This window comes from Pistacia vera, unplaced genomic scaffold, assembly GCF_008641045.1.
Source record: "Pistacia vera cultivar Batoury unplaced genomic scaffold, PisVer_v2 Contig310, whole genome shotgun sequence".
NCBI lineage: Eukaryota > Viridiplantae > Streptophyta > Magnoliopsida > Sapindales > Anacardiaceae > Pistacia > Pistacia vera.
Window position 1 is genome coordinate 549,158 of NW_022196125.1, and position 71,723 is coordinate 620,880.

At 33.6% G+C, this 71,723-nt stretch overlaps 5 protein-coding genes, 1 long non-coding RNA gene and 1 pseudogene across 7 annotated transcripts; 5 read left to right on the plus strand and 2 right to left on the minus strand.

Annotated features, from left to right (window-relative positions):
* Positions 1-9,706: 9,706 nt before the first annotated feature.
* On the minus strand, positions 9,707-12,858 carry LOC116136262 (disease resistance RPP13-like protein 4). The gene is made up of 3 exons (XM_031421987.1): positions 12,720-12,858; positions 12,585-12,630; positions 9,707-12,419 (listed from the first exon to the last, which is right to left on the minus strand). The coding sequence occupies exon 3, from the start codon at positions 12,398-12,400 to the stop codon at positions 9,842-9,844; it is 2,559 nt and encodes an 852-aa protein (XP_031277847.1). The 5' UTR covers positions 12,401-12,419; positions 12,585-12,630; positions 12,720-12,858; the 3' UTR covers positions 9,707-9,841.
* Positions 12,859-16,155: 3,297 nt separating this feature from the next.
* LOC116136331 (tonoplast dicarboxylate transporter-like) lies at positions 16,156-18,685 on the minus strand. The gene is made up of 6 exons (XM_031422038.1): positions 18,107-18,685; positions 17,395-17,872; positions 17,239-17,282; positions 17,055-17,150; positions 16,461-16,971; positions 16,156-16,370 (listed from the first exon to the last, which is right to left on the minus strand). The coding sequence occupies exons 1-6, from the start codon at positions 18,527-18,529 to the stop codon at positions 16,333-16,335; spliced, it is 1,590 nt and encodes a 529-aa protein (XP_031277898.1). The 5' UTR covers positions 18,530-18,685; the 3' UTR covers positions 16,156-16,332.
* Positions 18,686-22,874: 4,189 nt separating this feature from the next.
* LOC116136267 lies at positions 22,875-23,328 on the plus strand. The gene is made up of 3 exons (XR_004129016.1): positions 22,875-22,986; positions 23,088-23,144; positions 23,199-23,328. It is a non-coding gene; the product is annotated as an uncharacterized LOC116136267 (long non-coding RNA).
* A 1,184-nt stretch (positions 23,329-24,512) lies between these two features.
* Positions 24,513-40,376, plus strand: LOC116136293 (probable LRR receptor-like serine/threonine-protein kinase At1g07650). Its single transcript, XM_031422012.1, has 30 exons — positions 24,513-24,592; positions 25,050-25,121; positions 25,235-25,306; positions 25,448-25,519; positions 25,653-25,694; positions 25,818-25,889; positions 25,968-26,036; positions 26,147-26,224; positions 26,302-26,373; positions 26,688-26,756; positions 26,910-26,975; positions 27,737-27,796; positions 28,402-28,461; positions 28,961-28,975; positions 29,294-29,346; positions 29,438-29,802; positions 29,974-30,163; positions 30,285-30,425; positions 30,522-30,637; positions 30,726-30,927; positions 31,008-31,251; positions 31,363-31,446; positions 31,552-31,611; positions 32,486-32,545; positions 32,840-32,854; positions 33,216-33,268; positions 33,360-33,699; positions 38,896-39,699; positions 39,835-39,919; positions 40,074-40,376. Exons 7-29 carry the CDS (start codon positions 26,017-26,019, stop codon positions 39,872-39,874), a joined length of 3,207 nt encoding a protein of 1,068 aa, XP_031277872.1. The 5' UTR covers positions 24,513-24,592; positions 25,050-25,121; positions 25,235-25,306; positions 25,448-25,519; positions 25,653-25,694; positions 25,818-25,889; positions 25,968-26,016; the 3' UTR covers positions 39,875-39,919; positions 40,074-40,376.
* Positions 40,377-47,832: 7,456 nt separating this feature from the next.
* On the plus strand, positions 47,833-49,318 carry LOC116136294 (annotated as a pseudogene).
* A 505-nt stretch (positions 49,319-49,823) lies between these two features.
* LOC116136327 (protein MAK16 homolog) lies at positions 49,824-52,925 on the plus strand. Of its 2 annotated transcripts, none has more exons than XM_031422032.1 (10): positions 49,824-49,865; positions 50,463-50,535; positions 50,640-50,749; positions 50,980-51,098; positions 51,216-51,313; positions 51,498-51,585; positions 51,676-51,807; positions 51,964-52,075; positions 52,472-52,611; positions 52,859-52,925. In XM_031422032.1, the coding sequence occupies exons 2-10, from the start codon at positions 50,474-50,476 to the stop codon at positions 52,901-52,903; spliced, it is 906 nt and encodes a 301-aa protein (XP_031277892.1). In that variant the 5' UTR covers positions 49,824-49,865; positions 50,463-50,473; the 3' UTR covers positions 52,904-52,925. The 2 variants fall into 2 exon arrangements, with proteins under 2 accessions (XP_031277892.1, XP_031277893.1); XM_031422033.1 differs by having other exon boundaries at positions 50,468-50,535.
* A 5,851-nt stretch (positions 52,926-58,776) lies between these two features.
* Positions 58,777-60,873, plus strand: LOC116136328 (F-box protein CPR1-like). The gene is made up of 3 exons (XM_031422034.1): positions 58,777-60,059; positions 60,210-60,284; positions 60,440-60,873. Exons 1-2 carry the CDS (start codon positions 58,861-58,863, stop codon positions 60,247-60,249), a joined length of 1,239 nt encoding a protein of 412 aa, XP_031277894.1. The 5' UTR covers positions 58,777-58,860; the 3' UTR covers positions 60,250-60,284; positions 60,440-60,873.
* The last annotated feature ends 10,850 nt before the right edge of the window (positions 60,874-71,723 follow it).

Sequence of the window (71,723 nt, forward strand, 5' to 3'; positions counted from 1 at the left end):
ACGGTTGAATTTATAATGTCCATTGAGAACGTTTATTGATATATAACTTTTCGCATAATTAAATGTCGATGCATTATTGTGTAATAGTTGATTGGATGATACAGGGTGATAGGTTGTACTTGTTAACGTTGTACCAACTAGTGTGTTAAGGGTTAGCATTTTTCGGTTAGTCAATGATAGTCTTTAACCAATTGATCTGTAACTAGACGACGGGAGACAGGATAGATTATGCCTAGATTGCCGGAGATATTTTATGGATTTGCCTAACCTTGTAGGATAGGAAATTGAAGAGCGGAGAGATTGTGAGAGTTGGTCTTGAGTCAAACGGAACCCGTAGCGACAACACTTTTAATATTGTGTTTTAGTTAGCAATTTATTTAATGCTTTTAATTTCTGCAAGTAATTAGTTTCCTTAGTTTTAATCAATCATTTTGCCAATTTCTCTTTGGTAACTCAAATATACATTAGGTCGTTAGTCTTGCTCTCTGTGGATTCGACCCTGCTTACCGAACTACGGTACTTAGGTTTAATTTGTGAGTGACGACCGGTCTAACAGTACCCCTGTAAAATTGTTTCTGTAAAGCTGTGAGAAACAGTAATAATGTATTGAGCATCTTTTCACTTTAATGGATTTATTAATACATAGTGACAGTGTCACTTTTACCTCGTATAATATGATATTTTTAGCTGTAATTTGCGGTACAGAGATGAATTATCAATTTGAACTTATTTTACCCAAACTTTTTCGGAAATTCGAAGAGAAAAAAAATGCTGAAAAAGAAAACATTAATTGTTGAAGTATCATCAATGATTCATATGCTTTTTTAGAAGTTAGATGGTGAACTAATATTATTTATAATCATGGAATAAATAGTAATCTTTAAAATGAAAAATTTAAATTACAAAAGTTCCATAATAGAACAATGTGGGAGAGAGAGAGAGAGAGAAAACTTTAACATTAAATTAATGAACAAGAACTGCCCATAATTACCTTAAAAGGTTTTGAAATAAAACATGCATTAATATATATATCCGGGGATGGGGATACTTGACTTCAATACCAACAACAAAACTGAGCACGTATACCTCTATGTGTACCCTCATGTAGTGACATACAAATTACCCACCCAAATTAGCATTTGAATTTAAAGTTTAGCATAGAAAAATACTTTTTTATAAGTTTAAATTTTCTCATTCGGGCCGCCCCAGGCTCCAAACGAATTTTAAAATTTAGCATAGAAAACTATCATTTTACTTCTTATAAATTTAAATTTTCTCATTGGGGCCTCCCATTGTATTCAGAGCAAGTATTCAGGGAGGGGGCTAGTTCTATACTCCCTTTGAAGTAACAGTACTTTGGCCTCTGTAAGTGTAAGTGTAACTTCCCTAATCATTTCTGGCCCCCAGTAAAAATTCTTTGGCTCCGTCCCTGAAGTTAACTCAGTAAATATTAAAAGAGTTATACTATATAACCTACAAGCTTGTATATAAGAGGTTGGACTTTGCTTTTATGTATATTATAGCTTTTTCAGTAATCTTAAATAAAATATATAAAACAATATAATTATTACATCAAAACACAAGAACGGATGAAATATATAGTTAATTTAATACAAGAAAAACTAATTTTCTTATTCATTTCTAGAAATCAAAGGATCTTTTTGACAGGAAATGGATTTGAGAAAGACCTTTTTTAACAACTCTAGAGAAGGACAATCACAGTTAACATAAATAACGTCAAAATATCCCAAGATTTGGAATATGAATGAAATATTAATCAACAATTACACATCTAAAACAGTCAGAAAAGGCTTACAGGCCAGTGAGACCGGTCCATTTAGCAATGAATGCGGGAATGGAACCCTCCAAATAGTTACCGCCTACTTGACTGCACTAATCAATTAAATTAATATGATTTTTACAGTTATAAGTTACCTAGGAAGAAAAAGAAGAAGAAGGAGAACCAATGCAAGCTAAAGTGGACAAAAACAATAATTTATATAAAGGGTCACATGCAACTCCTTCAGATTCGTAAGTTTTTCATACTCTTGCGGCAAAAACCCTTTTAACTTGTTTGATGCCAACCAGCTGCAACAATGAATCAATTACTTCAGAAAGAAGGTTATGTTTCAATCATTGTAACAGAAAAAAAAAAAGATAAAAGATAAAAACTTGTACTAAATAACCATTCTTTACTTACAAATACTGAACAAGGCAAGCTAAAATATATATATATTAATTTTGTTCTTGTCTTCCCCATGGATATACTTACAAATACTGAAGATTACTTAACCTTTTAAATTCTTCTGGAAGTGAATCGCTTAGTTCATTCTCCATCAAACTCCTGTTAATAGATAAAAAAATAAATAAATAATGGGATTAATATTGAATTTGGGGGTAATAAACATTGGATTATGACTTGAGGCAAAAAAATCAAAAAAGATTTCTTATATATAACGGAGCTGACCAAGTTTTCCAAGTTGACCAGGGATTACGCCTGATAACCTGTTATTCCTTAAGCATCTACAAAACAAAACCCAAAACCATGAGACATGTAAACTTCAATCTTGTAGCTAGACTTATCAGTCCAGGTCATGACATATGAAAAGCAGGAAACTAAAAATTAGTGTATGTCGCCACTTCGTATAAAAGTCTTAGTTGTTAAACAAGGACAATATAGTAATTAACATGTTTTAAATAGTTAAAGAATGATGATTCTTCCCTCACTTCACAATTACAGGAATGATATTTCTCAATTTGAGAATGTAACTGAATAAGAGATTTAATTGTGAAGACACTTACAGCATTTGAAGAGAAGATAGATCACCTAAAGACGGTGGTATCGTGCCACTGAGAAAGTTCGTCCCCAGAATGCTGCGGTGACAGTGTGGAAATAATTAATGAAGACAAAGAAATGGATATCGACTCACGGATTTTTTAGATTCTTCAAGTGACTTAAACTGTCAGGTACTGTTGAAGATAGCAACAGAAACTTCCAAGTCTGTTAGTTCCGTTAGTTTTTCATATGAAGGAACGGCAGCGTTTTGGTTTTAGTAAAATATCTCTGCACTTTCCCATTATCTGCAGATTGTGAACTGAAGCAGACTAAGACTTAGGCTTTTCTCTTTCTATTGAAGAAGAAGAAATGGTTCAACGGTCGAGATTATATGTGTTTGTGTTTGTTTCTAAAACAATTGATGGTTTAGATTTGTGTTTACAAGGATTGCCAACACTTCAATGAACGAAGGAGAAGGAGACAAAGCGATGGAAGCCGAAATCAACGTCTCTAAAGGAAATGAAAAAGGTGCAAATTTCGTGAATTCTTCATGGAATTCTGGTATAAGTTCTGCAAACTTCACTTTGAATTTCAATTTTCCTAATTCGTTGCCGGTGATATCTGTGAAATTGTTTGAAAAGAACTAAAATGACTGGAAATCGCAAGTATTTCCAGCATTGGTGTCGTTTGATTTAGATGGATTCGTAACTGGAGAAAAGTCATGTCCATCTCAGTTTGTTGATGAAAACTCTGAAAGTTTTGGTGTTAATTCTAAAAGAATAAATTCTGCTTATGTTCTGTGGAAAAGAATGGACAAATTCTTGGTCAGTTGGTTGTTTGCGTCGATTTCTGAGTCAATGTTTGGGCATGTTGCAAAGTGCCAAAGTGCTTTTGATATCTGGAAAACTCTTGAGCATCACTTTTTCACAGAATCCAGAGCTAGAACCATGCATTTAAGAAACATGCTTCAGTCCCCAAAGAAGGAATCATTTTCGATTAATGAATATGTACTGAAAATGAAGGAGTTCTCAGATTCCCTTTATTCTAGTGGAGTTCATATTTCAACAGAAGACCTAATTGCATATATACTGGATGGACTTGGTCCTGAGTATGATGCAATTGTAGCAAATCTGTCATCAAGAAGTGATCTGACGATTCAGGAAGTACAGTTCTATCTGCATAAACATGAAATGAGGATTGAAAGGCATAGTGCAATTTATGGAGGAATGCATGAACAGTCTCATCTAGCTAAGTCAGCAAATATTCCTCAGTCTAATATGAAGAGAAGAGATTCTAATATACGAAGTATTGAGCCTGTTAATTACACCAGTAGCAATTCTCTGACATACAATGGGAATGATGTTCATAATCAATCTGGTTTATATGGACATCACAATCAATCTAGTTTATATGGACATGCTGGCTCTTATTTGGTTTCTCCCCAAGACAAGAATATGTTTGCAGCTTTTGCATCTACTCAAGAGTCAAATAGTTATGGCAGAGGAAGAGGAAGATGTTGACCAAAGATGTTTTTATCATAGGACCAGATTATTAAGTTCACAAGTTGTTGTACTGTATTGTAAATAGGTGAAAACGGTGGCGTTTCAAGTCTTGTGTATAAGTTTCTAAGTGGTTGTAAAAAACTTATTCAATCAATGAAATTCATACTCGATTCCTCATATTTTTCTCTCTAGAAATTTCTAGGTTTAGTTTGAACTTTTGTTTAGTTGTAATTGTGCAAAGTTGAGTTACTGCAGAGTTGCTGAATTTTAGTTGTAATTGTGCAAAGTTGAGTTACTGCAGAGTTGCTGGGTTGCTGAAGGGTTGCTGAATTTTAGTTGTGCAGAAATTGAGTTGTTAATTGTGCAAAGTTGAGTTACTGCAGAGTTGCTGAATTTTAGTTGTGCAGAAATTGAGTTGTTAATTGTGCAAAGTTGAGTTACTGCAGAGTTGCTGAATTTTAGTTGTGCAGAAATTGAATTTTGAATTGTGCAAGTTTGAGAGTTGCAGTGAGCTAATGCAGAGTTGCAGACCTGCTGAATTTTGAGTTGTGCAAGGTTGAGCTAATGCAAAGTTGAAGATTTGCTAAATGGTTGAATGTGATGCCATTTTGAGGTAATGCAAAGTAAGTTACAGTGAGCTGATGCAGAGTTGCAGACCTGCTGAATTTTGAATGTGATGATATTTTTGAGCTAATGCAAATGATGAATTCAAAGAGTGCAAAAGGGATAAAGGAAGTTGAGTGGAGCAGCTGATCAAAGAAATTGTTAAGAAGCTGGCAAAAGAAGTAACGAGAGTTGAGTTTAAGGGGGAATGTTGACCAAAGATGTTTTTATCATAGGACCAGAGTATTAAGTTCACAAGTTGTTGTACTGTATTGTAAATAGGTGAAAACGGTGGTGTTTCAAGTCTTGTGTATAAGTTTCTAAGTGGTTGTAAAAAACTTATTCAATCAATGAAATTCATACTCGATTTCTCATATTTTTCTCTCTTGAAATTTCTGGGTTTAGTTTGAACTTTTGTCAGAAGAGACATAAATTTTGTGAAAAATAGAGTAATTTGTCAAGTGTGTAATAAGTCTGGGCATACTGCTATCAATTGTTGTCACAGGTTCAATCTATCTTATCAAGGAGCTCAAATCAAGGTGCTAGCAATGGTGTTTCACAGTTCAAAGGAGCAGAACAGGCCATGATGGTTCAGAATACCACAAATTTTAAGGGAAATATAGCAAATACAGTTGGCCAAGGAGATTCTGATCTGACTCAATCAAATCATATTGCTGGACAGTGTTATTTTGCTCAGCGGACTACTGTTTCTGATCCATCATTTAGTATCCACAACATACCTGAAGTTTGCAAGAACTTGATGGAGAGTCTGCAGGAGAGCTTCCGAAACCGAAACTTCTACGGACTGGCTTAGCTAAAAACGTAGCAATTAGGACACTTGCTATGTTTTTCGCAACATGCAGTTTCAACATTTTCTACAACAAATATATGTACGATGCATCGTTTCATCACCACAAGAAATCAAGAGAAACTCTACATAATAAAGTGGAATTGAATCATTTCTTGATTTTAGTTTTAACACATGATTACTCTTCCAATATCTTAGAAAAATTTCAGGTGATAATGTCATGAAATTTATAAACTCCAGATTATATTTGCTCACACAGAAAAAGTACTAAAAGACAATTTCTATACAGTATATATAAATTACAAATATGATTTCTTCTACATGTAGATAGATGAATGACTTACACTACCTAACTTTGAACTGTTTTTTAGGTACTATTTCACGCATAAAAACAATGAGCTTGGCTGTATTTAAAAGGGCATTCACAACATACCTGAAGTTTGCAAGAACCTGATGGAGAGTATGCCAGAGCTTCCGAAATACCTTATTTCTTGAAAAGAGATAACAGAGATGTTTTTTTATAAAAATAGACAGAGTAGAATGAAAAACTAATGGATTAGATTGTTAATGTTCCGCAAGAAAGCTTTGAATCATATTCTCGTGGTAAAAACATGGGAACATTACTTTTCTTCTTACATTAAATAGAGAACAGTGAAATTAAAAATTTTTAAAAACAGAAGGGGTAGCACAAAGCAAACAACCTTTCGTCAACCACTCCAGAGAGATTTAGTTCCACCGACTTTTGGAAGCAAAATTATGTTTTTCATGTCCCTAGCAAGTCAAAATTCTCATGCTAAGAAAAACATTAGCAAGTGCTGTTTGAAGAATATCCGAAGAAAAAGAGTAAAAATTGGAATATTATGCAATTTCCTTACATATTTATCTGTTGATTTGTAAAGTCGCGCTTTTAGCATCATTGTATGAATCCCTGCAAGATATAACAGTTTACAGAACTAATATTCTGTGAAGTATTTCCTTCATTAATATGACCAAAAACAATACATTTCAAACACTTGAAAGATAGATGATACACATGTATCTTCCAAAATTTTGTTGAGACAAAAAACAAAACAAAATCTTACCAACGTTGCAGGACCACACTGTGATAGTAGAACACCTGTAAAGTTACCTCTTCACAAAAATCATGATAACTTGACAAGCAATGTAACTGGGCGATTGTCTTCACACTGACAATGAGTGTCATGACATCAGAAGATTATAAACCAATTGTGCATAAACAATGTGATGATGCAACATCAGAACTTAGTGTAGCCACAGAGAATTCATAAGTTCACAAAAATATTTACAAAAGCAAATAAATTCTAAGTTAAAACAAGGAATAGAAGTAATCGGTGGAATTTTTAATACACTACTTAAGTATCCATAATTGGTAAGTTCGTTNAAACACTTGAAAGATAGATGATACACATGTATCTTCCAAAATTTTGTTGAGACAAAAAACAAAACAAAATCTTACCAACGTTGCAGGACCACACTGTGATAGTAGAACACCTGTAAAGTTACCTCTTCACAAAAATCATGATAACTTGACAAGCAAGTTAAAAACGCCACCTATACAAAAAGAAATGTAACTGGGCAATTGTCTTCACACTGACAATGAGTGTCATGACATCAGAAGACTATAAACCAATTGTGCATAAACAATGTGATGATGCAACATCAGAACTTAGTGTAGCCACAGAGAATTCATAAGTTCACAAAAATATTTACAAAAGCAAATAAATTCTAAGTTAAAACAAGGAAAAAAAATTAGATAGCAATGCAAAATTTCAAGAATTTACATGGAATAGAAGTAATCGGTGGATTTTTTAATACACTACTTAAGTATCCATAATTGGTAAGTTGGCTGAGAGTGGAAAATTCGGGCAAGTTTACTCGTATCTCGACTAATCTAGATTACTGCTTAAATCTTCTTGGGAGTCAGAGGGATTTGAACCTAAGATCGTGCGTCTTAACCATATATGCCAGCACTTGTCCTACCACTTGAACTACCCAATGGTGGGTTAATCCATGTAACCCCTTCTTTATACAAATTCAAACTATATATTTCTAATTCTTAAATATATTCATCTCATTAAGTATTAACACAAAATCTAGTAATTTTAAGAAATAAGTACCAGAAATTTCTAGTAATAAGAAATTGACAACACAAATATTTTCTACAGTGATATTAGAAATGCTTGATAAAAAGAAAAAGACCCTTCATTCATTTTAAACTTTTAATTAATGGTGCCTTCATCGTTTGAAGGGGCATATATAACCCTAATATGATTAATTTAATTATGAAATATATTAAACAACTTTGTATTATAATAGTTATGTCAACTCATTTTCTGTCAACCTTAACCAGCAAACTTCTTATCATACTATCAAATCGTCTCATAAATTGTCACCTCTAAATTGTCATAAATTGTCCCATTGAGCACATTTCCTTGTTTTTTTTTTAAATTACAGAAGAAAGAAGATAGGGACATAATGATTTTCTGGTTCACTGTTTGCAGCAACACATGCAAAGATTAAAAGAGAGAGACACTCACCAAGTGCAGTTTGAAGAATAACATAGAGATTACCGAAGAAAAATAAAAGAATATAGAGTAAAAATTGGAATATTATGAAATTTCCTTACATATTTATCTTTTGATTTGTAAACATCGCACTTTTAGCATTATTGTATGAATCCCTGCAAGATATAACAGTTTACAGAAATAATATTCTGCAAAGTGTTTCCTTCCTTAATTAATATGACCAAAAACAAAACATTTCAAACACTTTGAAAGATAGATGATACACAGGTATCTTAATTATAAAGAAGATATCTATAGCATGCCCATTGTTGTTTCAATGGTTAAGTACGTAGGAACAATATGCAAACAATTGTCCATGAAATTTAAGGTTGATTTATATATATATTGACTATTATTTTGCAGGATATTTCATTCCATAATTTTGCAATCAAAGGACCAGGGCATAAGCATATGTAAGGAAATAGAACCAATCTCTTCTTTTCCTTTTCTTCAAAATTCCTTTTGCATTTCAAATATCACTTACCAAATATATATATTGAAAAATTGAATGGTTCAAGTTAAAAAAATAAAACTCAAGGGTGAACCATCCATTATTCCTGGTACCATAAAGGAAAAAGAAAGTCTAAGAAGATATGCTTCTGGACTTATAATGCTAAGCACGAAGAGCATATGTCCATTATTTTTTACCCTTCCAGTAACATTAGAGGGAGGATATCAACCCTTGGATTATGGTCCAAGTGTACTACTCCTCCAGTGATGTTACAACTGGCATAAGGAAGTATTGCCCTTTGACGTAGCAAGTTAGCATAACACCAAGGCTAGTACTCAATTATACCTTTAGAATTGATAAACAAGTCTCAATCACAGAAACTTAAGTCTTAAAGCCTAAAATAATATCTGAATAATTATTGAATAATATCCAAAAATGAATAATAGGTTTATATAAGGTGACAACCAATCCTAATAAGACTCCTAATAAACAAGGAAATAATATCAAAATTAATTAAAAAAAGAAAAGCCTAAATAAAATATGAGAAAACGCGTAGAAAACTAAAATGGCCTCGAAACATGCCAGAACGGTAGATTTTGGGCCCGAAAACGTATCCCACCCGAGGGACTAGGTTGTCACATCGTAAGGCTCGAAACAAGCTTTACATTGATATATTATAGGCTTGTAACTCTTCCTGAATCAAAAGTTATGACTGTTTAAAGTTGGTAGACCCCATTTGAGCTTCTGACACTCAATCCTATCCAGAAATTCATCTGCTAGACGTTATACGTCACCCTTGTCACAACTATTACTGATGGAGAATCCGAAGTTAAGCGCAGAGAGGGAATGGAAGGCAAGGAGAGACACATAGGGACTGAGAGATTAGGATTTGAGTAAGAAAAGAAAAAACTTCAAATCAAAATAACAACTTGGTTTTTATTGAGCAAAAGCAACATAACACAGAATTTAAATATGCATAAATAAAACAACAAATAAACATCACAACCGTAAAACATGTCCAAACAGAGCACATTTGACAATAATAGGATCCAATTATTTCACAGAAAGACTTCAGGGAACTGGTGCTCTTCCTTTTGTCTCGCCATTACAGCTTCCTCAGTATTTATTTTTCCTCCACACTGCCGGCTTGTCAACGGAACATGGAAAATTTTTCAAATTGAAACACCGGCTGACCTCCACATAACGCAACTGAGGCATATTCAGCTCCAAGTTCTTCCAGTCTTCCTTCAAGTTGGGCAAGAACTTCAAACATAAACCTTCAATGTTCCAGGCGGAGTAACTGCCAACCTCAAATTCAGGATTCATTTTGATGTTGGCAAGGTCTCCATTCTCTATACAAAGATATTGCAAAGTGGAAAGCTGTTCAGGATTAAACCATTCTGGCATGACTTCATGTCTGTAACGCCGAAGATACAGCTCCTGAAGCCTTGGAGAAGGGGAAAGTCGATCTAGCATCTCGAAGATTTTCTTGTCTTTACAATCTTCTGCGTCAATTGAAAAAACTAGAAGATTCTTGAGATGTGAAAGGACTTCATATTCATTTTCGGAGATCTCACTCTCACTATTTACATTTATACGCAGAACTCTCAGCTGAACCAGTTTCTCAAGTTCAAGAAGTTTACAGCTTTGCGTATTAGCCTGACTAGCCAACCTGAATCCGGAAAGTTCACGGAGATTAGAGAGCCTCTCTAGTCCCCGAGGTAGGAACTGGTGGCGACAAGATCCTAAGTCCAAGACAACCAGCCTCTTCAAATTAGTAATTGATTGGTGCACTCTGATTAAATTATTGCATTCTGTTAAAACTAAAAGCTGGAGATTGCGGAGTTTTTGAATAGAAGATGGCACTTCCTTCAGGCCTGCGACTCCACTTAAGTTCAAATATCCTAGGCGCTTGAGGGAACTGATCCAACCCCAGAGCTTCTCTACTTCAACTGTATCTAGCTTGTTGTATGAAAAATCCAGCGCCCTTAGTGACTTGAGAAACTCCAAATTCCTATTGAGAGGGACTTGATTGCTTGATACAAGTAACAATGCCCTGAGCTTTGAATTTTTTTTCCATAATTTAGGGTCCATGTCACTGGAAAAACCCAACCACCGGGAATCTACTGTGAACATCTGCTTGCCTTTTCCATCAAAGCTGCAAAATGCCTCATCTTCTGCAACCTTAATGGTCATATCACGGACCAGATCATGCATCTTGCAACTGTAGACCGTCCCATCATATCCACGTCGTTGTACAACATCTACCAGGCATCTGCTTACAAGTTCAGACAGATATTCAAAGCCCAATTCGGTTGCAGTCTTTGTGTTCTTGTCGTGGACAAGACCCTCGCCAACCCACCAACGGACTAATTGATCCGCCCGTACGTCAAAGTCTTCAGGATAAATGGAGAAACACAAGAGACACAGCTTCAGATGACTAGGGAGTTGATCATAGCTTAGTTGCAGAGAAGCTGTAACAGAAGTAATAGAACTATAATTTTCTCTCGTCAATTCATGAAAATTTTCATTAATTTTTTTCCACTCACCCACGGAATGGATTTTCGATGCTAGTAAGGCTGCTATTGTCTTGATTGCCAATGGAAGTCCTGCACACTTACTCACAATATCTCTGCCCACTTTTTCAAACTCGGAATTTGGACAGTCTCCCTTGCTTGCAGAAAAAGCAAACAACCTGAATAGTGACCAGCTTTCATTTTCATTTAGAACTTTGGGACGATGAATTTTTGAATTCTGCACCCCCATACTGGCTGCCACCTCTTCATTTCTAGTTGTGATTATGATGCAACTTCTTCTATCTGTCGATTTGGGTGGAGCGGAAAATAACTTTTTCCACCAATCTAGATTCATGCTCCAGACATCATCCATAACGATGAGACAGGTCTGATCTTTAAGTACACGGTGAATTTTGCTCAACATCTGACCCTTATCAGATCCAGAGCTATCCTGGCCAAATTGCTCCAACATGCTCCTCATGATACTTTCCTCATTAAAATTTTGAGAAACCGACACCCAAATCTTCTTCTCAAACTGAATAGATACCTCTATGTCATTGAAAATTTTCTGAGCAATGGTTGTTTTGCCTAAACCTCCCATCCCGACTATACCAACTCGGTGAAGCTCCTCATCATTGCTAGAGATCCACCCTTTTATCTCTTCTATATCATTCTCCAATCCGATTATCTCAGATGGATCAAATTCTTGTGAGGTAAATCCTGAAACTTGGTATGTAACATCACCTTGGATGCTTGGATATTGAGGCGTCAAATAGGCTCTCAATATTTCCTCTGCTTTCTTCAATCTTGAGTTAATATCTTTCAACTTCTGGCCTGTTTCAATCTTGAAGACCAATTCTTGAGGAGAGTATTTGGCGCAGAATCCATCTTGACGATATTTATCTCTAAGCAGGCAGTCTGTCATTATGTTATCAGCTTCATAGAAAAGATCTCTTATTTTAACCAAAGTCGTCTTGAGAGTCTCAGTCTTACTCTTGAGATTTTCTGTGTCACTTAGGAAAGCCTTCATAATCTCAATCTGTGTCTTCATTGAGTCCAACTCACTTCTGAAATCAAGTGCAAATTTTGTTTCTTCCACAAGAGCTGAGAACACTTGATCTCCCAATTTTTCAATCAAATATTCCACTATATAACTCATCTCTTTGTTTGTTCCTTACCTATGAAATTCATATTTAAGACTTGTTATCTTGCTCAACATTTCATATAAAATAAAATTCACCATTGAAAATTAAAAAAATTGTAAGAGTTTCGATGTTTCAATTCATACCAGCAAAGAAACTTATAACAAGAATCATAACAGGGCTTCGATCAGAAGCACTTACCAGAATGCTGAAAATTTTATGACTTGGTTGAACCAGCTGAAAAAACCTGAAACAGAGTAATCAACCTGAGAAATCATAAATATTCAAATGGTTTCAACCATCACATGATAGACTTGAAAGAATCGATTCTCCAACCTGAGCGAAGCTGTTGGCTGAAGTTTTCCAAGAGCAGCTTTGCAACTTATTCTCTTGGTGATGAAATTAAACAAGCAGAAAACTCTAGAATTTTGCTTTTCTAATCAAACCGAGGAGGTTATTACTTACTACACGACTAAAAGAAATAGAGAACAAAGTACTGATACAGAACTGAAAGGAGGCAAAGAACCTCATGTTAGTGGGGAATAGACTCGGAGATTACTTTTTAAACTTTTTATCTCTTTCAGTGGAATGTGTACCAGTGTCTTTCCATTCCAATGGTTCTGCACAAACCAGAATTTATTCTAGTTCAAAGAACTTTTATGATATATGACGTATACTTGCTGAGAAATCAGAAATATTCAAATGGTTTCAACCATCACGTGATAGGCTTGAAAGAATCGATTCTCCAACCTGAGCGAAGCTGTTGGCTGGAGTTTTCCAAGAGCAGCTTTGCAACTTAATCTCTTGGTGATGAAATTGAAGAAGCACAAAACTATAGAATTTCGCTTTTCTAATCAAACCGAGGAGGTTACTACGTACTACACAATTAAAAGAAACAGAGAACAAAGTGTTGAGACAGTCTTGGGGATCCCACATTGACTAGGCACGCTCAAGCCATTTAGTTTATAAGAAGAGTCAATCCTCCCATTTAATAAGGTCTTTTGAGTGAGGAGTTAGGCCTAAAAACCAACAAATGGTATCAGAGCCAGCCCAGATAAGTTGAGTGATTGACCAACGGTGGCCTGCCAAACTACCTAATCTATTCATAGGCATGACCCATCATATGGTTTATAAGAAGGAGCAATCCTCTCATTCAATAAGGTCTTTTGGATGAGGCGTTAAGCCCAAAAACCAACAAACAGAACTAAAAGGAGGCAAAGAACCTCATGCTAGTGGGGAATAGACTCAGAGATTACTTTTTAAACTTTCATCTCTTTCAGTGGAATGTGCACCAGTGTCTTTCCATTCCAATGGTTCTGCACAAACCAGAATTTATTCTAGCTTAAAGAACTTTTATGATATATGACATATCACTTGCTGAGAAATCAAAAATATTCAAATGGTTTCAACCATCACATGATATTCTCCAACCTGAGCGAAGCTGTTGGTTGGAGTTTTCCAAGAGCAGCTTTGCAACTTATTCTCTTGGTGATGAAATTGAAGACGCACAAAACTATAGAATTTTGCTTTTCTAATCAAACCGAGGAGGTCACTACTTACTACACAATTAAAAGAAATAAAAGACAAAGTGTTGAGACAGTGTTGGAAATCCCACATTGACTAGGCACACTTAAGTCATTTAGTTTATAAGAATGAGCAATCATCCCTTTCAATAAGGCCTTTTAGGCGAAGAGTTAGGCCCAAAAACCAACAAGTGGTATCAGAGCTAGCCCAGATGAGCTAAGTGATTGACCAACGGTGGACTGCCAAACTACCTGATCTATTCATAGGCATGACCTGCCATATGGGCTTGACCGTGAGGGGAGTGCTTAAGCCATATGGTTTATAAAAAGGGGCAATCCTCCCATTCAATATGGCCTTTTGGGTGAGGTGTTAAGCCCAAAAGCCAACAGACAGAACTAAAAGGAGGCAAAGAACCTCATGCTAATGGGGAATAGACTCGAAGATTACTTTTTAAACTTTTATCTTTCCATTCCAATGGTTCTGAACAAACCAGAATTTATTCTATTTTAAAAAACTTTTCTGATATTTGATGTATCACTTGTTGAGAAATCAGAAATATTCAAATGGTTTCAACCGTCACATGATATACTTGAAAGAATCGATTCTCCAACCTGAGTGAAGCTGTTGACTGAAGTTTTCCAAGTGCAACTTTGCAACTTATTCTCTTGGTGATGAAATTGAATAAGCACAAAACTATAGAATTTTTCTTTTCTAATCTAACTGAGGAGGTTACTACTTACTACACAATTAAAAGAAACAGAGAACAAAGTGTTGAGTGTTGGAGATCCCACATTGACTAGGCATGCTCAAGCCTTTTAGTTTATAAGAAGAGGCAATCCACCCATTTAATAAGGTCTTTTGGGTGAGGAGTTAGGCCCAAAAACCAACAAGTGGTATCAGAGCCAGCCCAAATGAGCTGAGTGATTGACCAGCGGTGGGCTACCAAACTACCTCTATTCATAAGCATGACCCGCCATATGGGCTTGACCGTGAGGGGGAGTGCTTAACCCATATAGTTTATAAGAAGGGGTACTCCTCTCATTCAATAAGACCTTTCGAGTAAGGTGTTAAGCCCAAAAACCAATAGACAGAACTAAAAGGAGGTAAAGAACCTCATGCTAGTGGGGAATAGATTCTGAGATTACTTTTTAAACTTTTATCTCTTTCAATGGAATGTGTACCAGTGTCTTTCCATTCCAATGGTTCTGCACAAACCATAATTTATTCTAGTTTAAAGAACTTTTATGATATATGATGTATCACTTGTTTTTCTTTGGTCGTTCAAATTTGCTAAAGACAATTTCTAGATATAATTTCACATGGGAAGAGATTAGCTCAAAGTAGGCATCGGAGAGCTCCCTTTCTCTAACACAAACTTGAATTCATAATTTCTAACAGCTCATCCAACATCACTAACTAAAGGTGTTCAAAAAAAACCGATTGGAACTGGAACTAGAACCGATGGATACCCAGGGTTTGGTTTCAATTTCAACCCGAAACCGGCCCTCAATGGGTAGGTTCCGGTTCCAAATTTTTGGAACCGTCATTGTGCAGTTCTGGTTCTGGTTCCTACAGTCAGGAACCGGAACCAAAACTGGGAACCAAGATTAATATGAAATAAAATTAAAGAGTAAGGGGGTTAGTAAAAACTTTTGTAGAAAAAGTAATGTGAATACATTTATATTTATATTTCATAACATTTAAAGTAAGTTGGTTTGACTTTTGAGACTCTACCTTTACAAAGTGATGGAGTTTGTAATTTATAATTTTATTTTTGTTAACAAGTGCTAGGTGGGGGCATATTTGTAAATTTTTAAGGGTTTTTTTGCCATTTTAAAAACTTTTGGGGGTAATTTGAATTTTATAGTGTACCTGGAACCAGAACCAGAACTATTGTTACAAGTTCTGGTTCTGAGTACCCAAGAACCAGAACTGTTTCCGGTTCCAGTTCCAAATTTCAAGGAACCATCGGTTCCTGTTCCTTAAAAAAATGTAAGGTACCCAGAACTGAATACCCCTGTCACTGACACAAAAGAAAAGCCTAAGCCTCTTTGCTGACATTTGTGGTACCCACTTTTAAGTCATATTCCAACAGTTTTGATGATGGTTTGATTATCAGAAATCTAATTTGTGTGGCCGGCCAAAGGCCCAAAAGATGATACATTGAGATGTAGCTGTAACATGGATAAACAAAGGGAAGAGACAATCTTGATATCCATAATATTTGCCACTACATGAAGAAACTAAATACACAATTTATCTTCTGATATGCATTGCATGATCTTTAATTCTCCTACGTGCTACGCTCCAATTTATCACTGTCTTATCAATAACAAGAACTGCAGTAAACTCTATACATAGTGCCTCATGGATTTTTACCGAGACTTAGCGGAGAAAATAAACAATGTTGCAGAGCCATTTGCAGCTACTGAACTTCCCCATTTGTTCCAAACACATAAACGCCTGCAATAGCAAAATCAATTCAATCTTGAAAACAGAATAACACACACAAACACCAGTTATGATCAGCAAAGATAAATATAGATTATTTACCAAGTGTAGGCATTAGAAAGGACAGAGCTGCAATGCCAGCAATCTTGAGTGGCAATCCTATCTTGATCATATCTTGAATTTCAATGTGCCCGGTTGTGAACCCAACTATATTGGAAGGGGTTGATGTTGGTAGCAAGAAAGAAAATTGTGCTCCAATTGCTCCAGGAACCATGAGGAGTAATGGATGCACATGCATCGTTTCAGCTATTTGGATTAGAAGTGGAATTACGAGGGTTGTGGTAGAATTGTTTGACGTGAATTCGGTAATTATGGCACTTATGAGACACACAATAGGTGCAATGGCCAAATATGGAGCTGCCTCCAAGAAGTCTAAGGCTCTTGATAGCACATCAGCAAGTCCACTAGATCTAACTCCATCAGCTATGGCAAAACCGGCCCCTAGAAGTAATATGATGTTCCATGGTAGCTTCTTGCATTTGTTCCAATCCATCAATTTTTCCCCCTCTTGCTTCTTGTTTGGAATTATGAACAACAAGGTTGCCATCAAAACCTACAGAATTAATATTTAACCATGCTTAACTTAATCACACAGAATCTTAACTAAATTAATGTTCTAAATGACAGAGTGCTCACACTGGCAGTTCCATCACCAGCACGCCCATGGAAAAGTGCTCCCCAACCAGGAGTATCATCTGTTATTCTTCTTGTCATCCACAATGCTATTAGCATCTGCATCAATAATTTATTATCAATTTGAAGATAATTCCAACAATGTTATCATCACTTAATTGAGAAATTACAGTACTTAAGGGCGCACCCCAAACACAGCTAATATCATCTTCTCAGCAAAAGCCATGGGACCTGTCCACATCATACTATCAAGTCAATACTCGACTTTGAAAGGCCTAGTAGATAGTCCAGTAATTGGATTTCTAATCAATTCTGCCTCATAAATCAAAGTGAAGGCTCTTACCTAGTATTTCAAGCTCCCTTTTGAGTTGGGTTCTGTCCAAATACTCAGAAAGAGCTTCCCCTGAGCCCTTTGAACAGTACAACAAACATAATATAACCCACAAAACAAAGAAAAGAACTAAAGCCAAAGGGAACCCAAAAAAGAACCATGTACTGAAGCTAATTGGTGTTGCTTCAGGAAAATAGCTCTTCCACATACCAACCAATATCAGATTGACACCAGTACCAGTCAGTGTACTCATCCCTCCTATAGCTGCTGAGTATGTCACTCCAAGAACCACAGCTTTGCAGAACTTCCTCATAACATTAGATTGAATAGGACCACTTGGCAAATTCTGTAAGATCCCAGTGGCCACTGGCATCATCATCACGGCTGCTGCCACGTTGTGCATCCACATGCTCACAAACGCCGTGGTGCCACATATTCCGAGAAGCAGCAATGGTGGGTTCAGTGGCTCTCCACAGAAAAGCGATGCTATCTGCGTAAACATTCCAACAATTCAATGACAAGTCATAATTGTTTTCACTATTTCAGATTTACAGATCTAAAACAAACTGTTCCACTTTGTGCTAGCAAGATTTGATGCCAAGACGTTAATTTTGTAATAGTTCAAGAGATCCAAGCACGATTTAAGGAATCTTCTAGGCATGAAAAAGTGAAGAATTTACAAAATAATATATTAATTAGTTAGACTTAGATAAGGGGAACTTACATTTAAGGCCAATCTTCTGTGAATATTATATTGTTCAACAGCAAGAGCAAGAATGAAGCTTCCAAGGACAAGGGCAATGACATCATTCATGTAAGAGTGAGCAACACTGTCAGAAGAAGATATTCCAAACAGGGGAAACAGAAACAGGGGAGACATGGAGGTGACAGGCATGGGCACAGCCTGAGTCAGCCACCATGAAAACACCCAAGCAAGCACACCCAACATGTTCCGGCTACTCACCGGCCCATCAAACTTCACACAAACACATATAACACCGCACAGCAGAGGACCCAACAGAACGTAGAAACTGTTGGGAGTGAAAATGGATTTGAGTAAGGAATGTTGAGAGCCTGGTAACCGTTGGATTGGATCACGGTTAGGAAGAAGAGGAGACTTGCGATCATCAGAATCTAGATGAGCCATATTATGACCGTTTATTCTGAGAAGATGATCTGAAAATGATGCATGTGATGGCTAAGAGGTGAAAAACAGAGGCTGTAACTGGGGTTGGCTATATATCAGAAAATAGAAGGGAGTTGTAGACAACTTCTCTTTGAGTTTTGACACTTCCCTGTTTGTTTGTAGCAAATAAATTTCCATTATTAGCCATTAAAAACTTTACAGCAATAAAATATTTGCATGGGCAATTTACATTTTATTTTACTCCAATAATGGTGGGGGCATGAAGCAATCAGAGAAAGCCAACAGGGTTCTTCCTCTCAAGCTTGTTTAATCATTGCGTGATAAAGAAGAAAGTGAAAAATCGTCAATGGATAAGAAGTTGAGACAGATTAAGGTTACATGTCAGCATAATTATTAGTAATCTTGTTAATAATTGAAGTGTCTAGAACAGTCGTGTAACACTTGGCAAAAGAATATAAGAGAGACGTGTGTGGGCTAGGTAAAAGCAATGGAAGAAGGAGGCAATAATGCAAAAAATGGGCCCAAATGTGGGCTCATGAAAGCTATGACAATGCATTTTTCTTTGAATTTATGTGGCTCTTCTCTCTTCTCCAATCTTCACCTTCCTCACATGGAATTATCAATTATGTGGTGGGTCAAATCCAATCGACGTGTCAGCCACCAACGGCATTGTCGCTAAAGCCTTAAAAAAAATACTAACCATGTGAAACACAAATAGCCATCGATCTGTCCAAATAATTATTGCATGCGGAAATAATATTTTACTTTAATTATTACTTAAATATAATCCATGTAAATCCAAATAGCTAACAATTTAAGGATATTTATCTGAACTTATGAAAATTAGTTTATAAGTATTTGAAATTTTAATTAATTACATATTTGATTAAAGTACTTATAAGTGACTGATAAGTAGTTGATGTGTTTGGTAAAATATAGATTATAAGTATATTTTATTATAAAATAACTAAAAATAGTACTACATTAAACAAGGATATACTATAGAATTTTAAAATTAAACAAAAATAATGTAGTAATATACTTGATCAAACTAGCTTATAAACAGAGGTTTTTTTCTTTTTTTTTTCTTATAAGCTCAAAAAAGTTATAAACAAACATGTCAACTTAATTTTAGAGTTTATAAACTAGTTTGATCAGTTTATAAGCTTAGACAAACACTCCATTAATTATTTTGTTCCATAAAAATCTATTTTAAATAATAATAATCATAATTTTAGGTATGAAATTAAATATTATTAAAAAGAAAAAAAAATATCTTTATTTTTTTTATTATTAAAAATCGTTAAAATATCGCAAAAGTCATTTCTTCGTTTGGGTATATTTTTTTTAAATATGAATTAGATAATACTGGAGCGATGCCGATATTGTCATAGCCATCCGTATTTAATGTGAGAGGGCTTGTCAATGCTCCTGCCGCTCCATCAACTTCAACCTCACAGGAGGTGCAACTTTCCATGGTCAAGGAGAAAGTGTGTGGACACAAAATGACTGCCACAAAAATTCAAAATGCAAGCCTTAAACTCAAAACATTTAACAATTACTTTTCTTAATAAAAATTTATAAATTAACAAAAATACCCCCATCCACCCAACTATTGTCGACAACCGACCACCACAGTCGAACGGTGGCCAAAAGCTGTCGAAATGGCGTACGATTGAGTGGATCTGAACGGTCATGCGTTGATCTATAGATCTGGTTGAAAACAACCAGATCTACGGCCAAAGATCTAGTCGTTCACGATAGTCAAACAATGGCCAGAAATCTGGCCGTCAACAACCAAATCTGGCTAGATATTTGGTTATATATCTAGCTGTTTCCAACTAGATCCATGATGGATCTAGTCGAAAAAGGTCAAATCGGTGCACGACCGGCCAGATCCAACCAGTCGTGCGCTATACCAACAATAGTTAGATGGGTGGGGGTGTTTTTATTAATTTATAAACTTTTATTATGGGGGTGTTTAGTTAAATTAAAAAATGTTAGGGGTTAAAAATAATCTAAATATTTTCTAAAAATGTACCAAACACATTCATAGATTCCTATCCTATGTAATTAAATCATATTCAAAATAGAATACGTACTATTCTGAAAACTTAAACAAATGGAGCCTATTCTTGCATCCCATGTTATCGTTAAAAATTTAAACACGTGATTTAGTTACTTAGTTTTACTTTACCTTTTAACAATCCTTAGGATTCAATTTCGTCAATGGCTAAACAATTATCAGAATAAATTCCATTGAGAGCAAGAAAGTTGGCTAACTTCGTAATGGACCTTCATATTTTTTCTTTTTTTCAGATAGGTGCCTTTGCGAGTGAAGATCAGCAATGTTAGATACAACATCCATGACACTTCCTCCTCCGAAGTTGCAGCAAATCTTTTGTGTACCAAAGATAATCCATGCCAAAATATCGAGATTGGTGATATTAACTTGGTGTACAAGGGATCTGAACCAAGTCCAACAACATCTTTCTGTTCAAACGTTAAAGCGATCATCAAAGGAAAACATATCCCAGCCATTTGCCTCTAGACTATCTAGGCTCCCCGTCAATATATGTTTTTTTGTCATATTTTTTTCTGAAAGCATTATTTAAGATGAGATTAGCTAAAAACAGTTAAAAAATGTATCTGAAGAGTTGCATCGCTTCTTTTCTTTCTAATGGAAGACTTCTTGTTGAATATTATTGTTTATGGTTTCTTCATAACTAATTAAGAAGACCATGCAATTCTTAATAATAATATTAAGGATAGCAGTGTGACGAACATGGGTTTTCCTAACCCAAAGCTTGTTCTAAGGTAAGAATGATGTTGTGTATTATTGTTCTTAGTCTTGTTTAAGTTTTTTTTTAATCCTATCTAGGGCATGTCCTATCGTAAGATGTTTTTGTTTTTGTGTTCCTTTGCTTGCTAGCTCCTCTCCACTTATCTCCTATCTTTCGCATGCTTAAAATAGATAAACAAGAGAAGATTAGGTTCTAAGTCTATTAGACTTGTGTTTTTATTCCTATCTCAGTGCATGTCCTAAGGTAGGATGGTCCCTCTTTTATGGCCTCTCTGTACACTTTGTCTCTCTTTTAATGATATTACTTACCTACAAAAAAAACAAAAACAAAACAAAACTGGACCTAAAAGTACCTCAAACATGCACCCAAGAGAAGCAAATTATTAAATTAGGTACATGTTTGTCAATGGAAACAACCTAAGCTTTTCAGTAAAAAAAGAAAATGAGAAACAATATAACGAATCTAGCTAATTAATAAATAGATATTATAAACTCTTAATAGAATGAACATCAAATTATTGGTTGCACCAAGCTTCAATCTACTGTGAAATAGTAATATAACAACGTGATAGAACGAACATGTCTAAAGCTATATTCACTATTGGCAGGAAATGGTATCATAAGTTTTAAGTTCTGTTAAAAGAATATATACGTTTTAAGTTATGTGAAAAGAATATATTTCTTTTGAATAGGGATAAAAGTTGGCTTACAACCTAATCTTACAAACTTTCTCTTATAACCTTGATATGGCAGTTCATAATTAGTCAATTGAAAAATAGATTGACGAAACCTATAGTGAGCAAACGGGACTCATTTGTAAGCTAATCAATTGTAAGAGAAATTTTAAGAGATTAGGTTGTAAATATAGTATTATCCTTTGAAGAGATGGTCTAAAATATATAGCTATTATCACAGCTCAACCAGCATGTATCATGAAAAGAATATATTTCTTTTGAATAAATGGTGTAAAATATATATCTATTACCACATGTCAACTAAATTTTCTATTTTTTAGTTGAAAATTCCCACCTCATGGTTCCCTGCGTCCATGGAATAAATATGATGTCATCTAAGCTGACGTAAAATTAAAGTTATGAACGGTTCTTTTAACATTGAAATCAACTATCAAGATGCTTTTCATTGAGGAAAAGCAAAAATAAAAAGCGAAATTTCTTCGTTTAGAATTAGAACATCTAGCCATCCAAAGCCATCTCACTGAATAAAGAATATAATATGTGCTTTTCTCTTTTTAAGTGATGCTGATGCCCATTTTATCTCTAGACACAGGGAACAAAGCAGCCTGCAGCTTCTTCACCTTTGATGAGTATCATGATTTATCAAGCAAGAACATTATATTTAATCTATTCCTTTTGCTTTTATTATCTTTAAGATTTTATTCTTTTTCTAATATATGCTTTGGTCTATTGTCTCTTCTTTTCAGAGAGGCGTATTACTTAATCTTCTGCAAGTGAACTTCCTACATAGACTATAAATTAAGACGTGTGGAAGAGCACAAATATGATCAGTTTGCTATAACTAAAAAAAATGGGTGAACTTTTTCCAAGTTTCCTTTCTAACCTCATTGCATTACTTAGCTTTATTCTTCTTTTCCAAAGTTGTTGGCTTCAAATGGTCACTACTGAATCGTCAGCAGGTTAAATTAATATGTTCTTTTATTTTAAGTTTTTTGGAAATTTATTTCTCTAATAATCTTCTGCTAATTAATACTTTTGGTGGCCTTGCGTTATAATCCAGGAGAAATATTAACGGATTTATCCTGCAATAATTATAATTGTTTGCCAACCGATGAAGGTAATAATCATATATGAATGATACATTAGATTTCGTTTTTAATTGTTGAATCAGCGAAAGCTTTGAAAACATTGGTGGACAAATTGGGCTATCAATCGAATTCGAATCAAGATAGTACGATGAATGACACTCGCTCTAGTCCTATATTCAATTGCAGCTGTAACAACAATGCTTGTCACGTCACCAACATGTAGGTTTGGAGCTGGCATAAATGAGTATGAAATATTTATTGTCAAATTGTCAATTAATTAATTAATTTATACATTTGCATGTTAATTTTTTCTGGCAGAACTATTAAGAGCTCAAAGTTAGATGGATTTATTGATGGAGAAGCACTATCTAAGTTACAATACTTACAATTTGTGTAAGTATCATTAAGTTGTCTTTCTGCAACGTGTGCATATATGTGCATATATTTATAAGTTACAACAAGGAGATTTCTTAAATTAATTTATATACTGTTTCTATCTCTTGCGTAGAAGCAACAGAATATCTTAAGATCAAATATTTCCTCACCCAACCTTGGAGGAGGATTCATTAATTTGAGCTTTTGGGTGGGGTTGAAAAAGCAACAGATTTCTTAAATGCATACTCACTTGTGCTCAGTTGAAAGAAAAATTCTTAAATTTAATTAGTGTATGCCATTTTATCATATAAGACATAATTATATCTTTTATGTGTTAAATTGATAACTGCAAAAGTAGTAATGTAACACTATATATGGTCGAAGGACTAGAGGATCTATGTTTTTTAACATATATCTATTTTTTTTTTTTTTAACAGTGATCTATCCTATAATCAAATTCAAGGTGTCATTCCTCCCACCCTGAATAATTTACCCAAGCTCCAAACAATGTGAGTTAGTGTTGCGCTATATTTATGTCTTATAAGAGGGCGAAAATCCATCATAGAATAGTTGATTTGCCAGCACCTCAATCTTGAAAGCTTTTTCAAGAATTTTTTTCTTAATTTTTTCCGTTTCTATTTAAAGAATCAATCAATTGAGGACCAGAGTATATATATACATATTGAACTGATGAACATATATATTTATGTCTTATAAGAGGACAAAATGCATCATAGAATAGTTTATTTGCCAGCGCCTCAATCTTGAAACTTTTTTAAGAATTTTTTCCGTTTCTAATTAAAGTATCGATCAATTGAGGACCAGAGTATACATATATTGTTTTTGTTTTTAAGCAGTTGGCTATCCAGCAATCAAATTTCCGGTACCATTCCTTCTAACCTGAGTAATTTATCTGGGCTCCAAGTACTGTAAGTCGACAGTGATAATTTTTTTTGAACCACAGTATATATATTTATAATATTGTTTGATAATTTTTTTCTTTATTATTATTATTATTTTTTTTTAACAGAGATCTATCCAGCAACCAAATTTCTGGTATCATTCCTCCTGCCCTGAATAATTTATCAAGCCTCGAATCCATGTAAGTCAGTGATACTACAGTATATATGGAACTCAAGAAATATCATAATTTTCTCTAGCTCCAGATCAAAGAAATATTCATTCTTAATGATAGATTTGGTTTCTGTAATGACCAGTGTCCTCGGGACCAATAAATTGAATGCCCCGCTACCATACATGCAAAATATGAAGGAACTAGTGTCTATTTAAACCTTTGTCATTGACGATAAATCATTATATTGCAAACATACCTAATATCCCATGGACGTCCCAGCCAGGATTTGAAGTTTTGGGAGAAAGTCTAAAGTGTAATTTCACAAAAATCTAAGAAAACTGAGTGGAGTGAAGAGTATTTCAATACAAATCTAAAAATATCAAAACAAGTAAAGTAGGCTCAAAACAGAGAACTAGCAAAATCAATGAAAAACAAAAAAAATTAATAATAACATACGGCATGGTTTTCTGGTTTCCCTCAACAGCTTTCTTTCCTGGAACTTTCTTGAAGGGACCATACCACGATCTTTAGGGCAACTTTCGTCTCTCAACACTTTGTGAGTATTTTCACAATGATCACTTGAAGAACTTTCTGCGATTGATCACATCTATAAGTCCATATACACCTACTCAATTCATGATATTTATAAAAATTTTCCTGTTTTTGAAGGGATCTCAGTATCAATTTACTTACCGGTGAAATTCCTGCTGAATTGGGCAATTTGAGTAAACTTGAGGACTTGTATGAAATCTCTTTGCTAGCTTAAGGCCTTAAATAACAATCGATTTTATCTTTCCTTTTTATTTTTTTCAATATATATGTACATATATTTTTGTGACAATGTAATATTTCTTTTTTTTTTTTTTTGGTTCATTTTAATAGGGAATTACAGGAGAATCTACTGGAGGGCACACTTACACCAGCACTTGCAAAGTTGGAGAATCTCTCACTATTGTAAGTTCATTAAAAGGACACCAAAAAGCAAAAAATAAAAATAAAAAACAAAACAAATGGAAAAAATAAAAAAGATCGGTTAGAAATCTCACAGTATTTTTTGACTATATGTAAGTTGTATATGTTTCTGCAGGACGGTAGCATCCAACTGTTTAACTGGGAAATTGCCAAACGAGTATGCCAATCTTACAAGATTGCTTGCATTGCAAGTGCTCTCTCCCTTTAATTTTCTTTTCAATTGGGTAGTAATCAAACTCAACGACTGTTTGCTTACTAACATAAATATTAATCAATGTAGCGCGGTAGGTGGAAACAACTTTTTCGGTCAAATTCCCAAATATATTACCAAGTGGAAACAACTACAACAACTGTAAGCGACTAGAACCATCTATTCCCAATTTTGTTTTTAAAAAACTTTCGTGATAAATTAAACATATGCATGCAACAGGAATCTCTTAGGAAATGAATTTGAAAATCCAACATTGGGTTTCTTTAATATGTCAGAGCTTCGATATTTGTGAGTCCACTCCCATATGCTTCTGCGTTCCACTTATTTCATTTGTAAACTTCTTCAAGGAGAAAGAAGATAATCTTTATATATAAATGATTTTGTCAATTATTCCTCAGGGCCGTTAGTGACGTTAGCATTACAGGATCAAGTTTCGAGATGCCAGAAATGACTCATCTCACAAATATAGAAGAATTGTGAGTTGTTTATTACCTTTTGCAGTTAATTATATATAATATTGTATAACATATCTTTCTTTAAATTGTTCCCATAGAATAATCAGAAATTGCTCCATTACTGGCGTAATCCCGGAAAGCATCGGCAACTGTTCAGAATTAACATACCTGTACGTTTATCATTTTTATTTTGTTATGTTTTATTTCTTTAATTATCAAGTTTACAAGAATAATTGATTTGTTGTCTATCAAAATTGAAAAAGTTTTAGGTTGACATATTGTATCACATTATTCATAAAGTATTATATTACCCATTGTTGCTAATTTTTTTCCCCGTCATCTCACAACCACCTTGATTGATTAACTTCAAAACATTGTATAAAGTGAGACTTTATTGGATAGACATTACAAGTGAGATGATACACCATTCTCTTAAAGACTTTATATATGTTAGGTTTCATGACTTTTGCGGTTTGTCTTGCAGAGACTTGAGCTTTAACAAGTTGACGGGTGGAATTCCGAAATCTATGGAGAATCTGACATTGGATTATTTGTACGTGAATGAATTAATAGTTTAATCTCCATCAATCGATAATATAATCATTTCTCATCACTAGCTTGTTTTCCTTAAAACAAAGAGAAAAAAATTAAGTGGTTGGCTGATAAATTATAACAAGACTGAAAACGACTGATTTTTTCTGTTCAGGATTCTAACAAGCAATATGCTTAGTGGGAATATCAACCTTTCCTGGATAAAGAAAATGGAACTAGCGTAAGTCACCTTTAATTGTACCCTCTTGATTTTTCTACTCTATTGTGCTTTGACCAGTCTCAATCATATTATTTCTTTGCTTTGCTTAAAAAAATAAAAAATAAAAAAATCCACATTAAAATATTTAGTGCATCTTTATTTGAATTAGTTACTTCGAGTTTGGAGAAACATAAAGTTTTCCATGAAATATTTTGGAATTTTGACACACTTAAATTAAAGCAAAAGTTGATGGCATCTTTTTCTTTAGTTATCTTTCTAAATACTCTTGCATGCAACTATCTATCGAGAATGTTTTTGAAAAACTTCTCTAAGATACTAATTCATTAAACGGATTTAAAGGGTACGCATATGTTATCATGAATTATACTAATTAAGTGCTTTTAAATAAAAAAATTAAAAAAAAAAAAAAAGCATCATTATGGTTACATTTATTATGTCCTTTTTTAAGGAAAAAAATTGACACACAAGTGAAGAATTACATTCATAATAATACGTCTTACTGAAACTGACTTCCCTTCAATGTTTAAGAAGAGTAAACGATATATTCCTACCTAAGGTTTAGTGAAATAGCAAGTTTTTTTCAATATTTTTGAAATTTATGAAAGCAGGTGTGGAAACTTGCCAGTTTACTAAACCTTGGGTGGGAGGATGTCGTTTACTCATTTAAGAAAATTGTGACTTCCCTTTGGTGACGCTTTTTTGCATTTTACTATGCTTTACTTGCGTTGGAAGAAGTGAATCGACAATTTTTCACAATGCAGGGATCTTTCATTCAATAATTATACTACTTCCATGTTTCCTTCAAATCCGACAAAGAATATGTAAGGATACTTCAATCTCTCTCTTCTCTTTGTAAACTTACTTAATAGGTTGTCATACAGTGAATCAAAAAGATACAAATGTTTATCCGTTATATATGCAGTTGCAGTAATAGGTCATCCTATGCGAATATGATACCTTGTAAATTGCGATCACTCCAGAATTTATTATGTGTAGTCAAATTATGAATTTGAACTATATCCAACAAACTACCTTACAAATACATATTGATTAAATTGAAAGATAAATACTAAATTCGATAATAGTGCAAATTATGAATCATCTTAAAATACTATTACCTTGTTAGAGTTTCACACCGATTAGACATGTTCAAGCTTACTGGTTTATAATAGGGGATAATCCTCTCATTCAATACGGTCTTGTTGGGTGAGAAGTCAGACTCACCTCAAATTCTATCAAACAATTCAATTATCTTTAGAGATCAAATAGTAAATTTAGTTACAATGCAAACACCGATCCTATACAAGTTAGGAATGATATTAATTGTGGCCGAAAATGTCAACCAAGACTTTATCAGTTAAATGTATCTTTTGATTATTTAAATACAAAGAATTATGCATATTTATGGATTTTTTTCATCTTTCAGGAACTTAGACAATAGGACTATAGATATTGTGAGAGCAAAGGAAAAGACAAAGACAAATGTGTAAGCATGTTGCGTCAGTTTTTTTTTTCTTTTTTTCTTTTTTTCTTTTTAAAATTCTTAGGCCTGTTTGATATAAAATTTAAATGTAGTTTTTTTGCTTTTTAAAACAAAGGATACAACAAATCTTATAAAAATATGTTTGGTAAAAATAAGTAGAATTGTTTTTAAAAACATTTTTCGAATACAATCTTAAAAACTAGTGTAAAGTTAAAAAAACAAAAAAAATTAGAAGTTGTTGTCTTAGTTTTCTATAACTTTTAATCTAAAACCAATTTTTAAATTTTATGTCAGACACATTTTTACATATTAAAAATGTTAAAATATAACTCAAAAATTTGAATAGTATTTTAGGTTTTGAAAATTATTTTTCAATCACAAATCAAACAGGCCAATAATTTAATTTATGGTGCTTTCAATATTAATGGAGAGTTGTCTTCTTATAATCGGTGTTTTTTTTTTTTTGTTTTTTTCCGGTTGTGGTCACTGCTTCATCAATCAGTATTGAACCAACCAGGTATCTTTATACTTAAGTATTCTGCTATTAGAAGAATATAGGAAAAAAATTATTGACCTTCCTTGATAATTGTCTTAATGATTGACAAAACATTTTTAATTTGAAAAATAAGCAGAAATGTTTTATAATATCAAGCTTTGGAAAAACCATAATTTTTAAGACAATCCTCATCTACTACAGGGAAAATCTTAGTTATTTTTCAATCAAAGAGTTTACATATAAGTAAAGAAAACTTTTAAGGAAGGTCAATGAAATATAGAATATATTCAAGAGTATATTATCCTGACTTATTAAATAAAATTTCATTATGTTTTCTAGGAGTTCCATATCGAGGATGAGTAAAGCTTTTTGTCAAGACAAATACCACAAATGTATGTTTAATTGCTCAAGCGTTAATTTAAGTGATTAATATTGAGGAAAAATTATATATTTAATTTTTGTATCTCACATAATGACCTGCAGACGATTCCCTTCGTATAAACTGTGGTGGTAGTAGTACACCAGTAGGCGGAACTGAGGATGAATATGAAGCTGATGATCACAAATCCAACTTTTTTGTAAGTTCAGACCATCGTTGGGCTTATGTTTGCACTGGAGATTTCTACTTTGCAGAAGCCAATTATAAAGACTACGTACAGAACGCTTCATGTGGACTTTCGCCTTCTGAGGAAACTATATCTCAAACTGCTCGTATTTGCCCTCAGTCTCTAACATATTATGCCTTCTGTTTACAAAAAGGCAACTACAGTGTCAAACTTCACTTTTTTGAAATCGTTTTTTCAAATAAGAGCAGGATGGGGAAACGTATATTCGATATTTACATTCAGGTAATAATTGTGTGCCAATATTAGTAAGTTTTTTGAAAATATGTTGCCACATTTATTATAGAGAATGACTTGATTTTTTACGAGTTCAGAATTTTATAATTATAGGCATCTGCATTAACCACTTTTCATTTATATAATAATATGTTCTCATAAGAAACTCTTGATTGATAGGGGAAGAGAGAACGAAAGGATTTCAGTATTAAAGATTTGAAGGCTTCAGACAAATCATCCATAGATATAAATACAAGTGTGCATGAGGATAGTCTACTGACAATCCATTTTTTCTGGGCTGGCAAAGGGTCTACAAACCTCCCAAACAATCTTAACGGACCTCTCATTTCTGCTATTAATGTAACTCGTGGTAAAAGAAAAAGTTCCATTTTTCTTTTCTTGTTATAATCTCAATATGTGATCCTACTTAACTATATTTTATATATATTAGCTAACGATGCTGCTCATGCTCTTTTTGCAATTTACCACAGTGAATCCAGTCACCAAAGGAAGGAGAGGCCTCTCTACTGGCCAAATAATAGGGATTGTAATTGGCTCTGTATTAGCTGCCTCTCTTTTATTATTGGCTTTCATGTGGAGATTTGGATGGATAGGAGACAGAGAGTTGCGCGGTGAGACTATATATAACTTTCTTATTCAAGAGTTAATTTCTACAAATTACGTCTTGATGTTGATACTTGATAACGCAATTGTTCTTTCATGTTTAGTGACGTCCGTTAAACTTCGAGACAAGTGGTACACCCTTAAACAAGTTAAAGATGCAACTCGAAATTTCAGCTCTAGGAATAAGATTGGTCAGGGGCGATTTGGGATAGTATACAAGGTTAATTATATACTGTGTATTTGAGTTCGTCACTTATATATGTACAAGCAACATTTGTTTAGGGAATAATTATCTTTTTTATATGTAGGCTGAACTGCCAGATCAAACGGTAGCAGTGAAGAAGCTTTCTCTTCAATCAAACCTTGACCAAGTAGGAACAGAAGTTTATGCCTTGAAAAACTTGAAACACGATAATCTTGTCGAACTTTTGGATGCCTATTCTAAAAAAGACATGCACTTGCTGATATACGAATACATGGAAAGAGGCTCACTTGAAAAAGCCCTGTTTGGTAAGTTTCTTTTCATCATATATAAGCTCGATAAAGTTTTTACTACAATTTCTTTAACCATGAGAATAATATATATGCAGATGATCAAGATTCTAATAAACTGCAACTTGATTGGCAAACAAGAGTTAACATCTGCCTCGGAATAGCGAAGGGTTTGAAATATCTACATGAAGAAAATCCAAATCGCCAAATTATTCACAGAAATATGAAAGCCAGTAATATTCTGCTTGATGGAAATCTTAACGCTAAGGTATCAGACTTAGGACTGGCAAAGCTTTACGACGAGGAAAATCCATACAATTTCATCCAAGAAATAGGGACAGTGTAAGTAAGGAATTAAGCAAACAGTTTTGGTTTTATATATGTAAGCATATTGTGTATTAACCGTATATGCGTAATGCTGATCATCATATAAATGATAACTTTTTTGTTCAGGGTATATATGGCACCAGAGTATGCAATGCGGAAAGCCATAACAGATAAGGTTGATGTTTACAGTTATGGAGTAGTTGNCCTTTGGTGACGCTTTTTTGCATTTCACCATGCTTTACTTGCGTTGGAAGAAGTCAAAATTTATGTGGTGAATCGACAATTTTCCACAATGTTGCTAGTTTTCACATGCAGGGATCTTTCATTCAATAATTATACTACTTCCATGTTTCCTTCAAATCCGACAAAGAATATGTAAGGATACTTCCATCTCTCTCTTCTCTTTGTGAACTTAATTAATGGCAAGCTATATATTGCTTGTCATACAGTGAATCAAATCTCTAAGCTGAAATTGTCATACAGTGAATAAAAAAGATACAAATATAAATCTGTTATATATGCAGTTGCAGCAATATAGGTCATCCTATGCGAATATGATACCTTGTAAATTGTGATCACTCCAGAATTTATTATGTGTAGTCAAATTATGAATTTGAGCTTTATCAAACAAATTACCTTACAAATACATATAGATTAAATAGAAAGATAAATATTAAATTCGATAATAGTGCAAATTATAAATCATCTTAAAATATCATTACCCTATTAGAGTCTCACATTGATTAGGTACGCTCAAGCCTACTGGTTTATAAGAGGGGGTAATCCTCCCATTGGGTGAAGAGTCAGACTTACCTCAAATTGTATCATGGTATCAAAGTCTAGGTTCAGTTGAGTTGAGTGCTTGACTAACGAGTGATGAGTTAGAGCCAACAACTACCTCCAATAACAATCATGATCCAACATATGAGTTTAACCGTAAGGGGAAGTGTTGGAGTCCCACACTGACTAGGCACGCTCAAACCTACTGGTTTATAAGAGAGAGTAATCCTCCTATTCAATAAGGCTTTATTAGGTGAGAAGTTAGACCCACCTCAAATTCTATAAAGCAATTCAATTATCTTTAGAGATCAAATAGTAAATTTAGTTTCAATGCAAATATCGATCCTATATAAGTTAGGAATGATATTAATTGTGGCCGAAAATATCAACCAAGACTTTATCAAATGTATCTTTTGATTATTTAAATACAGAGAATTATGCATATTTATGGATTTTTTTCATCTTTCAGGAACCTAGACAATAGGACTATAGATATTGTGAGAGCAAAGGAAAAGACAAAGACAAATGTGTAAGCATGTTGCATTAGTTTTTTTTTTTTTTTTTTTGGGTTCCTTTTTAAAATTCTTGGGTCTGTTTGATATAAAATTTAAATACAGTTTTTTGCTTTTTAAAACAAAGAATACAACAAATCTTATGAAAATATGTTTGGTAAAAATAAGTAGAATTGTTTTTAAAAACCTTTTTCAAATAGGCCAATAATTTAATTTATGGTGCTTTAAATATTAATGGAGAACTGTCATCTTATAATTGGTGTTTTTTTTTTTTTTTTTTTTCCGGTTGTGGTCACTGCTTCATCAATCAGTATTGAACCAACCAGGTATCTCTATACTTAAGTATTCTGCTATTAGAAGAATATAGGAAAAAAATTATTGACCTTCCTTGATAATTGTCTTAATGATTGACAAAACAATTTTAATTTGAAAAATAAGCAGAAATGTTTTATAATATCAAGCTTTGGAAAAACCATAATTTTTAAGACAATCCTCATAAACCTTAAGAATCGTTTGCCATAAATTTTTTCAGAACACCTCTACTACAGGGAAAATCTTAGCTATTTTTAAAAGTAAAAGAGTTTACTTATAAGTAAAGAAAACTTTAAGGAAGGTCAATGAGATATAGAATATATTCAAGAGCATACTATCCTGAATTACTAAATAAAATTTCATTATGTTTTCTAGGAGTTCCATATCAAGGATGAGTAAAGCTTTTTGTCAAGACAAACAGCTCAAGTGTATGTTTAATTGCTCAAGCGTTAATTTAAGTGATTAATATTGAGGAAAAATTATATATTTAATTTTTGTATCTCACATAATGACCTGCAGACGATTCCCTTCGTATAAACTGTGGTGGTAGTAGTACACCAGTAGGCGGAACTGAGGATGAATATGAAGCTGATGATCACAAATCCAACTTTTTTGTAAGTTCAGACCATCGTTGGGCTTATGTTTGCACTGGAGATTTCTACTTTGCAGAAGCCAATTATAAAGACTACGTACAGAACGCTTCATGTGGACTTTCGCCTTCTGAGGAAACTATATCTCAAACTGCTCGTATTTGCCCTCAGTCTCTAACATATTATGCCTTCTGTTTACAAAAAGCACATACAATGTCAACTTCACCTTTTTTGAAATCGGTTTTTCAAATACGAGCAGATGGGGAAACGTATATCGATATTATACATTCAGGTAATACTTGTGTGCAATATTATAATTTTTTGAAAATATTGCCACTTATAATAGAGATTTATAATTATAGGCATCTGTGTTAACCCTTTTCATTTATAGATAAATATGTTCTCATAAGAAATTCTTGATTGATAGGGGAAGATAAAACAAAGGATTTCAGTATTAAAGATTTGAAGGCCACAAACAATCATTCATAGATATAAATACAACTGTAGATGAGGATGCTCTTACGATCCATGTTTTTCTGGGCGGGCAAAGGGTCTACTACCTCCCCAAACATCTTAACGGGACCTCATGTCTGCTATTAATGTAGCTCGTGGTAAAAGAAAATTCCACTTTCTGTCTAATCTCAATAGTGATTCCTATTAACTATATTTTAATATATATTAGCTAACGATGGCTGCTCATGCTCTTTTGTGCAATTTACCACTGTACTTATCCGTCACCAAAGAGAAAGAGGCCTCTCTACTAGCAAATCATAGGGATTGTAATTGGCTCTGTATAGCTGCCTCTCTGTATTATTGTCTTTCATGGGAGAATTGGTGGATAGGAGACCGAGAGTTGCCGGTGGAGGACTATATAATACGTAAGTTAACTTTCTATAATAAAGTCTTGTATGTTGATAACTAATTGTTCTTTCATGGTTTATGACGTCCGTGAACTCTTCGGACGTGGTATACCCTTAAACACAGTTAAAATGCAACTCGAATTTCAGTCCTAGGAATGAGATTGTCAGGGCCGATTTGATACTATACAGTTAATTATATACTGTGTATTTGAGTTCCTATAATGTACAAGCAACATTTTTTTAGGGAATAATTAGTTTTTGTATAGTATGCTGACTTCCGGATCGAACGGGTGGCCTTGAGAAGCTTTCTTTCTCTTCAATCTTCGAAGAGAAAGCTTGTCAAATAGGAGCTGCAGTATATGCCTTAACACTTGAAACATGATTACTCTTGTGAACTATTTGGATGTTTAATTCAAAAAAGACATGCACTGCTGTTCCGAATACATGAGAGAGGCTCCTTAAAAGCCTTGGTTTTGGTATTTTCTTATCCTCGTTCTAAAGTTTTTACTACTACAATTTCTTTCACCTGAGATTAATATAACATAAATCATGATTAATCAAAGTATTCCAGTAACCTGCACTTGAATTGGCAAACAAGAGTAACATCTGCCCTCGAATATCGAAGGGTTTGGAAATATCTCATGGCAAGAAAATCCAAATCGCCATTATTCACAGAAATATGAAAGCCTATGTTCTGCTTGATGGAATCTTAACGCTAAGGTATCAGACTTAGTACTTGCAAAGCTTTACGACGAGGAAAATCCATCACACTTTCATCCAAGAAATAGGACAGTGTAGTAGGGAATTAAGCAAACAATTTTGTTCATGCTGATCAGTCATATTAATGATACTTCTTTGTTTCCAGGGTTATAACATGGCCGAGTATGCAATGCTGAAAGCCTAACAGATACGTTGAATTTTTAAGTTATGGAGTAGTGTGCTTGAAATATTCGGGGAGAATAATGCAGAGTATAACCAAACAAGAGAACGGTTTTTCTGCTGGATAGGTAAGTCAAGTCTTCTCCAAGTGAGACAGTAACACACTTTGCTTAACTATAATTCCTATTAACTTGTTTTACAAATATTGCGGCTTGTTATTTAAAAGCAAGTGGAGGCTTGGACTTGGTGGATAAAAAATTGCTACATATAACTGCACAAGCCCTGATATCCTACACTTGGCGATGATGTGCGTTATCAGTCACCGCTGGAGGCTACAATGTCTGAAGTTGTTGAGTTTACAGAAGGGTGAAAAAAACATTCAGCAGATTTCTAAAGCCGACACTCTTCCTCCTTGATTCATGTGAATAAATTCTTCTCAGTGATGAACTATCTTCCTCCTTGTTTTTCTGTTATTATTACGAGCTTGTTTTTTAGTTAGCATCTCTGACTACTCATTGTCATGTATTCGGTTTGAATAAATTAGTAAAAGTTTTACGTTTAATCAATTAAATTAGACAACCCTGAAGGTCACAAAGTATGGTTCGATCGGCTACTTAATTAATTGAAAATAATCTCCCGTAAATCAAAAACTAGAAAGTATGAAAGATCAGAGCTGAGTTATTACCCACTACAGGTAGCCTGATAGTAAAGAGTAATAAAGTTTTATATAGCTCTTTAGTTTGGGGCCACATGTTCCCTAATATCCAATTATCATCCTAAAAAAAAAAACAAAAAAAAAAGGTGAAACTATAGACTCAACCTCATGGCACACTATAGAACGCCTCGTTTCTCATGACACCAGATTTCAAAGTTTCTAAAATTCATCTTTTTTCTTGTGGCACCCATGCATTTTCATAAATCTCTGTCGTTTCATTTTTTTTTTTTTAATATTTAAAAAATTTACATTCATTCCTCTTCACTTATGCTATATACCGCCATATGACAATACCAAATAGATAAGATTGATATAGTTACCAATACTTTGAAGAAAAAATAATATAAATTTTATATGTAAATATCAAAAACTTATAATTTGTTATTGCTTGTATCTTAATGATCTTAAGCAAATTTCTTCCGCATTCATCTATTTATTCGTTTAAGATGATGTTGAATAGCCAAAACAAAAAAAAACAAAAAAAACAAAAGAGGAGAAGGAGAGAGAGAGAGAATTTTATGAGTCCATCATGGGGTGGCCAAAAGTATATGTAATAACTTGAAAAATTAAAGGGTGTATTTGGTTCCATATTCCCAATTCCTATTCCCAATATTATTTGGCACATTATTTGAGAAATATTACTAGCTATTTTTAATTATTTTTAGACCCACTAAAGTGTTTAGATGTCATAAATACCCAAAAAAAGTTTAAAAATTAGCAAAAACACCTCCACCACCCATATTGCCCAGATTCTGGCAACCACCATCCAGTGGTAACCGAAATCTGTCTACAAAACTTTACACCACGACCAGAACTACCAGTATTCATCATCTGGCCGAAAGACCAAATCTGGCCGTCACAGCGTTGGCCAACATGGACTTTGCAGTCGTCCACGGATCTGGCCAAACGTATCGTTGCAACATAAAATCGCACCGTCTGGTTTTTTTGTAATGCAATTTTCTAGCCAGATTCTATGATGGTAGTGCAAATTTAGCACTGCGCGGGTGGAGGGTTTTTGTCATTTTACAAAATTTGTATTATTAGGGTTGTTTAATTAATTAGTAAACTATGAGGTTTTTTGAAATTTTTAAATTTACCTGACTACTCTTTTTAATCCAATAACTAATATATTCCCTAATCCATATAAAATAAGAAACAAACACACCCAAAGTATTAGATAAACTTGTTAAAAAATGGGGTTCTCTCTAGTCGTTAGTAGTGTCAGTAGATCCGCCAAGATCAATCCATTATGAGCCACTCATAACCAAAAAGCCCAAATATCAAATGGGTCTAACTAGCAAGCCACAATGAAAAATCCGACCTCAGTCTTGGTATGAACTTATGGCTGTGATTGCCACGGTGCCACTGCCACCTGTCTCATATCACCATTTCTCGTGCCTCTTTCTTTCTTCTCTCTCTCCACCAAACAAAGTTCCTTATTTACACAAAAATCCACTACATGTAATGACCAACACTTATCGTCGGTTGGTAATTAAGGCCTTAAATGACTTGCCGTTATATTGGTCCCTAGTAGTGCCTTGTCACTATTCTTCCTTCGGTTTGGTCATAAGTCATAATCACCCATTATTACTTTTTTTTTTTTTTTTTTTTTTTTTAAAACAGGTGAGAATATATATCCTAATGTAATTAAACACATGGGACATTACTTTCCTCCAATGGTGGCTAATAATCTCACATTCTATTAATAAATCAAATTATTCTTTAACAATTCAACGCTTACTTTAAATGTTACACTTTAAACTTATAAAGACACAATAACTTTTAATACACTCATACTTTGTTTTATAATATACATATTTTTTTTTTTTTGTTTAACTTTTTACTAAAACCTAATTTTAATTTTTTTTTTTTTTTTTAATAATGTATGATCCAACAATTGCTACCCCAGCCCACTTAATCCTCAAGGCCCGGAATCTAATTCTCAAGCTCAATATTCTACGTAATTATACAATGTATAAACATCTCTTTTGTGACTCGAACACAATATTTATGGGTATAACTAACTTTATGGGTAAAGGCTTGTCATCTGATCATAAGGGTATAAAAAATATATTTTTATCCAAGATTTTTTATTTGAAAATATAACTAAAGTTATAAAGAAAGTAGTCACACACGGTGATGAATCTAATCTCAAGAAATCTAATAAACGTGGGGCTAAAATCACTTAGAAAAACTAAATAAAATAAAAGAGCATCTTGTGAGACCAAAACTAGGGGTGTTTTGTTTATTATTTTGAGTATTATTTTTAAAAAATGAGTTAAGTTATTTATTACGATGATGAATTTAAATTTAAAAATCTGTTTGTAAAATTATTTTTAATCCTTTATATTTGTTAATTTGAATCAAATAAAAATCACTTTAAAAAACTAAATAATAAAAGGCCCACTTCGTGCACCAACCCAAAAGCTAAATGGACAAACCTAATATGCTTCCACATTTTACGCAACAAAAACCTACAAATATTTTTACTTATAATTATATAATTGCATGCTGTTCCTTTTCCTATTAACTAACCTTATCAGATCGGCCATGCTCTGTCTTCGCCTCCTTCTTCTCATTTCTATTCTACACTGTCTTTATTAACTTTCCTCTAACAAATCAAAACCCTAATCTCAAAAGATGTCAGGTTTCCCCTTGATGTTTTAATCGACACTTTTTATCTCTTACCCGTTAAAACTCTCCTACGTTTCCGGGCACTTTCCAAATCATTTTGTTCCCTCATCGACGGTCCAGATTCATCAAACATCATCTAACATTCCCTTTCACAAAATCTCACTCTTATTTGATCCTCAAAGGTTTGCATCTTTACACTGTGGACCTTGATTCACTGGATAAGCTATCCCTTTCAGTGAATACCCAGAAAGTATATGGGTGGGACTGAAGTTTTTTGGTTCATGCAATGGCTTGCTTGCTTTGTCTAATTCTGACCAGGATTTTCTTTTGTTTAACCCTTCGCAAGGAAGTTGTTTAAGTTACCGTTGAGATTATAGAGGTTCTAAGGACTCTTGTATTCGAGGTTTTGTGTTTTCTGGGTTTGGTTATGACCATGTAAATGATGACTATAAAGTGGTTAGAATGGTGCGGTTTAAACAAGATGAGGATGATAATATCGGCTGGTTTAGTGAGTATGAAGTTAAGGTTTTTAGTTTAAAAACTAATTCTTGGAGACGGATCAAGAAATTGCCTAATTATCTTCGCTTTATGTTTCAATTTTATTTCCATCTTATGCATAGAAGAGGTTATGGTGTGTATGCTTGTGGGGTTTTACATTGGGTGCTGCCACGAAGGCCCGAGTTGGGTGTTGGTAATTTGATAGTTGCTTTTGATCTGGTGGATGAAGAGTTTAGGGTGTTGCCACAGCCTGATTATGGTGATAATGAAAAAGATTTTGTGTTGGATGTGGGGGTTTTGGAGGGGAGATTGTCTGTGATCTGTAATTATAATCAAGTTAAGGTTGATGTGTGGGTGATGAAAGAATATGGGGTGAAGGAATCATGGAGCAAGTTGTTTTCGATTGAACGCAGTAGATCAATTTCTTCATTTAGGTTCCTAAAGCCTTTAGCTTATTCGAAAGGATGTGGAGATGGTGATGGTAGGGATAAGATTCTCTTGGATGTTAATGGTGAAAAGCTTGTTTGGTATGACTGGAAAAGGAAAAGACTTAAGACGGTTAGGATTAAAGGTGCTCCGGATTCGTTTGGGACATTCTTGTGTGTGGAGAGCCTCATTCCACTCATTGATGAGAAGAAGCAGCAGAGGCAAGAGAAAAAGAGGAATCATAATAGGAAGAAGAGGTGAAATAACTGAACTTATTTTTATGCACATCTTTAATTTCTTGAGAAAAATTTTGGGATTATGTTGTGTTTAATCTCTATATTAGATTCGAGTTAATGCATATCATGTTTTGCTCCTTAATTTCTTTTTTGCAGGGATGATTTCCTGTCAAAAGGATTTAAGTTGGTTTTATAATTAATTAAAAAAAAAATGGTGCAGAACAGGCCCAAGTGATAAGAGGTAAGTTCATAACTTGTATCATCTCCTTTTATAATTGGTTTATTCAAAATTTTTAGTTGGTTCCTTTTGACCTGAGAGTTGATGACCTTTCTACTCAGAGGAAGAATGATCACCAACTAAGTTATCTAATTACTGTTAATTTTAACTTTCGCAGGGATGATATGTCGTGTTTAAATGCGAAGAATTGTACTAGGCTTTTGTTTTTTTAGAAGGGCCATATTCTGTCCTTATATCCTTTTTGATTTAGATAGTGTGAAAAGAATCTTTTGAGGTCAATGAGATATGTCATGAAAAGAGAAAAGAGAATATATATGCCTTTTGAAGGTTGTAAGCTCTTCAATGAATGTCGAGAGGAAGTTTTGCCTTCAAATGACAATTTTTTTATCTATTTTCTCTAGTTGTATGTAAATAATAAATATGAAGGAGTCAAAGAAAATAAAAAAAGGTTCTTGGAATACTATGGAGTAACAGTACTATCCGGAATTTATCTTCTATTGTGTTTTTGAGTCGTGGATTTTTTGAGGTGCTAACATAGGTATCAGTTTGTAGCTATTGCTATTTCTGTGTTTCCAGGAGATCAGATTCTTTCTCATTGGTTGAGTCACTAGATAAATTTTTTATGAATTTAGTAGTTGTCGAGAGTTGTTACCGCCTCTCGGGTATCTTCATCTTCATATCCTACTGTTTGTGCCGATCAAAGACTGAAATGCTACAAGAAACAATGTAAAAGATACATTTAAGATGTTATCAGAAGCATATATATATATATATCCATCAGCTGGATCGCTTTGCATGGTCTTGGACTTCAATAGTGAAGTGCTTTATGCTTTGTGGGTGACTCAAGTCAGAGCAAATATAAACCAGCAAACATGTGGTTTGAAATTGATCTTCAGGTTAGATATCATCAGCAATGCATATGGATTTTTTTTCCTTCTTCCTCTCATCTTTGATCCTCTCTTTATGGTTACAAAGAAAACAAAAGTTGTTCCCCAAGAATTATGACACTAAAATGATGGTCATCTTTTTTCAATCCAAGGATGCTGGAGGAATATGTCTTCATTGTGCTGGTACTCTCAAGGAGCTTGGAATATTATATATAGTTAGTGAAGTTATGCAAACTATCCTATATGTCTTGGTTGGAATAGAGGATGATGAAGTTTCCATGACTTTTACAACAGGATCTTCCAAAGCTTTAGAAAGTACAGAAAAGTCTTAATAAATATGCAACCAGTCTCCGTTAGAAAGTGAAAGAGAATCAAGAGATGTGACATGGCGAAGTTGATTGACTTACTTCATTAGTCAAGCTGAAGTAACAAAAGAGTGGAAGGACTTCCTCCATTTGACTTGTCTCTTTTCGCTGTTTTGTTCGTAAATAAAGTGATTATGAACCTCAATAAAGGGTCCTACTCCTTCAAGGGTACAAATTACAGATCAACTCAACTCCCCTGTTTCTGTACTTAGGGGTTAGGTCCTGTCATTTTCATTAAACTTGTTCTGGGCACATGGATGGACCCATTTGTACGCTCTTCGTTTTCCTCTCGCCGCGTTCAGTGAAATCTCCAGATTACAACCAACAAATTATTATTTAAATGAGACCTCTGCCAATCAAATCTGTAGATGATCACATTATATTATTTATATGGGGCAGAATCTGGTTGTTATAATTGTATAAATTGGATCTGAATATTTATTCTCCAAAGTGACCAAACACATTATTTTTCCTTAAAAAAAATTGATAATATAGCTAATATGACAAGACCAGGTTATACTTATGCAGATCTTTCAGCCAAAACTTTAGTTCAGGCAAGACTTAAATTCAGAATCTTTTAGATAATACATTCAAAAGTTTTCATCAAAACACTCTACCACTTAGTTTTGGATTCTATTCTTGCAAATAAATCATGAAATTGCAGAAATAGAATGCTGCCAAATTAAACTAGGTAATTGCCTGCTTAATGCGTGCTTCTCTAAAGCTCAAATTTCCAAAACAAAAAATAAAATATACTCCAATTTCATGTGGCTGGCTTTTGATCCTCGAGCTGAGATATTTGTATCATGTTTTTTTTTTTGTTTTTTTTCCCTTTCACTTTTTTTTGTTTTTCCCCCCCCCCCCCTTTTGTGTCTGTTTGTTTTTGGTTGTTGTTGTTGGGTGTGTTGTGTGTTGTTGATTTTTTTTTTTGTTTGGTGTCTTGTTTTTTGTTTTTTTTTTTTTTGTTTTTTTGGTTGTTTGTTTGTTTTTTTTTGTTTTTTTTTTTTTTTTGTGTGTTTCGTCCGATTATTTTTTTTCATCCTCATTTTCTGCCTTTATTAGCTTACTCAAAGAAATCTTTTTTGATGTCGAAGCTTTCAAGCTGCAGATATTATTCTTTTTTCTGTACTGCAAAACTTTAAAAAAAAAAAAAAAAAATGAGTTGCGGCACATGCGTGGTCGCACTTTTCACCAATTATTAAAATGTTTTTTCACTATGGGTGGCAAAGCTTGGTAATAAGATGTTAAAGGAGAATGTACTCGAATGTTAATGCTCCCACAGAGTGACAGAAGTGGGTGCTGAATGCTGTCATGCTGATGATGGTGTTACGGAAAACGGTGAATTCTTCGATGGTTGGGGTTAGCCAGTGCTGCATCTACGTGTAGCTGAGCCTGCAATGTCAGCTGCCATGCCCGGTGCCAGATTAGGAATTTCAAGTCCTAGAAATTTGAGTAAAATGAAAAACAACTATTCCTATACATATTACCAATTTTATTCACAAAATACTTTTTTTTTTTAAATTAACAAAAATACCCCCACCTATCCATATTTATCAGATTCCGACAACCACCATCTGTGATAGCCAGAATTTATCACAATAGCCTACAAATAATCAGAACTGGCCGGTAATTCACCGATCTGGTTTTTTTCTATAGCCGTCAACGGCCAGATATGGCTATAGATCTGACATTTTCTAGCCAAATCCATAGTAGATCTGACCAAAAATAACCATATCAATGTCCTACCCACCAGATCCGATCGGTCTGTATCGTAATACTGTTTTCTGATCAGATTCCGGCTATGGTTGTTAGAAACTGACACTATGAGTAGGTGATGGTGTTTTTGTCATTTTATAAAATTTTTATATATTAGGGTGTTTAGTTAAATTAGCAAACCTAAAGAATTTTTTATTAATTTTTAAATTTTACCTTATAATACTTTTCTATTTAACAACCTAATATTATTCCCAAAATCCTATTCTAAATAACTATACAAACGGAACCCGTTGTGGTTATTTTACTTTCTGTCACAGTAGATTGGCACCTGGCACCACCATTGAATGCTAAGGAACATTGTAATGCTTTTATCCAATAAACATAAAGGTCATGGACGCTTTGCTACGTGTTTAATAATATGTTCTGAACTCTCAGAGATGTCATTTTCTTTTTATATTTTGTCTTGGCCTTTCAAAGTGAAAATGCTACATGACTAGTCATAGTTATTGATAATATATAATATTTGAACTAATTGATGCCACTACATGATTTCCACTTTAATCTATTTTATTTTATGTTTCATATAAAATCCTCCAATCATATCAGGACGAATTAATTAGTAAGTTAATTAAGTAAGATTAGGTTTCTTATCAACAAAGCAACAATCTTTTAAGATAATACTCTTGATGTGGATATGAGACCCACAATCCCTAAAGGGCCCAAATTACCCAACTTTTCCTCACTAATACTCTTAAGGCACGCATAGCTTTGAATTTTCATTTTCATAAATATATATAGATAGAGTAAAACCTCTGGATCACATTAATTTATTACTATAAGAAGATTATAACTTAATAGAGGTATAGTTACAAAAATTACTATTTTGATTACTTATTTTATAATTCACGTTTTAGTTGTATTAATATTTCAATTCATTATTTTAGTAGTCACTGCTGCAATTAGATAATAAGATAAAGGAAATCATCCTAAAGATGATACTACGAAAATACAAAAAATTTCGTGTTAAGAAGCTTTAAACATGCTTAGAAAGCTATAAATATTTTGGTTTCAATAAAATGTGTCCATACTAGCGAGTTATTACATACCCACAACTTAAAAGATGGGGTAACGACTCTGAAACATAATTCATTGTTTCAAACAACTTTAAATTAATATTTTATTTCATCTTAAACATTTAATATAACATAACATATTTTTTTTGTAATGTACAGATAATTATTAATATATATATATATATATCATAACAGCTCATCAAAATGGCGTTAGTGGTTCCAAAATCATGATAGAGTTCTATTAAAACAATTTGGACTTATCTGAGCTAGCTTTTGGAAGTGAGTTATAACCAAACCCATTTTATCAAGTTTATAAACTTCCCGGTTAACAAAGAAAATGAATTGACACGATTAAAGAAGGAATGAGAAAAGCTTACTTTGGATAAATTTTTTCTTTTTCTAACTTTCAGCTCTTAAAAAATGTTAAATGGATACTATGATGTCTCTTAAAACAATCGATAAATTAAATGTTACAAAAATACTTAGTATAAATTAAAACATCAATTATTATGATTTATGAATTTTCCCATCCAAAACATATATAAATTTCTACCTCTATAATTTTCTCCGAGATTTCTTCCTTTCCCTTGATTCCTCCTCGTCAATGGCAAATCCCAAATACAAAACGTCTGGCATCCCACTAGATTTAATATACAACATTCTTTACAAACTACCAGCAAAAAATCTATTACGATTTCGTTGTCTTTCGAAACCATTTTGCTCCCTAATTGCTTCTCCAGATTTCATCAAACTTCACTTCAGTCACTACATTTCATCCTGTCTCAATTTCATTGTCAAAGATTTGAGTCTCTACTCCTCGGAACTTAATTCATTCGATAACATCATCCAACTTAATGATCTCAGAGAAGACACAAAAGTATTTGGTTCATGTAAAAGCTTCCTTGCTTTATCTGATCTTAACCTAGACATCTCCTTATTTAACCCTTCAAATGGAATTTTATTCGAGTTACCTTTTCCCCATGAAGATTTTCATGGAGATTGTGTTAGTCGCGTTGCGTTTCTGGGATTTGGTTATGACCATGTTAATGACCACTACAAAGTTGTGAGAATTATGAGGTTTAGATTTGAGCATGGAGATGGCAGTTGGTTTACTGATTATGAAGTTAAGGTTTTCAGTTCAAAAACCAATTCTTGGAGAAGAATCAATATGTTTCCTAATTGTTTTCGTTTTATATCTGAAACTTATAACCCTCTTTCAGATAGAAGAAGATATGGAGTTTTTGTTTCAAAAAAAAAAAAAGTGAGTTGCTGGCACATGCGTGGTCTCACTTTTCACAAATTATTAAAAATGCTTTTTTGCCATGGGTGGCAAAGCTTGGTAATAAGATGTTAAAGGAGAATGTACTCGAATGTTAATGCTCCCACAGAGTGACAGAAGTGGGTGCTGAATGCTGTCATGCTGATGATGGTGTTACGGAAAACGGTGAATTATTCGATGGTTGGGGTTAGCCAGTGCTGCATCTACGTGTAGCTGAGTCTGCAATGTCAGCTGCCATGCCCGGTGCCAGATTACGAATTTCAAGTTCTAGAAATTTGAGCAAAAACAAAAGTTAAGGCTATTACTTCCCTCCATATTTCTATTCCTATTCTTAAAATATTTATTTATTTTGTTATTTGAAAAATATTAGTATATTTTAGAATTACTTTTAGATCTTTTTAGTTTATTAATTTCATTAAATACCTCTAAAAAAAAGTTTAAAAATTAACAAAAACACTCTCATTCACCCATATTTATCAGATTCTGACAACTATCGTCAATGATAGTCAGAATCTATCACAACAGCCTACAAACGATCGAAACTGACTAGTAATTCACCAATCTTGCCTTTTTCGACCAAATCTACTGTGGATCTAGCCTTTTACAGCTGTCAACGGCCAAATCTGATCGAAAAAGACTATATCGACGCCCTACCCGTCAGATCTGAACGGTCTATATTGTAACGCCATTTTTTGATCAGATTCTGACGATGGTGACCAAAATCTGACACTGTAGGTGGATGGGGGTTTTTGTTATTTTATAAAATTTTTATATATTAAGGTATTTAGTTAAATTAATAAATTTAAGGATTTTTTTATTAATTTTTAAATTTTATCTCGTAATACTCTATTATTCAACTATCCAATATTATTTTTAAAATCATATCCAAAATAACAAAACAAATAATCCTTTTATGTTGTGGTTATTTTGCTATGTTCTGAACTCTCAAGATGTCATTTTCTTTTTATATTCAATAATACTATACTCACAAATAAATCTTACAAGATTTTTATACAAAGTGAGATGGCAAAAAATAAATAAAATAATAAAACAACAAATCAAACTCATTAAATTCACTCTTCCATTTATTTTTTGCCACATCACTTTGTATGAAAATCTTTATAAAATATCTTTGTAAGTATAGTATTACTCTTTTATATTTTGTCTTGGCCTTTCAAAGTGAAAATGCTACATGACTAGTCATAGTTATTGATAATATATAATATTTGAACTAATTGATACCACTACTTGATTTCCACTTTAATCTAATTTATTTTATGTTTCATATAAAATCCTCCAATCATATCAGGACGAATTAATTAGTAAGTTAATTCCGTAAGATTAGGTTTCTTATCAACAAAGCAAAAATCTTTTAAGATAATACTTTTGATAAACTTAATAAAGATATAATTATAAAAATTACTATTTTAATTTCTTATTTTATAATTGACGTTTTAGTTGTATTAATATTTCAATTCATTATTTTAGTAATCACTGCTGTAATTAGACAATAAAAGAAAAGAAATCATCATGAGAATGATAGTACGAAAATACACAAATTTTCCTGTCAAGAAACTTTAAACATGCCTAAAAAGCTACAAATATTTTGATTTCAATAAGAATGTGTCTATACTAGCGAGTTATTACATACTTGATACCTGCAACTTAAAAGATGGGATAACGACTTTAAAATATAATTCATTGTCCCAAACAATTTTAGATTAATATTTTATGTCATCTTAAACATTTAATATAACATAACATAATTTTGTTTTTTTATAATGTACAGATAATTATTAATATATATATATCATAACAGCCCATCAAAATGGCGTTAGTGGTTCCAAAATCATGATAGAGTTCTACTAAAACAATTTGGACTCATTTGAGCTAGCTGTTGGGAGTGGGTTCTAACCAAGTCTATTTTATCATGTTTTTTCAAAAAATAAAAGAAAACTAAGGTTTTGATAATGATGAACTTCGCGGTTAAGAAAGAAAATGAATTAAGACGATGAAAGAAAGAATGAGAAAAGCTTACTTTGGATAAATGTTTTCTTTTTCTAACTTTCAGCTCTTAAAAATATTAAATAGATACTATGATGTCTCTTCAAACAATCGATAAATTAAATGTTACAAAAATATTTAGTATAAATTAAAACATCAATTATTTTGAATTTTCCCATCCAAAACATATATAAATTTCTACCTCTATAATTTTCTCTGAGCTTTCTTCCTTTCCTTTGAATCCTCCTCGTCAATGGCAAATCCCAAATACAAAACGTCTGGCATCCCACTAGATTTAATATACAACATTCTTTACAAACTACCAGCAAAAACTCTATTACGATTTCGTTGTCTTTCGAAACCATTTTGCTCCCTAATTGCTTCTCCAGATTTCATCAAACTTTACTTCAGTCACTACATTTCATCCCGTCTCAATTTCATTGTCAAAGATTTGAGTCTCTACTCCTCGGAACTTAATTCATTCGATAACATCATCCAACTTAATGATCTCAGAGAAGANAAAACATATATAAATTTCTACCTCTATAATTTTCTCCGAGATTTCTTCCTTTCCCTTGATTCCTCCTCGTCAATGGCAAATCCCAAATACAAAACGTCTGGCATCCCACTAGATTTAATATACAACATTCTTTACAAACTACCAGCAAAAAATCTATTACGATTTCGTTGTCTTTCGAAACCATTTTGCTCCCTAATTGCTTCTCCAGATTTCATCAAACTTCACTTCAGTCACTACATTTCATCCTGTCTCAATTTCATTGTCAAAGATTTGAGTCTCTACTCCTCGGAACTTAATTCATTCGATAACATCATCCAACTTAATGATCTCAGAGAAGACACAAAAGTATTTGGTTCATGTAAAAGCTTCCTTGCTTTATCTGATCTTAACCTAGACATCTCCTTATTTAACCCTTCAAATGGAATTTTATTCGAGTTACCTTTTCCCCATGAAGATTTTCATGGAGATTGTGTTAGTCGCGTTGCGTTTCTGGGATTTGGTTATGACCATGTTAATGACCACTACAAAGTTGTGAGAATTGTGAGGTTTAGATTTGAGCATGGAGATGGCAGTTGGTTTACTGATTATGAAGTTAAGGTTTTCAGTTCAAAAACCAATTCTTGGAGAAGAATCAATATGTTTCCTAATTGTTTTCGTTTTATATCTGAAACTTATAACCCTCTTTCAGATAGAAGAAGATATGGAGTTTTTGTTTCAAGTGGTTTACACTGGTTGTTTCCTCGTAGTCCCGATTTGGGTTCAGGACTTCAGGTAACTCAATAGTTGTTTTTGATCTTAGTGCTGAAGCTTTTAGTGTATTGCCACAGCCTTATAATCCTGACTTTGAGAAAGATGATGCGTTGGAATTGGTGGTGCTTATGGGGAGATTATGCTTGGTTAGTATGTATGATGAAGGGATTCTTGATGTATGAATGATGAAAGAATATCGGGTGAAAGAATCGTGGTTTAAATTGATTTCGATTGATCGAAGTAACAAAACCAATTCTTTCAGTTTCTTTAACCCTTTACCTTTCTCGGAATGGCGTGGTGATGAATTTATCTTGGAAGTGGGTGAAGAACATGTATTGTATAATTTGAAAAGAGAAAGTGTAAAGACTGAGAAGAGCTTTTTTCAGGCAGAGGAAGAGAAGCAGGAGGAGGAGCAAGAGGAAAGTAAGGAACAGAAGAGGAAGAAGAGGTAATAAACATTGTTAAATTCCAAGTATTTAAGTCTTTTGATTATCTCTGTAATTTGTTTGACTTGATCTGTTATTTGTTCCTTTTAATTTTCTCTCTTTCAGGATTGATTTTCTGGGAAGAAAATTTAAACTATTGTTATATGCAATAACCAGAAGATGCAGAATAGGAACAAAAGGAATGATCAAAGCTCAATCGCAACCATCACATACTATTCTGAATCAACAAAAGCATACATAGTTTCCATAAGGATTAATTCCAAGAACTGTTGTTGAATATGGAGGAGCATTGAGATTATGAAGAATCTTGAATAGTAAATGTTGAATGCATTTGTACAAAAGATGATATCTTGAATCGATATCTTCCTCAAAAGTCTCATAATCAGATGTTCTTTCGAAAGCTCTTGCATCTTTTTCTTTCTTTGCAAGGCACAGACAAATCTATATGACTCATGCATACACTAAATCACTAATACTACATATAAACTTATTATAAGTGACTGTGTTACATGATTATCACAACCAGGGTTATAAGTCGAGTCGAGCTGTTTGCGAGCAAATTTGGGCTCAGCTTGACCAAAGCTCGAGCTGCTCGACTAAGGTGTCGAGTCGAGTTCGAACATGCCACTACTCGACTCGACAAACTCGTGAGCTTCAACGAGCTTGAGGGTATATGTGACAGTTTTGAAAGTAATAGGGCGCAATATGTAATGTATTAGTTTTAAAATTGACAAATCCACCCATATCCAATTATTATATCCATATTTGAAATATGTAAAACTCGATTTGGGGGTTTTGAAACTAGAAAAAAACCCTAAAACTAAAACGTCTCTTGCTCTGCCACTCTGCCAGTCTGCTCCAGTCGCCGTCTCGGTCGCCGTTGGCCGCCCCGCCTCTATCTCGTCTCAGGTGATTTTTTTTCTCAGAAAAATGAAGCTTTTCTTCTCTGTTCCATGCTCCACCACAAATTTGATGTCTCCGGACGGTACTTGAAACCATAATATATTTTTACTATTTTGATGTTCTGGAAACTTGAGAAGAAATAGTTGAGGTGAATTTAATTCTAATTTAGGATTGTATGTCATTAAAATTGGAAAAGTATAGAGCTCATCCTCTCTTCTTGTTTTATTTAACAACTGGAACAATATGTTTAGTGGACTAAAGGAAATTGCTAAGCTGTTGGATTGTTTAAATTCTGATAAGCGCTGGTGTTTCAATGTAGTGTTAACCATGTGTTTGTGGAAATTCTACTGCTTTTGTTGAAAATGTTTATGCATCAATTTTTAAGTTATTGCAATTTATGAATGACATTAAACTGGAGTTTTCAATTTTCTGGGCAAAACCGGTTAATCGGTTTTAAGAGATTGGTTAACTGGTAAACCAGTCGGTTTATAACCGGTGTGCCCCTATAATCAGTTCGGTCCGGTTTATAAACTTCTTGTATAGCGTAAATTTCTGTACATCTTGAACCTAAAACTCTCTATTATTTATGAACCCTAAATAAAGAACAGTTAAAGATGCAGCACGATGAGGTTATATGGCAAGTTATCAGACACAATCACTGCAGTTTCATGGCCAAGTGAGTGTCTTCTGGTTGACCATTTATTTATTTTTTCATCTTGATTCAAATTTAGTTTATTTACTTTTTTGTTGGGTTTTTATTGAATTTTGATTGGTGTGTAGAATCGAGACGGGGAAGTTCTGTAGAAACCCGTATAATGTAACTGGTATTTGTAACCGAAGCTCTTGCCCTCTTGCTAACAGTCGATACGCCACCATTCGAGACCACGATGGTACCTTTTTTGGGTTTTGAACTATATTTATTTATATTCAGTTTCAATCACCATATTTATTACTTCTGTCTGGTTAACTACGCTATGATGTAACTTTATAGTGACCTTATTGGACCTTGAGCTGCCTGTGGGTGCTCATTATCCTTTGAGTTTGTGAAATGATGTGATCGCCTGCTCATTGATGAAACTATTTGTATGCTTAGTTATTTATTTATTTTTGTGTGCCGCAGGTGTATTTTATCTATATATGAAAACTATAGAAAGGGCTCACCAACCAAACCAATTGTGGGAAAGAGTTAAGTTGCCAAGGAATTACGAGAAGGCACTTGAAATTATTGACAAACATCTGGTATTGGAAATCCAGCTTGTGTCTGTATGACGTGGTTTGGGTTGTCTTGAATAATTTTAATTGTGGGATGTTGAAAGTGAATAGTCTGAATTTTAATGTGCTTACTCAATTTGACAGATGTATTGGCCCAAGTTTTTGGTACACAAAACAAAGCAAAGGTTGACTAAAATGACTCAGATGCGGATTCGCATGAGAAAGCTTGCTTTGAAAACAAGGTTTATAACTTTTTCATGCTTTCTACTGCTTCCAATTTTAGATTTTTACTTTTATGGGAATAATATCTACTATGTAGCTGTCCAAATAACGTTTATGTTCTGCATATCAAGTCTTTGAGCTGAATAATATATTTTGCAACTTTTATTTGGAATTTTATACTCCCTAGTTTGTGTTTTTTTATAGGGAAAAGATTATGACAACACCGAGGAAGGAGAAGAAAAGAGAGGCTAGAAGACAGGAAAAAGCTGAAAAGGCAGCAGTTTTGGATAAGGTTATTTTCCCAGTCATGCTACTGAAATACATGAACGGCATTTTCTCCACAGCTCTTAGCATCACCGTTTTTATTGTTTTTCTTTTGCAGAGTATTGAAAAAGAATTGCTGGAGCGCCTGAAGAAAGGGGTTTATGGTGACATATATAATTATCCTGCTGAAAAATATAATGAGATCCTTGATAAGGAACAACTGGCTGCTAGTGATTTGGAAGATGACGAGGTAGTTCTATAAGAATGTCATCTGACTTTACCGGCGATTCTTCATTTTCTTATTTTTTGGATGAAATAATTCTTTATAAAGGTTAAACATTTTTTTTTCTTTAAAAGAAGTACCATTCTGCTATCACTGAACTTCTTTGTTTGTGATCGAAACTAGGAGGAAGCTGAAATAGAATATGTTGAAGGGTATGATGATCTTGAAGAGGAGGAGGATATGGAAGATTTTGGTGGTCTTGCAATTAATAAGTTCCATACAGATGATGATGATGGTAAAATTGGTTTTCAATACTTTCTTTTTGTTGCCTTTTTTAATATGATGGGATATGTATGCATCCATCAACTTTTACAATATATGTGTACATTAGTTATTTACATATGTGTTGGTTGCTGATTAAAACCTTCATTTAAATGGATTAATTGATCGCAATTGTCATCTGCTAGGGGGAGCTTTTATGTTATAAAATAGCAAGTTGCACCTCCTATAACATGTTGTTTGGGTCTCATACACTTTTGATTGTTCACTCATCCAATTTCCTTTTTGTTACTTTTGACATTGTGTCTCTGGTTCTGAAATGTTTCTCTTTCAGAGTGTCTGAAATATCAAACTGAAATGATATTTTATTCATTGATATAATTGGGAACTTAATATTGGTGTAATGTTACAGTTGGAGTGGATGAAGATGATGAGGAAACTGTAGCAGTTGATCGCAAAAGAGCGAGAAGAGAATCTAACATGACTTTGAGAAAGCTTGAGAAAGATGAACCTGGTGCCAAACTAAAGAAGAAAGCAAGGGTACTTGTTGAGGTGAGGGTTTATCTCCGCATATTTATGTTATTTTCTCTTGCATTATGAGGTTTAATGATTGATGTAGATACACCATCCTTCTTTTTGCAAGTTCTATATGCAAATGTCTCATAATTGTTATTTTTTGAACTGAAATAAAACTTTGGAAGCGATTGTCATTGGCCATGGTACATTCTGTTTCTGCATGGTTAAGGTGACATCAATACAATTCGAGTGAATCTTGATATCTCAAATTAAATTTTCTCAGGTTGAGCAAGAAGATGCGGATAAGAGACAAGAAGCAGTCTGCTGAGAGTGTCAAGTGTATTTTGCTTGTGTCAAGTGTATTTTGCTTAAATTTGATTTCTTAACGAGTAATAGTGTCAATTTTACAGTCATAAGATATAACTGCATTGATTGGTAGTGAGAGGAAGCGGAATTGTTGTACAGTTGAGTTGCGCTAGTATGCAAAATTTTGACACAATGTTTGAGAGATACTTTCTTACTTACCATTCACTTTTGTTTCGTTTTTCCATTATCTGTATTGGATTTGAATTGAGGAGCTGAATTCTTTATTGCTTATAGCTCATTCTTGCTTCACTTTTTCAATTATCTTGTTGGTAGTAGAAACGAAAGATGCAAATTGTAAATTTTAAAAGAGTAATACTAAATCTCAAATTTCCAACCCAAATAGTATGTGATCTTGTTTGTGTGGTGTTGACATATTATAAACCATATCAAATTTTCATTTATATATCAAATTTTCGTTTATGTATCAACGTCACATAAGGTAACATAAGGTAGAAGAATTTATATACATAATTGTAAATTGTAATGGCTTCTCGTTTAAGGAAGAAAATGAGATGAGATAATAGTTTCTTTTAATGAAGAAGGGAGAAAAAGCATTACCTGGAACCACGCAAGAAACAGAAAAGTTAATCTAAAGAATGAATGAGAAAAGCTTACTTTGTAGAAATGTCTTCCTTTTTCAACTTTCATCAAACATAATTTAGTGTAATTTTCTCTCCTTTGAAGTTTGATTCCTCTTCATCAATGGCAAATCCCAAACACAAATTGTCTAGCATCCCACCAGATTCAGTTTTCGACATTTTCTTCCGAATTACTGTAAAAACTCTATTAAGATTTCGTTGTCTTTCGAAACCAATTTGCTCCCTAATCGACAGTCCAAATTTCATTAAATTTCACTTGAATTATTCCATTTCATGAAGATCCCGTCTCAGTTTGATTGCCAAAGATTTGAACCTCTACTCATTGGACCTTAATTCATTCGATAACATAACCCCACTTCATGATCACCCCCAACAAAACATCAGGGAAGACACAGAAGTATTTGGTTCATGTAATAGCTTGCTCGCTCTATCCAAATATTCAACCCTTCAACTAGAAATTTATTCAAGTTACCTTTTGTCCGTAATGGCTCTCCCAGAGTTCGTTTTAGAGGTGTTGTGTTTTGGGATTTGGTTATGACCATGTTAATGATGGCTACAAAGTTTTGAGAACTGTGAGGTTGAACATGCGGTTAGTAGATTATGAAATTAATATTTTCAGTTTAAAATCTAATTCCTGGGAAACAATCGATATCTCTCCGAATTTTTTTCGCTATATTTCTTAGACTTATTATCCTCCGGACAGAAGAATGTATGGAGTTTTTGTTTCTGGTGTTTTGCATTGGTTGTTTCCTCGTATTCGGGAGTTATTAGTGTGTTGCCTCAGCCTGATTATTTTTACTTTGAGAAAGAAGCAGTATTCGATTTGGCGGTGGTGGCTGGGAGAATTTGTTTGATTTGTAAGTATGATGAAGGGCTTCTGGATGTCTGGATGATGAACGAATACGGGGTGAAGGAATCTTGGTTTAATTTGGTTTTCATTGATCGAAGTAACACGACTACTTCCTTCAGTTTCTTGAATCCACCTTCCTGGGAATGGGGTAATGGTGCTGATAATTTTGTCTTGGAAGTGAAATGGAATGAAAAACTTGTAGTGTATGATCTGAAAAAACAAAAGTGTCGAGACTGTGATGATTAATGGTGATCCGAATTTGTTTGCGGCACACTTTTGTGTGGAAAGCCTCGTTCAGGTTGAGCTCAATACAACTGATTGTAGAACAATAATTGAAGAGAAGCAACAGGAAGATCGGAAGGTGGTAGTTGATGAAAAGCAGCTATTGAAGCAAGAGGAAAATAAGGAACAAAACAGGAAGAAGAGGTAAATATTATATTAAAAAAAAAAATCACATTTCTTGTTATAATTAAGCTATTTTCTTATTCTTTAGACATTATTAAATTCTAAAGTTCCTATATCTTTTGATCATGTCTGTATATTGTTTCACTTGATACCTTGTTTGTCCCTCTTTTTCTCTCTTTCAGGATTGATTTCCTGTCCAGAGGATTTAAATTGTTTTTATATTCTTTTTTTTTTTTTTTTTTTTTTGTTTTGTTACCGACCGGGTGTGTCTGGGCTTGTTTATGCAGATCTCGACTAGTTCTCTAACCACGAATAAGACTTTCGAAACAGGGTAAGCCCTGCGGTCCGTGGCCAACAGTATTAACAACCGTTCTTATGATTTGAACCTGAGATCACAGGAAGAGCAAACTCTTTGGCCCCAAACCTTTACTACTCGGCCAACCCATTGATGGTCATTGTTTTTACATTCAATTACCGGAACACGTAGAATAGGAACAAAGGCAAAAGGTGTAAGTCAATAATTAAAGTGTACAATTTTCTTTTGAATAATGTTATGTTATATGCATTATTTTAAAACCCGAACCTTATAGCAATTGAACCGGATTAACGTGTTGAATTAGAGGCGCAATATCGAATTGTCAGTTCAACCGATTGGATTGATGACGTTAGCACGATATCAACATGACATAATAAAATTTTAAAACTCTTTAGACTTCGGTTTTAGATAATGTTATTTGAATATTAATTTTAGAGTTTTAAAATTTTATTATATTATGCTAACATCAACCCGATCCAATGACAAGGGGCTCTGATCGCCCAGCCCAATGAGTAGCCTCTTAACCAGGTCAAGGCCCAATCCGAGTATTAAAATATTGGTTATATCTACAAATCCTTATTCATTTCATTTTTTGTATCTTCTATAGTTTCATGTTTTCACTTTGTACAACTCGGATTCTCTTGTATCTTCCAACTTTTTTCATGTCTGGCTTTAAAGATTCTTCTGGTGTTGTATGTTTTAAGCCATTTTGCCAACGCGTGTGTCCAGGACTCAGATTCTCGGTAGAACTGCAATGAGTCAAGTTGAAATTGTGAATCAACATTCCTGGCTGATTATTTTCCCAAGACAATTACTGTGCAACATGTGGAATGATATTTAATCACAAGAACTACTGTTGAAGATCGAGGAGCATTAATTTAATTGTGAAAAATCTTGAATAGTACATGTTAAATGTTTTTTGTACAAGTGATTAAACTGTTCTTCAATCTACACATTGACTAATTGCCGCTGGTTTTTGACTTACTTTAATTTCCCTTTGTTTGTTCTTAATCTTCTTCCTAGTTTCTTTTCATTAATTAAATATTAAATATAAAATCTTCTAGAAATCTGATAATCTTTCAACCGCGTTTTAAAGCCGATGCATCTTTTCCTTTTTTACACGGGAGAACGACATTTTCCTACTACCAAGATTCAAAATAACACTTTCCCACACCCTTCGTCATATTCCGTTGTGTTTTCTATTAATATTTGATTAAAAATATAAAAATATTTTTAAATAATTTATTTTTAATTAGTTTAACATAAATTAAAATTTAGTTAAATCAAAATAATTATTTGTTAATTTAAATGTAAAGATGTTTTTTTTCATTTATTTAATTAATTAGAAATATTAATTTTCTAACTTAGTAAAAATAAAAAATATTATATTATGAAAAATATTATAAATTTAGTAGATTATTGAATAATAATGATGAGATATTGATAATACTACAAATAAATATTAAGGTCATTTAACTTTAAACAATTCCATAGCATTAATCCTAACTTTTTAGTTATTATTATTATTATTATTTGACTTTTTAATATTTGATTTTTTGGCTAATTAAAAAATAATAAAAAATTTATAAAATCAAATATTTAAGAGTATTTTCGTCTTTTCAATCAAATATTAACATAAAACATAACAGTACCTAACAAATGGTGAGAGAGTATCATTTTAAAACTTGAAGGGTGGGAAAGTGTCGTTCTCCCGTGTGAAAAAGAAAAAGATGCATCGACTTTAAAACACAGTTGAAAGATTATCAGATTTCTAGAAGATTTTATATGTAATATTTAATTAATGAAAAGAAACTAGGAAGAAGATTAAGAACAAACAAAGGGAAATTAAAGTAAGTCAAAAACAAGCGATACTACAAGATGGTTAGATGTGGTTCTCCCTTTTTACACATTACAAGAATGGGTAAAACAAGAAGGTTTTGTATCTCAAGTTTCACACTTTCAAGTATACCTCTAAAATAATATCTTTAACCTCTCATAACCGATAACAAACTTTTTAGTCACTAAAATTATCTATATTTAAGGGATTTTGTATTCAAGATGTAAGAGAGGTACCTATCATATTTGTGTAATTACTTTGATCTATTAGACTTGTCGGGTGTTTCGTGGTCATGAGGGTTATGCATGCTTAAATATAGGCCTGAATACCTCAGATACCTAAAATAATATCCTTAACAACGTTGTTGGTCATGACCTTAAAATAAACTTGATACTTGTGCAATGAATATGTTAATCATCGACGTATGGTCTCAGGTTCAAATCTCCTTGGCTCCCAAGATATAAATGAGTTATTATAACGGTGAGATATTGTGCTAGTCACCAACAGAGATTAATTGAGGTACTTGGAAGCTGATTCAGACACCCTATATATATATATATATATATAAAGAAGGTGTTAATCGTGGATTTAATATTGGAAATAATAAATTTTACATTACTTTTTCATTCAAATTAGCAAAAGTAGTGTATATATATATATATAAGATGGATTCCAAACATTTATGGTGTGAAGAATTTAATAAATTTCAACTATCGTTTAAAATACAAAAATCGAGATACGTGCAAAATAATACTTCAAGTTGAGATAACGTGTGGATGGGCTTTAATTCATTTGTGTTATGAACCAAGGAAATCCGATTAGTTCGGGCCCATTAACTAATAATTATATCTTATTATTATTATTATTATTTTAAAAAAAGGGACAAAAAATAGCTTTCACGTGACCAAATACCCACTGATTGTTAATATACTAATTCAGTAATTCATTGTTCTGAAACTCGGGCCGGCCGGTTCGATCGAACCGATCGGATTTCATCAATGATTCCGGTTGATTAAATATTAAAACCTGATATTTTTATTTAAACCATATACTGTCAGACCGCTAATCCAACCGGATCAGATGACAATCCGGTCCAACAAATGTGACTGTTTTGAAAGGCAAAATCCCTGCCTTTTTTGCTTCAGCCTTCCGTTTCTTTAATCTTCGTTTCTTCGTGTTTCTCTGGCTTCCAATCCAACTTCGTTTATCTTCTCTTCCACCTTTATTCATCTTCGGTTAGATTCGAGCTTAGAATGTAGAAGAAAAAAAAGATGGAGAAGATCTAAAGAAGCAGAAGAAAAGAGAGAAGAGAACGGAGAGAAAGAGAGAAAAAAAAAATAAGATGAAGAAGAGGATCTGAAGGGGCAGAAGAAGGAAGAGAAAAGGAGGTGAGAAAAGAGAAGAGAAGATGGAAGAAGTAAAGAAGAAAGAGAAGAGACAGCAAGAAAAGAGGGAAAAGAAGGAAAAAAAAAAAAAAAAACGAAGAGAAAAGACAGAAAATGAGGTGACGGGTGAGAAGAGAAAAGAGAAGATGCGCTGACATTTGACATGGGAGAAATATATATATATAAAAAGAAGAAAGAGAGGACGGAGAGAAAGAGAGAGGAAAAAAACAGTACGAAAGAGTATATAGAATTGACCTATGAAATATATATATGACATCACCGGTCTGATCAATGTCAAACCGGTTGAACCGTTTAGACCGGAAACCGAACATCTAACCGAGTCACCTGCCGATCGAGTTTCGGAACATTGCATACTATATGAAAGGACATTTCTGGAAACATCTGTATAAAAGAATGCATTTGCATTTGCCCTTGCCAAGTTGTCAAGTTGCCATCTTTCAGTTTCACTAGTTCCTTCTAAAGAGAGGGGAGTCCTTTCTTCTGTGGATGAACGAAACACACCAGAAATGTCGAAGATCCCACCTGATATAATCACCGATATCCTATGCAAACAACCCGTCAAGTCTCTCCTTCGTTTCAGAGCCATTTCCAAAGCATGCTACTCCTTGATCGATGGGCAAGATTTCGTCAATATGCATCTTAACCATTCCCTCCAAACCAAGTCCAATCTCAGCCTCATTCTCAAAGGTTTGCATCTCTATACTGTGGAATTCGATACACTGGATATCCCACTTGATCTCAATCACCCTTTGTACATTGGTGGTGGAACCGAAGTTATTGGTTCTTGTAACGGTTTGATTGTTTTGCGAAACTCTGAACAAGATCTTGCTTTGTATAACCCTTTAACGAGAAAGTTAAGGAGACTTCCAGTTTGTGAAATTGGGTTGCCAAGTGATTCTTGTAGTCCTGGTTATGTTTTCTATGGGTTCGGACACGACCCCATTAAGGATGATTATAAATTATTGAGAATGGTGCAGTTTAAGGAGAATGATCCTGATGAAATTGTGTCTTCTTCTTTTGGTTATGAAGTTAAGGTTTACAGTTTAAAGACGAATTCATGGAGAAAAATTAGTAACTTGCCTAAATATTTACGTTATTTGTTTCAATTCTTTTACCATCTTATGTTTAGAAGAGGATATGGTGTTCTTGCTAGTGGTTCTTTACATTGGATTGCGCCTCGGAGGCAGGAGCTTGTTGATGTGCCTAATTTGATTGTTGCTTTTGATCTTGTGAAAGAGGAGTTTCGCGAATTGTCACTGCCTGATTATGGCGATGAAAGTGACAATATTAATAAGAATTTTCAATTGGATGTGGGAGTCTTGGAGGGGTCTCTATGTGTTGTTTGTTACCGTGACCAAGTTTATGCGGATGTTTGGATGATGAAAGAGTATGGGGTGAAGGAATCTTGGACCAAGTTGTTTGCTGCTAAACGACCTGGAACAATGAATTGTTTAGCATTTTTGAGACCTTTGGCATATTCAAAAGAGGGTGATAAGGTTCTTGTTGAAGTGAACGGCGAAAAGCTGTTATGGTATGATTTGGAAAAGAAAAGACTCAGGAGTGTGAGGATCAATGGCGGTCCAGATTCATTTGGAGCAGAAATGTGTGTGGGAAGCCTTGTCCCTCTAAATGATGGAGATGGTAAAATCCATGGAATGAAGCAGAGGGAGAAAGAGGAAAAGAAGAAGATTACAAATAAGAAGAGGTACAACTCAAACTTATACTTGTTCTACATGGTTCAATTTTTTTTTTTTTTTATTTAGTTTTTGTTTTAGCTTTTCCATAGTTGCTATCCGTATGAGTAATGATTGATCTGTTCATAGTGCTAAAGTAGAAGTGTTTTTGAATTGGTCAGGGATGATTTCTTGTCAAAAGGGTTTAAGCTGGTTTTGTAATCACCTGAGAATAGGAGCACCCAAAGTGAAAGAAGGTAAGCTCTAAATCTTGTATGAAATTGTTATTAGTGAATTATTCGCTAATTGGTTACTTTTGGCTAATGGTATCGTGGGTGGAAATACAGGCCAAAATATCATATTTAGAGGACTAATGATCTCCCTTTTCTCTTTTTCACAATTTTGTATCCAGTTGTTTCTTGTTGCAGGTTTTCCCTCAGTGCTTTATGCTTACACTTGAAGCAGCAGTCAACCACAGTTTCAGTACATATACCTGAATGTTCTTCCAAGAATTTTAGTTGTTTATTGTATTAATTTGAACTTCTTGTACATTTTCTTTGAGTGAAGGAAAAGAAAAATGGATCTGATTTGCCTTCTAAGCACAATAGTAGCGCCATAAGTAGATCTTTTTGTCATATTGGATTCTAAAATTAAGGCTGAAAAGTATGTTCAAACTGATCATGAAATAGAAAGTTACGTTTTGATGCTTACAAAGGAAAGTATGATTTAGTTCTTGAGGCCTAGTTTGTGTATGTTAATAAGATGCTATATTTCAAAGCTCCAATTTCTAAGAAACATGGTGTTTGGGGGGTCCTGAAGCTAAGTATCATGTGTAGTCCTTTTTCCTTTTCCAATATGTACTTTTTATTGCTTTGCAGAAGCGTATGAATTTGGAGCGCTTTTCACTTTCTGTTCTACCCAGCTTTGGTTTTTGGCAGTGTCTAAAAATTAGTCAAAGGTGTATAAAAATTAGCCACCTCACAGCATGCAATGGCGAGTGTCAGGTTGAAACATCTGAGATCGCCACGTAAGTTCCAAATCAAACATATGCTCTACACGTACAAATTAACATGCTACCAATCTAAAAGGAGATGGAGTTGAAAAATCACGGGCTATTTGCCCCAATTAAAGAATGTCAACGGAACTCATTGATGACAAAGCAACTAACTCTGTAGCATTAATTTGATTATGGTGGGTGTGTTATATTCATTGAATACATGCAAGGATTGGAAATCCACCATTGCTTTTACTCTGCAGGATCTTGCATCTTGAATGGCCTTCAGAGAAGTGTAACAACTACGCACAGTTTCTCCAACAGTCTCAGAAATATTCAATCAACTTTTCTTTAACAAGTCTCCCACTTTTCCTTTGTTTAATTTACTTATTTTTTTTGGTCTTTATTTACCACACATCATGGCAAAGCTAAAAGATGGAATCAGTCATTCATGGCGAGTGCTATGACTGCATAATGCATATAAAGAATAGAGTAAACGACACGTTCCCACCCAAGGTTTGCTGAATCCGCAAGTTCTTACCCTGGTTTCATAAATTCTAGATTTCCACCCTTAAATTAACATAAAATAATGGTTAAAGGGCAAACTGGTCATTTATGTTGCATTAAAGTTGACATAAAAATAAAAATTTTAAAATAACCCTCCATATCTCAAATTTCTCTCACAAGCGCCCTCAACATCTCAAGTTTAAAATATGATGATCGCACCCCTGTGATAGAAACGCGACTTGGCAGCTTGTGGACGATAAACGGCGAGTGGGAGAGGCTAGTGGAGGTGTGGGTTTTGTTGAGGAGAGGATGAAGGTTTGAATGGTTGTGAAAGGGGGTATTTCTAGTGGCAAAACCACTTGGAATCTAGCCGTAAACTTGGAGAATCATGCGAGATTGCAGGGGCTATCGACTGACGATTTGTGGGTGCATTGGGGTGGGCGTGTGAAGGGTTTTGGTGATTGTGGCGTGGGCATTTTGGTGGTGGTGATGGGGGAGCTTGGTGAGAGGAAAAGTCGCAAAAATTGCGCAATCCGATTGCCCTGGTGGGCGGCAGTTAGGCGATGGTGAGGGGTGCCGCTCCTAGTCTCCTTTGCGTCATTGTTGTCGTGGCTTTGGCCTATCTATGGTGCCGATTGTGGTGGTTGGGGTTTGTCTAGCTCGTACGGGTTTGATGGACAAACTTCCATCTTAGGGAGGTTTCTAATATTTAGCTGCCACAATCAAAAGTTAAAGTTAAAGTTAAAGGCCAGTTTGGTAATATAATATATTTCATACTATGTCAGACCTTAACAATGTTAATCTAAAGGTGGGAATTTAAAATTTATCAAACCAAGGGTGGGAACTTGTAGATTCGCCAAACCTTGGGTGGGAACATGTCGTTGTCTCTAAAGAATATGATAATAACTCTTTGATACAATTACACAATAAAAAACTATGAGCAAATGAACCTTGAAATAGAAAGGCAAGGTGGATGACTTCAAAACAAAGTGATTACTTTGGTCCAGTTAGTCTTTTGCTAGTGAGATGTTTAATATGCTCTACGGAAGGCTCCAATTTCCAACACAAAATTGACAGGTAGGTTTTTGGTTTGATCCTGAAGCTTGGTATCAGTTTCTTCCTTTTTCCTTCTCCTGTAATATTTACTTGGTTTGGAAAAACTTGTGCGTCGGGGCTACACTTATTCTTCTACATAAATTGCTTTTACATTCAATTACCAGAAACTTGCAGAATAGGAACAAAGGCAAAAGACGTAAGTTGATAATTAAAGGGTACAAATTTCTTCTTAATAATGTTATGTTATATGTACACATCCTTCTTTTGTATCTTTATAGTTTCATGTTTTGCTTTTGTACAATTGGGATTCTCTTGTATCTTATATCTTTTTTCATGTCTGGCTTTCAAGATTTTTCTTGTGTCGTATGTTTTAAGCCATTTTGCCAATGCGTGTCCAGGTCCCAGATTATCAGTAGAACTGCAATGAGCCAAGTACTTGAAATTCTGAAACAACATTCCTGGCTGATTAATTTCCCAAGACAATTAATATGCAACATGTGGAATGATATTTAAGAGCCAAAAAAAAGCATGGTTTTCATATGGATTTAATTCCAAGGACTACTGTTGAAGATCGTGGAGCATTAATTTAATTATGAAGAATCTTGTACATTACATGTTAAATGCATTTGTAAAAAGGATTATTGATCTTCAATCTCTAGATCGACCAATTGCCTCTTGTTTTTCACTTACTTTACTGTCGCGCCCCCGCCCACCCCCTCGTTTTTCTTTTCTTAGGGGAGAATGACAATTTCCCACCCAAGGTTTGGTGTAACTAATTTTCCCACCTGAAAGGTTTGATAAAAACAATTTTCCACCCACCATTAAGATCTGTTACTAAAATCCTTTAGCTGACATTATGTCGTCACTGTAAAGACAAAAATACATTTTACTTCCTTCAAATCCACTCTATCCTCTGTAAACCCTTTTTCTTCTTTGAGCCTGACTCTAGTCACCCCTCTAACTCCGGTGAGATCCGTTAACTACGACCAACTAATCCTTCTCTGAGCCTAGCTCCAATCAACACTCCAACTCCCGTGAGATCTATTAACTACCACCAGGGACGTAGCCACACTATAACATATGGGTTCAATTGACCCCACTTAAATTCATATTGAACCCACTCAAACTTTAAAAATAAAAAAAAAAAAATTATATTTTATAGAATAAACAACTTAATGCCACCCAAGGTTTTCCTTGATGACCCTTTCCCATCCAAAAAGTTTCAAAATACAACTTTTCCACCCAAAGTTAATATTCCATTACTATCCAAAGCTGATTCCGGTAACAAAAATTCTCTTTGTCACCACTGTTTGAACCTCCAACTCCATTCTACAAAACTCCTCTCACACCGGCACCTGATTTTTTTGCCAATTGTAGACCATCACAAAACTAAGGTTTCACGTTCTTAGCTAATTTTTTACTGATTTTGACAGTGAATATTCAATCACTCACCATCGTTCGATTCACCGATCTCCACTTGACACAACCCATCTTATCCTGACTCTTGGTAACTCGTCAAATGATGGCTGGGAAAGTAAAGTGTATTTTGGGTATTAATGGAATATAAACTTTGGATGGAAAAGTAGTATTTTGAAACTTTTTGGGTGGGAAAGTGTCATTAAGGTAAACCTTGGGTGGGAAAAAGTCATTTACTCTATTTTATAATATTTATAATTTTAACCTCACTTAAATTTGTATTAAACCCACACAATTTTATTGTAAATTTATCAGCTTAAATGTTTTGAACACAGCCAATAAAAATCCTGGCTATGTCCTTGAACTCATCAATTTACCACTATTGTCGACATCAACACATAAAAAATGAACTTATCAATAGCAAATCTCAATCCAAATCAACACTACCTAAAAATCAACCAATATTAGTTCAAATCAACAATAAAAAAAAATATACCCTAAAATCGAACAACACAAAATAACTACAAATGATAATGAAGAAAGAAGCAGGTGAAAAGATTGAAGAAGATGGCTAGCGCAATGTTTAAAATGGTAGTCTTGTGCATCACGTCGCCTCTTAAGGCTGGGACTTGCAACTTCCCATAGCCATCGCGTGGTCCAGAACCTAACAAACTCCCACTCCCATCCCCAATCGCCTTTTGTCCTTTACTTAATAAGGGAAGTTTGGGATTCAACCGAAAAAAATTAAGGAATTTTTTCTTAGATTTAAGAAACCAAAAAGAGATTAAGAGGAAGAAGATAAAAAAAGGAAAGGAAAGAGAGAAAGGAGATAGAAAGAGAAAAAGAAAAGAAAAGAAGAGAGAAAGCAGCTGACTGCGCCAATGCTGGTAGCTGACGACAGTGGTCTCTTTCTTTGTAAAAAGAAGGAAGGAGTTAGAGATAGAGGTAACATAATAAAAGAAAAGTGTTGGAGGAAGTGGGTGTTGGCATGGGGGCGAGGAAATGGGTGTTTGGAGAGAAGATGGAGAGTGAGAAGAAGGAGGGGGATGAGAGGTGATGGTTGGGGTGGGGAAGAAAGATAAAAGGGGTTAATAAAAAAATAAAATAATTGAATTTACCATTTTGTCCTCCTTCAGTTAAAGTTAACGAATTGATCGTAACGATGTGTGGGAAATATGTTTTTTCAAACCTTTTAGGTGGAAAAATTACTTAGGCCAAACCTTGGTTTTACCATTTTGTCCTCCTTTCGTTAAAGAATGGATAATGTGTTGTAACAAATATTTTAAAACCTGGACCAGACAGGTCAGTTCAATCGGTCCAACCGAGAACCAACTCCCTATCTAGTCCGAACAATAATAAAAACTGTTTATAGCTTATTACTCGGTTTGGGCCAAATTTGGACTGGTGGAACAATAGTGAATTGTCAGTTGAACCTGCCTGGTGACTAAACTAAATCAATCATGTTGCTAGTTTTCTTCCCTTTTTTTTTCCCTCTCCTCACCTCACCTCTCTTTCTTTCTTCTCATTCTTCTCTTTTTTTCAATTTTTTTCTTGGTTTGGCCGATTGAGGCCACAAAGGTGGCCAAATATGGCTAGCCATGTGAGCTTCACGTTAGCCAGATCTGGCTAATCATGTAGCCTACGTGGATGGCTTCCAATGACAATCAAACGAAGTGGAAGAGAAAATCAATGCGAGGAAAAGAAAAGAAAAGAATAATGGACCTCGGGGCGACAGGAATAGACGGCGATGTAGAGGAGGGAGCAATGATCTTTGTTTCTTAAATTGAAGGGGTGTCCAAATCTGAATTTCTTAGGTTAAGGTGATAAAGGATGTAAAAAATCTTAGGGTTGTGTTTGCTGGATTCAACGTGCAGAGACTAATGGTAATTTCTCAAGGGTGTGTTTGCTGGATCTCAAACCTGTAAGGACTAATATGTGTAACTTCTAAAGGGTGTGTTTGCTGGACACTAGCCGTTTGGCCCGGCCAATCGGTCGTACTAGCCAACCTTGGAATTAGTCGAGAGTGAGTTGATCTAAGGCAACATTCAAATTAATTATTCAAATGGTTTTAAGGGAGGATGCCTGGTTAAACTTAAACATATGCTTGACGTCTATAATATTTAGCTTACATTGATGAACCAATCCACAATTTCACACTATTCTCATCTTAGAGAGACATAACAAAACATCTATATATCTATATAATTCTGAAGCTCACCCTTGCAATTGATCACCATTTGGATTCCACGTAAGATTCCACCAAGATCTATTAAATTCCACGTAGGATTCTAGCAGAATCTCTACAATTGTTACAAGTGTCTGACCTATTTGCTTTATAGAAACGGTTTACATTCGCATTCAATGTTCTGTATTAATTTCTCACATCCACATTCACATTAAATGCTAAAATTGTTATTTGGTTTGTAGAAATTGTTCACATTCACATTCAATGTTTTGTAGAAGTCTTTCACATTAACATTCATATTAAATGTTGAAATTGTTATCTGTTTGTTTACTGTTTAATCTGATAAATACTGATAATTCACATGCATTCATTGTTTTGTAGAAACCTTTGACATTCATATTCACAGTAATTGTTTTGATGGTTATATTGCTTTTGTATATGTAAATGTGAGGTGACGCATTTTTTTTTTTTTTTTTTTTTTTGTGAAAGGGTATACATGCATGGATAGGCATGACTACTAATGGATTGATAACGTGTATTATTAATTTTTGTGAATGTGAAAAGATGCATTGTATCAGTTGCAGTATTAATTACTTTGAATCCTCTATATATATGCCCATTATGTAATAGTTTGTTATACAATTTATCTAAAGAAAGACGGGTGTTTAATTTTTAATTCTTATTTGTCATTGTTTTCTTTCTGTTTTTCCAGTTTATCATCAAACTTTTGATGCTGATAATGTATTAATTTCTTTACGCATCTTTAATTGGTTGGAATTTATTCGTTGTTGTATTGTTATAGTCTTGTTTGATTTCCTTATGCATCTTTTCCATCTTCATTTTCATCTGTTTCAGGAAAATCAAGTGATGATGACCTGCGAGGATTGGTATCATTTAACAATTTTAGGATGAACATGTGAGGATTTGTGCCATAAAAACGAATTCAATTTTAGTGATGAGAAAGGAAAAATTGATATGTAGTTTTAATTGTAATTATTCTATCTCTTTTTGTTGATATTTTTTATGTTACATACATAAATTATGAAAAGAGGTTGTTGCTGAATATAACTAATTTTATTTGTTTAACAAATATCAATTGATGTTTGATGTCGAACCATATAGCTTTAGTAAACCATTTGTAATAGGCCAAACCATTATTATTATCCTTAAAGGAAAACAAATATTGATATGTAGTTTTAATTGTAATTGGTTTATCTCTTTTTGTTAATATTTTTTTTTTATGTTACATACATATATCATGAAAATAGGTTGTTGCTGAATATAACTAATTTTATTTGTTTAACAAATATCAGCTGATGTTTAATGTCAAACCATGTAGTTTTAGTAAACCATTCATTTTATCATCACACATATTTCAGTTTTCATTGAGGAATCAATAGTAAATTAACCATAACTTGCTCAATAAAAATTTAAGATGAGAGATTTGAACCCTTAGAAACTAGATAGTCAGGGCTTTAATTTGATATATTATATGCTTAATTTGGATAACTGTAGCCCCACTGTTGAACCATTTTTTTTATCATCGCACAAATTTTGGTTTTCACTAAACAGTTAGTAGTAAATTGACCATAACTTACTCAATAAAACTCCAATTGATTAAAAGTTTGAATCTTTAGAAACTAAACAAACAGGGCTTTAATTTGATATATTATACGCTTAATTTGGATAACTGTAGCCCCACTGCCAAACCATTCCTTTTAACCTCACACATATTTTGGTTTCCACTGCATAGTCAATAGTAAATTGACAATAACTTGCCCAATAAAACTTCAAAACATGAGAGGTTTGAATCTTTAGAAACTAGAAAGACATGGATTTAATTTGATGTATTACATACTTAATTTGGATAAATTTAGACCCACTGCCGAACCATTCCTTTTATCATTACACACATTTTGATTTCCTCTGTTTCTCAATTTTTACTAAACAGTCAGTAGTAAATTGACCATAACTTACTCAATAAAACTCCAATTGATGAGCAGTTTGAATCTTTAAAAACTAGCTAGAAAGATAGAGCTTTAATTTGATGTATTACATGATGAATTTAGATAACTATACACCTGCTGTCGAATCATTCATTTTATCATCACACATATAAAACCAATTCAATTTTAGTGATGACAAAGGAAAACAAATATTGATATGTAGTTTTAGTTGTATTTGTTCTATCTCTTTTTGTTGATATATTTTTATGTTACATATACATACATATATCATGAAAAAAGGTTGTTGAATATAACCAATTTTATTTGTATCACAAATATCATCTGATGTTTGTTGCTGAATGATGTAGCTTTAGTAAACCATTTGTAATATGCCAAACCATTATTATTATCCTTAAGGGAAAATAAATATTGATATGTAGTTTTAATTATAATTGTTTTATCTCTTTTTGTTGATGTTTTTTTTATGTTACATACATATATCTTGAAAAGAGGTTGTTGCTGAATATAACTAATTTCATTTATTTAACAAATATCAACTAATATTTGATGCCGAACCATGTAGCTTTAGTAAACCATTTGTAATATGTCAAACCATTATTATTATTCTTAAATGAAACAAATATTGATATATAGTTTTAATTGTAATTTTTCTATCTCTTTTTGTTGATATTTTTTTTTTTTTTATGTTACATACGTATATCATGAAAAGAGGTTGTTGCTGAATATAACTGATTTTATTTGTTTAACAAATATCAACTGATATTTAATGACGAACCATGTAGCTTCAGTAAACCATTCATTTTATCATCACATATATTTCGGTTTCTACTAAACAATCAATAGTAAATTGACCATAACTTGCTCAATAAAAATCCAATTTATGAGAAGTTTGAACCGTTAGAAACTAGACAGATAGGGCTTTAATTTGATATATTACGTGCTTAATTTGGATAACTGTAGCCCCACTGATGAACCATTCTTTTTATCATCACACACATTTTGGTTTCCACTGAACAGTTAATAGTAAATTGACCATAACTTGCTCAATAAAACTCCAATTGATGAGAGGTTTGAATATTTAGAAACTAGATAGACAGGGCTTTAATTTGATATATTATATGCTTAATTTGGATAAATTTTACCCCACTTCCAAACCATTCCTTTTATTATTACACACATTTCGATTTCTCATGTTTCTCGATTTCCATTAAACAGTCAATAGTAAATTAACCATAACTTACTAATAAAAATCCAATTGATAAGCAGTTTGAATAATTGAAAACTAGAAAGATAGAGCTTTAATTACACACACACACACACACACACGATGAATTTGGATAACTATAGACCTACTGTCGAACCATTAATTTTCTCATCACACACATAAAACAAATTCAATTTTAGTGATGATAAAGGAAAATAAATATTGATATGTATTTTTAATTGTATTTTTTCTATCTCTTTTTGTTGATTTTTGGATTGATTTTTTTGTTTGATTTGTGGGTTTTACAATTATCGTCTTTCTTTAGGATGCTATCATCAAATGCTTTTTTTGCTATATGTGGTGATCAATTCTAACTGCAGCAAATGGATTTGTGTTATAGGACCTTTATCTTCATGGCTTCTTCAATGCTTCGATTAGCTTGCCTTCAAATTATACTGTTGGAGTTGTTGTTGCTTTCTATATGAGTTCTCTTCTCAAAATTCTTAATTTTTTTATTTATGAAATAATAATAATAAAAATAATTCATTTTCTCTTCTCAACAATCAAAATCAGTTTTTTCTTTTGGCTCTGTAAGTCTCTTGCTTAAAAGTTCACATTTTTCAGCAAGGTTTCTCTTTCTCTAATTGATTTATAGACTTATCAATAATACCCAGTGGGTTATCCTGCAAATTTTTTTTACTTTTCTTGACAAAGTTTTAAACTTTGGTTGTAGATGTCAAATAATGACATATTTGAGAAGAACCATGATGATATAGACTTTTGAGTTAAATTTGCGGATATTTTACTTTTTTGATTTTTTTAATTATCAATTCAATATAAAATGAACTTCAATACATAAAATATATATTTAAAACACGAAAAACCAATAATAATGTAAAAATATATATAATAAACATACCCGCGCAACGCATGGGCTTTCCATCTAGTTATTTGAATAACTTTGTATCTTTATCTCAGCCTATTTTAATCTCATAACTCTTAGCAAAAACAAAATTTCTTACATATGAATTGAAAACTATGGTTGAGTGAGGAACTTGTTTAGAACCCAGATGTATCAATACAATAACTATTGAATTGCACATCTCCAATAACAAGGGAAAAATGATATTGAAGAACTCTGGATCACCCAAGGCTTTTATAACTTGAAAGCATGAAGAATGATACTGTGGAGCCTTAATGTGTGGCTTTTCCATTCTCAACCATTGGATTCTAGTTTCTAGATTATCCAACTTTTGATGCTTCAACTTCAAGTTGGCTTGGTTTTTTCGATCTGAGCCTTCCTTTTGAAATCAAAACACTTTTGTTTTTTTTATTTTCAGTTTATTGTTTGTTATTTCTAGTCGATCATGCTTTTCCAAAAGTAAATTTTCCTAAGGACATGATTGTTGAAGACACAAACGTAGCTGCTTCTGTATTAAACTAAACTAAAAGACAATTTACAAGTTGGAATTTTATTGAAATTTTTCTTTCAAGGCTGTGGTTGTGGTTTGCATAATTGCATTATTTAGTCTTGCTTTGCTTGTGGATTAGTTTAGACTTTAGAATAAGTTGATCTAAGGAGGCACTCAAATTATTAATAGTAAAAAATGTGTGAAAAATTGGACATTTCAATTCATTGATATTTACACTGATAATTACAGGCTTTATATAGGGGAGATACAGTCTACATAATCTCATAATTATGTCAATTACAATTACAAAATTTATCTACTTCAACATGCTTCGTACGATCATCTTGAACTGGATTGTGAGCAATATCACATGCTGCTTTATTGTCACAATATGATTGGATTGGTTGATTAGGTTGATAGCCCACATCTTGCAATAGAAATCTTAGCCACAAAGCTTCACAAATCCCATGTGTCATTCCCCTAAATTTTGCTTCAATGCTTGAGCGTGCCACAACATTATGTTTTTTGCTTCTCCACGTGACTACATTACCTCCGACAAAAGTGAAATAACCAGAAGTAGATCATCTGTCATCAACTGCTCCAGCCCAATTAGCATCAGTATATGCATTCACATTTTGGTAGTCCTTGTTTTTAGAAAATAAGATTCCCTTTCTAGGAGCATGTTTCAAATATCTCAAGATACGCATAACTGCATTCATATCTGCTCTCCAGGATTATGCATGAACTGACTCACTATACTCAATGCATAAGTAAGATCTGGCCTAGTGTGAGACAAATACATCAATCTTCCCACAAGTCTCTAGTATCTCCCTTTGTCAACTGGTACTTGATCAATCTCGATTCCTAATTTCAAACCTTCTTCAATTGTTGTATCAGTTGGTTGACATGCTGACATACTAGTTTCTTGTAGTATATCCAAGGCATACTTTCTTTG

Bases quoted from the DNA above. Each gene is read 5' to 3' on its own strand.
- LOC116136262 (XM_031421987.1), bottom strand. From the start codon at position 12,400: ATGAGTTATATAGTGGAATATTTGATTGAAAAATTGGGAGATCAAGTG.
- LOC116136331 (XM_031422038.1), bottom strand. From the start codon at position 18,529: ATGGCTCATCTAGATTCTGATGATCGCAAGTCTCCTCTTCTTCCTAAC. The intron at 17,151-17,238 runs GTGCGCCCTTAA...TTATTGATGCAG, and splicing joins TGATATTAGCTGTGTTTGGG to ATGCTAATAGCATTGTGGAT. The intron at 16,371-16,460 runs GTAAATAATCTA...TTGCTATTGCAG, and splicing joins CTTTCTAATGCCTACACTTG to GCGTTTATGTGTTTGGAACA.
- LOC116136327 (XM_031422032.1), top strand. From the start codon at position 50,474: ATGCAGCACGATGAGGTTATATGGCAAGTTATCAGACACAATCACTGC. The intron at 51,808-51,963 runs GTAGTTCTATAA...GATCGAAACTAG, and splicing joins GTGATTTGGAAGATGACGAG to GAGGAAGCTGAAATAGAATA. The intron at 52,076-52,471 runs GTAAAATTGGTT...GTAATGTTACAG, and splicing joins CCATACAGATGATGATGATG to TTGGAGTGGATGAAGATGAT.
- LOC116136328 (XM_031422034.1), top strand. From the start codon at position 58,861: ATGTCGAAGATCCCACCTGATATAATCACCGATATCCTATGCAAACAA. The intron at 60,060-60,209 runs GTACAACTCAAA...TGAATTGGTCAG, and splicing joins AAGATTACAAATAAGAAGAG to GGATGATTTCTTGTCAAAAG.